This window comes from Nicotiana tabacum, chromosome 19 (assembly GCF_000715075.1).
Source record: "Nicotiana tabacum cultivar K326 chromosome 19, ASM71507v2, whole genome shotgun sequence".
In the NCBI taxonomy this organism is placed as follows: Eukaryota; Viridiplantae; Streptophyta; class Magnoliopsida; order Solanales; family Solanaceae; genus Nicotiana; species Nicotiana tabacum.
In genome coordinates this window covers 124,182,250-124,254,338 of record NC_134098.1, presented here as the reverse complement: position 1 = coordinate 124,254,338, position 72,089 = coordinate 124,182,250, and the positions used below count along the sequence as shown (strand labels likewise).

The following is a 72,089-nucleotide window of genomic DNA, read 5'->3' as shown; positions in this document are numbered from 1 at the left end:
GAGGCTAAGATTCATCATGTTTTTCACATTTCTATGCTTAAGAAATGTGTGGGCAGTCCGGCACAACAAGTCAGTCCCCTTCGCTTACTTGATACTGAGTTTACCGCTGATGATGTGAACCTTGCGGACAAGGATCTGTTTAGGGAGGGAGGTAATGTTATGGCCACGTCAGATAAAAGTGCACAATCAGCTGATCTTTCCAGCAATAGGACCACTTCAGCAAAAGTTGTTATAGAAAGCGTGAGGCGCAACAAGCGAGTGAAACGGCCTTCAACAATGCTAACAGATTTTATCTGGCAGCCCGGGTGAAATAAAATGCTTGAAGCATGGAGCAAAATGAAAGTGGAGTAGCAATATCTATAAATAAGGAGTAGAATGAATATCGTAGTAGGCATCTGTTATGTTGAGGGTCTGATTCTTCCCATCCCCCTTCTTTCTGGCTTCTCATCTCCTTCTTAATCAATTTTCTTAGTCTAGGTGTTTACCTTGTAACTACAATCTCCAGTTGGTATTAATATTACTCTGTTCTCCCTGTGTTAATTGAGAACATTGCACTCTCTCTCTCCTCATTGTCTACATGGAACACCTTTCTTCTCCCAAACCCTCTTCTTCGTGTCTTCTTTCTCTCAAAATCAAACATGACTTCACCACAATATAAGTCTCCCAAAGCCAATGAAGAAACTTCTGTTGTGTCTCCATCTCCCGAGGCAGAGCCATCTGGATCAGAGCCACAACACTCACCCACTAAAGTCCCAATTTCCAACCAACCCTCATCCACAATCCCCCCCCACACACACACACACCATCTGTTTCTGGTTCCCATATCACACGAAAAAGCCTAAATTCCAAAAAGTTTGTTGTTTCTCCCTCTCCATCTGCTACTACAGAGAAAGTCGACTCAGAAAGGACTACCTCTACTTCTCAGACTCAGAAAGGACTACCTCTACTTCTCACTTTCTTCAAACCATAGAAGAAATAGTGGAAGGAGATGAAGGGGTAGAAGTGTCAAGTCAGCGTGTTGAGGAAGGGCTTGGGGATGAAATTTGGTTCCTGATGGCGTCCTTGCATCTGATATACCTACTCCAAGTGTTAAGGGGATTAATTTGAATATCTCGTCAACATCAGGTAATGTTCCATACTCTTCTACTAGTACAACATTGTTGGGTACTGAGGGTGAGACAGATGGGAGTGATTCATTTTAAACAGGCTATACCTCTCTTGAAAAAGAGCCTATTGTTGTTGAGGATAAGTTGGATGGGAAAGCGTTGACTGATGATGTAGGACTGTAGGTGCAAAGACACATGGGGAAGAGCGGGGTAATGGGACCAAGTGCCTCAAAGGGACCAAGCACCGGTCAGTACTATAGGGGAGCCTACAGAGGGACCTGGTCCTTCTGTCCAAGAGGAGTTTTCTACAAGACAGCCCCTGGACAGTGTTAACCCTACCTCTTTTTCTCACCCTGATACAACCCCTTTGAAGGTTGTGTACCATGAGATGAAGTCGGTGTCTGAGGGAGAATCTGGTGATAGTGAGGATGACCTTGATAATATGTATGTTCCATAGTTCATAGTTGCTAGGAATGGTGGGAAAGTCACAAAAGGTTCTGTTGAAAGAGAATAAAGAGAATAAAGAGAAGAAGAGAAGGAGAACGCTTGTAAAAAGTAGGCTCATTAATGAGGAGGATATGCCTCCGGAAATATGATAGAGGTTGATGATGAGGAGATAGCTCAGGAACCTGCTCCTCTTGTCGGGTAACCATCAAAGAAAGCAGTTTTTATGAAACAAAAGAAGGTTCTATCTGACAAAGATGATGAAGTTGGTGAAGAAGGAAACGTTGAGAAGGAGAGAACTGTAGAAAAGAAGAAGCTTCTTAGAAAGAGGCCAAGTAGCAGTGAGGAACCTGGTTCCTCAAATAGGGCTCAAAGTTGAAATATATGAACTTGAGAGGAAAGCAAATTTGAAGAAACAGAAAGTTTTATGGGGAAGAGTGTTTGATTCTGAGATCCTTGATCTCTCAGGCATGAGGCAACTAGTGGAGATTTGTGACTTCCAGAAGTGGACTCAACTTTTTGACATCAAGATTCCAAAAGTGTATGAAGAGGAGGTCCGCGGTTTTTATGCTGACATGTTTACAATAGAGAGTGACACAATTTACTTGAAGATAAATGGGAAGGATTTTGTGATGGATGAGGCTCTGCTTGGTGAGATTCCCGCGGTGCCTACTGAGAGGTTATCAACTTTAGAGGGAACTTGTTTCTCTGATTTTAAGAAAATCATCATCAAGCCTCGAGCTGTTCAAACAGGAGAACGAGTGCATACGAAGGCACTTCTGCCTTACCAACTGTTGTTTGAATTTGTCAACAAGGTACTTCTACCTAAGGCTGAGAGGAGATCTATGGCCTTTATAGAGGACCTGGTTATTCTGGAAGCACTGGACTCATACACTTCCATCAATCTGCCTGGCATTATGACTAAGCATATGAAGAAAGTGGCAGATTTCAAGGATGGAAATCATGGTCTCCCCTATGGGTTCCTCCTTACTAAGGTTCATGAATGCTTTGAGGTCCCTTTGGGAAGAGCATCAGTGGGAACTCACAAACAAAGTTATATTGCTTGTAATTTCCAACAATTTTTACCTTCCCCTTAAGAATTAAAAAGTGTAATTACACTACTTCAATTACACTCAATAATAGGATACTAAGACAAAATGCCAACCAAAACAAAATATAATTTCATAATATTGGTATTATCAAAAATGCGGTGGAATCAAAATTCTCTATATTAATAGCTTGTTTGGATTGTTGTTACATGTTGTTTCATAATGTATCGTATTGTATTGTACTGTATTGTATTGTATTATTTAATGAATACAATATTTGGATAGATTGTATCATTTGCCGTCGTTTCATGATGTCACGCACTAACAATATGAAGAATAAACTTGTAATATTACTAAGAAAAAATAGGATACGTGGTAGAATTATTATATAAAAAAGTAGGATACATAATAAAATATGATTATTTAATAATAAAGAAGGGCAAGATGAGAGGAAACAAGCAAAGAAACGATGCCACCACACCAAATATGTCATTTCATAAAGTGATACTTTTCGTTGTTACATAACGATGGATTTAACGATACGATACAATTAAATTAAAGTAACAATCAAAATAAATATTGTATTTAAAGTAACAATACGATACAATACGATAGGTAACAACCATCTAAACAAAGGAAACTACGTTGTTTTCATATTACAGAAGCATGATCTTGAACAAATAAAGTATCACTGGATTTGTTGAACTTGTTCTGTACTAGATTTATTTCAAGTGACTTTAAATGTACCTAATTATTTTCTTTTGTTTTTAACGCTCAATAATGATAGACAACTTTACTTCACCCATTTATTGTAACTATGTGATACCATTTCTATTTTTCAAGCATTTTAGAAAGCTCTCATTATGACAGATAGTAATGTGTATGCCTTGCATCTGCCCAGTAATTCAGTGATCATCAAGATGGTTCATGGACTTGGAATGCCATAGTTGTCAATTTCACATCTTTTTATTCTCATCTTCAAAGACTCCATAAATAATTCTAATAAAAAGATTTTTTTATTATTTAATCAATTATATGATTTAGATTTATGTGTGTGACATGGAAAAATATTTTTATCCGATAAATTTACAAAAGTGTCATTTCAACATTTGGCTCAAGTCTTTCGCATCATTTCATCATTTTACTTAAGTCTTGTGCATCATTTCATCATTTTACTTAAGTCTTTCACTTCGCGCGGATAACTTCACAAGTTAAAAATAAAATATAGAAAATCTACCCATTTAAGACCACAAAAAAATAAGAAGATAAAATCAACAAGAGCTCCTCTTCTTATCAAAATTGAACAAAATGATGACAGACTAAAACATAGCAATAAGTGACAACAGAAGGACAAAAAAATTAAAGTGGTTTGAGGTATGAAGTTTTGATTAAATAGTTGGAGATATAATCCAGTATTTAAAACTTTGCAAGGATCACATGCATCCTTTCATATGAATGAATAATGGAAGTTTTCCCAAGAAGCTGTATCTCTTCATATGAAACCGTTTGCTTAGGGATAATTGCATTCATAAATTCCTTGGAAAGGTGTTTAACAATCTTTCATTTAGATCTCTCTTGCATTCATGAATTTCTTACACTCACTCCATATTCTCTTAGAGCACTGAAAATGTGTTTAACAATCCTAGACAAAGCTAGCTTGAAACCAGTTGAATTTGAATTTGTGTTATCCCTGCTAGATGAGGCATCTTCTCTGAGTGAGCCATCCTGAAGTGCTCTTTGATGAACTCTTCAAAATTCTGTTTCACTCCAATATAGACCAGGTATTATCAAATTGATAAATTAATAGCAAATTGAGGTATAATAAAATAGAAAGTAAGGTGAAATGGTACCTTCCCTTATAATTGGTTTTAAATTTTCAAATAATGATGTTATAACAGGTTTCAAACACCTTGAAAATAAAGATGTAATCCAAGATGAAAAATGACCTAGGGTATCAAAAATAGATTCAACTAGCCAATCATCTTGGCTCATAAAATAAGGCGAAATGGCATGTCAAACTATCACATAAAATATGACATGCCAAACATAAGATAATGAAGATTTAAATCACCTTAGGAGGATTCCTCATCATATGAATCACCATCTTCAGTTTAATAAAAAGTACTCTCATTGTAAAACAGTGAACTATTTTCTCCGGTTGCTGTCCCGATATCCTTATTATAACTAGCTTTATTAAAATATGGCTTGGAATTTAAGACAAGCCCTTGAAGAGACACTAACACTTGAAGTATACTAGAGGTTGAAGGATTCCAAAGCTCACCCCCGCAACCTCCCCAAGTTCCTAAGAGATCGAAAACTTGGATTCCTTGACTTGCATACGAGTAATAACGGCTCCATAGCTATAGCTCCAGAGAGGATGAAACTTCAGATCGTAGACGCTGACTAGTTTCTCATCACCAAGCCTAACGAGATCCTCTACTCCAGTATATGACTAAATCCACCTCATTGTTGTCGTACGTTCCTTCAAGTTGGAGGTCTTCACAACTCCAACATGTCTACCACCAATATCATCAGGATATTTATCTACCACAAACTATTCAACTAAAAAGTCATGATTTCCATGGACTTCAATTACGGATGTCGATTCTAAGTCCTTCTGTACACTTCCATCTTGCTAAGAGACCTCAAGGAATGTTTTAGTATTTACAATTAGAAAAACCGTTCCTCTGTAGGGGGTCATCACCTGAAGCATGACGAAGATAGAAGTCGCCCAATCTTGAGGTTAGATGAGAGATCTATAATAACAACTGGGTAAAATCTCACAAGTGGGATCGGGGAGGGTAGTGAGTACGCAGACCTTATCCCTACTCCAAGGGAGTAGAGAGGTTATTTCCGAAAGACCCTTGGCTCAAGAAGACGAAAATAAATAAATACATCAGTACCATCAACAGAAAACATAAAAATAATAACAGCGACATAAGAACCCCAAAATATATGGAAAACAGTAACCCTATCAGGATAGCCTCACACCCGGTACAAAATAGAAATTGCTCAACTACCTCCTAACCTACAACCTTAATACTCGACCTCCATACCTTCCTATCAAGGGCCATGTCCTCAGAAAGTAGAATATTAAGATATAACTCTAAGTTTGAAAGTTAGGAATATTGAGATTTGAACCCGACTAGCATTATTGATATCGTTAATTAATTGTTGGATAGATTGAGGCTATTGGAGACTGTTTGGTAGGTTGGATGGACGTCGCAAGATTGGAGAACTTCCCATTAGCGAGGTAAGTGAGACTTTAAGCTTTGATGCTTGCTTTTCCAAAACCCGTTTTAAAAAGTATTTTGTCTGCCTGGTCCATGTGTTGGGACGAGCGTGCGCTTGGAAGAATCGGTGGTCTTTGACCAGTCACAAATATATATTTTTTTGTATAAAGCAAAATTATTTAATAAGTGATTTGCGGTGTAGTGTGATGTGGCATAGCCTCGTGCTATGACGTTGGGGCGTTAGAAATTATTTCTTCGCTGTCGTAATATATTTGGGGCATTGTGTATGTCGCCGTGATAGAGTTGGGGCATTGTGTATGCCACCCTGATAGATTTGGGGCATTGTGTATGCCGCCGTAATATATTTGGGGCATTGGGTAGGCCGTCGTGATAGATTTGGAGCATTGTGTATACTGTCGTAGACTCGTCGGGGTGTTTGGTTAATTTTCTGTATTGCTGTTAATGACAAGTCCTTAGTGTAGATTGTGTTGAGATATATATAGTGTTGTTGTTGAATAATTGTTTGGGCCTTATAGAGTAATTATATGATGAAAGATATTTGGGCATATTATTTTTCTGCTCGTTGTGTGTTTATATTTTCTAACACTTGTTCCAGAGGTATTTAGAGTGGCGGGTCGAGGATCTTACTGGGTTATATTTACATATAACCCACTCCTTACCTGTATGTGTATGCAGATACTATTGGTGAAGATGGAGCTAGTAGCTGACGAGTTCGCTAGAGTTGATTCAGTTGTTGAGGTGAGCCGCCGCATTGTTCGTGGAGGCCGCCAAAAGAGTCTTTATTATTCATTCATATGATGTCTGTTGCAATTCTCTTAGATGCTCCATGGTCTAGTGTGGATTTGGGCTAGAATTTCAGTATGATATTTCGAGATATTAATAACGTCATGTCCTTCCTTATCACCTCTCCCCAATACTTCTTATGTCGTCCTCTACATCTTCTCGTACCCCCCAAATCCAACCACTCACACCTCCTTACCGGGGTATCTGGGCTTTTCCTTCACACGTGCCTGAACCATCTGAGCCCCGCTTCCCGCATCTTGTAATCCATATGATCTACGTCCACCTTCTCCCGAATAATTTCATTCCTAATCTTATCCATCCCAGTGTGCCCGCACATCCACCTCAACATTCTCATCTCTGCTACTTTCATCTTGTGGATATGTGAGTTCTTGATATGTAAGGTTAGATAAGAGATCCTAAGCAACAACTTCAAGTCATTTGGGTCTTATTCTTCAGGTGGAGTTGCGGGGGACTCAGGCCCATATCCAACAAGTATAATCCAATTGATCATAACAGAACCAACATTAACTTTTGTTATTGTACCTTATAAGCTGTTAGTTAATACTTGCAAACCTGGATGATAAGGGATATGTCTCACTTCATCTTCCCAATCATCAAGTGAAAGACTGGAGCAGTCAGGATCCCTAAACGTTTGTACGAAAGACTTCACTGTCACATCTTCACGAACATCTGTAATGGTACCCAACCAATGGTCGCCGATAACGTAATCCCCAACAGTAAAATCTGTAACATGTTTCAGCTCCCTAGATGGGACATTTTTTATTAAATGAGTATTACTACGAATATCAAATTTTCTTTTAATTCCAACCACCAATCCTCTTTGACCTGTTGGGCCAGAAGCTGAAACCACAACATCGCCATGTATATAATTTGTGCCACTGAGATCATGATAAGTCTCTGATGACACAGTCTCCCAGAGAAAGGGGATATGATCAGCTTCCATCTATATGCACATATAAGAAGACTATAAGAGGCCGATATGCAAGGATTAGTATATACTACAAAACACAAAAATATCTACACCTTTGATCCAACCAAAAACTAATAGAAGGTTAAAAATAATGGAGTGACAAGCATAAAAAACCTTAGCGCCTTCTTATCTTTAATTATTAAAATAAATATTTCGATCAATAAGATTGCAACCCCTTTTCACAGATTCAAAGTTTAGCTGGAATGCGAGTCTCAAGAAATTTCCACACCCGTCACTAGAAGATACGGATGAGAGCAATACATTACTAAACTCTGACTCTAATATACCATTGGTTGAGCTCTTCAGTCCAATCTTCTTCTATGCGATTTCTAAGTTTGGTTTTATATTTCAGATTAGCTTAATGGTTCTTGAGAAGGAACTCAAGCTTCGGCAGATGAATAAGGGTTTGGACTACATCATTACAATATATATGTAACCAAAAGATAAATACTTGAAGGACTTATCTTCTCAAAATCTAAGTTACAATTAGACAAGTCTAATACGTCGTGAGATTCTTACAAAAGAATTGCTTAAGTGAAAAATGATGTATGTCATGCCCCTTTTCTCGCGAAATCGGGTTTCGACATATGACAACTCTTTTAAACTAGTTTGCAACACCAAAGATCGGGTAAGGGTTCGAAATTACCTCGAAGAGCAGGTGTTAGGCACTCTTCGAGGTCCACAACTGTGGGTCCCGGTCGAACTTGAATTATATGAATTAGTCAGATAAACGAAGACAGAGAAAAATAAGAAATTTGGGAAATTTATTAAAAGACTTTGAATAAATGCGAACACTTGATTCAAAGATAAACAAGAATGAGATGGGGGGTCCTAAGTTTTTTAGCCTAAAAGATCACCCCGTGCAACATAAATAATACTTCGTAGCTCCCTTGAGATGGGGTGTTACTCGTATTATTTAGCGGGCATAGACTATCATCTCCTGCTACCCGATTACTATCTTTAAGTTATTACCTAGAGCGCACTAGTTGATTCTAAATCGTGCCTTATGTGTGCACTACCCGTCTCATACCTATGGTCCAGGAGGCATTTGGACCTCTATTTTGGGTGGTTCTAGACTTGACTTAGGCTGCTCAGAAAATGTTAAAACTACGCGACAGTTCAAAATAGATAGGACTGCAATTAAATACAATTAAAGGCTCAAGTTAGCCTCCGCGATTAGACAACAAAGGCACACAGACAGATTTCTATGTAGGGTATTAGGTAGTTTCAGAATTGAGGGAGATTGAAGTCGTTAAGCCCTATAGACATGGCTTCTAGATGATCCGTTTCAGATGTGCAGGCTATTTTAGACCTGTCGTTTTCTAAATTACCAGTTGTGAATACCTGCTGCTGCTAAGTCGCCTATTACAGATTATAAGTTAATAGACCTATAGGCATGATCTCTAAATGGTTTGCACAGATAGTGAAACTTATTGGAAATTCTCAAAATTACCTATGCTTCCTAATAATTACGTGGATGAGCAATGAAATAGCATTTGAAAAGCGAGCAGTGATGTCTTATAGGCATGATTTCTAAAGATTGACGATTGGATCTGATTTTATACATTTAGCTCTTATAGGCATGATGTCTAGATGAACGAAGCGAATTAATTAGTTAAAATCCTATAGGCATGGTATCTAATAAACATGGTGCGGATTAAAGAACAGTTGTTAGCAATTATTTCCTATAGGCATGCTATCTAGCAACACATAGCAGTAGACATGGGAATAAATATAACACTTATGCTTTGACAGTACACCAGTTATGTGAGTGTGTGATTGCCCTAATAACATGATCTCTAATAGTGCACAGAGAGATTTAAATATAACAGGTCGGAAATCAAATGTATCGCACAAATCCTATGAGCATGCTTTCTACCCTTTTCATGCAAGTATTAGAAGATACCTATTTCCCAATTTTACTATTACCCCAATTCTTATTACAGAATTATTACAGACCCAATAATGAATAAATTACAAAGTGGTACAAGTAATAACAGTAGGCCTAAGACAGGCCCAAAGAGATACCTAGCACTGCCAGGCCTTCAACTAAACTCTTTCTCCACCTTTTAGCACACACGGATCTCAACATAGCCTAGAAACCATAGGAGAACTCAAACCAAGCCAAACAGCCATGGTTTGGTCATAGGATCCAGAAACTAATCACTCACACAAATCAATTTGCACATTCAACAGACAGAAAGAGGGACAGATCTGAGTAGTAAAGAAAGTGACCAAAAAACTTCAGGTCCTAGTGTGTCAGAGTTCACAAGGGTCTCAAAATGGACCCCGAGCAGTACTCACACTAGGGAGGTTAATATAGAAAGCTTTAATGGCTTTGGCTTTCAGCCAGCCAAGAATTATAGGATCAGAATAGGGTAAATAACCAATGAGAATAAAAAATAGTGATCAACTGGTAGAATTTGAAGAAGTGAATTTGCATTTTTAGAAATAGGCATTGCAGAGGTGATCACACAATGAATATATCAGCAAAGAGGGTAAACAAACTAAAAAAACAGGTTAATATCACAAGTCCACACTTAGCATATTGGGGCAGAGGACATTTGTGGGAAGCAAGGGGGAATTATGACTTTTGGGATTGCAAACTAATAAGCAAAGGTGCATTAGACCAGTAAGACAAATAATAGAACATTAACCTAACAGGTTCAAACCTAAGGGTAAAATTATGCTGCACATAAGAAGTTAAACAGACCAACTCATAGCAACAAGGTTTGCCCTTCAATTCCTTCCATTAGAGTCCTAGTGACCATGGCTAAGTGAGTGTGGATCATTCCCCCTTTCATCGGAAATATCAGCAACCCCAAGAAATAGATAATGAACACAAAGACTCGGCGGTGTGTCCAACCCAAAGAAGTAATGGCAAGTTCATCACGGTGAAGACGATATGACTTGATATGACCATAACGTTCATAAAGGAATTCAAATGGTATGTAGGACTCCTTCCGACAGAGTAATTCATCATTTTTCTTAAAACCCATCATTTTCAAAAAACTGCGGGGAGTGCAATTTTTGGGTATTAATAAACTTGGACTATCCCATGGCAGCCTGGCGAAGCCTTCTATTTCCTGTAAGAGAGGGGTCATTTCTATATCACCAAAGCGGAAGACAGCTTTTTTCTCATCCCAAAACATAGTGGCGGGCTCAATCAATGAGTTATTTGGCCGAATGTCCAATAAGGAAGGTAAATTTCCGAGGACCATTTTCACATGATTCTGGTCACTAGGTGAGAGGTTCTTCCACCAATCAAGCAGCAAAGGTGGGATGTTTTGAACCATGCCAAACCTGGGAACTTCGTGCCTCATTTTCTACAAAACAAATAGAGATAGCCCCTTCCCCTCCGGGTCTGACTATTTACACATTAATGATCAACATATCGGTATGTTTTCTCCAAGTAATGCACATAACGTGATGGTGTCCATTGAGATTATGAAAATCCCGTCGGACTTTGGACAAGGCTTATCTTAGTGGATTATCACGTGGACAACGTCCTAATCCGTACTAGGTTTGACATGATGCATGCACAGTTGATATTGGAATGAGGTTTCTAGAAGGGTCTAGACCGGTACCCTCAAGTGGACAACTTGAGAGGGAAAGGCACGGAACTGTTGACTGCACTACTGATCGACTAGTTTTACCTCAAATAAGCCTTTTCAAATTAAAAGGGTAATTTTGGAAAGAGCGCAGACACTCATCAAGTGTCGCTATGGTATTAGTTGGGCACGAGTGGAACATGATGTGGAGCATGCTTTATGCAAAGATAATAACACATTTTTGCATGATAAATATGTGAAAGCAATAAACGCAGTATTAAGATAAAACATAAATAACGTAAAAAGAAAGATAAAAGAAGAAGTTAGTTCGTGGAACATAGGGAATATAATAAAATGAGCAAGGGAGTAGGGGTGGGAGAGACACGACATAGCTAATAAATAGGAGTTAGAGCAACTAAGGGCGGATATGGAAAGGGATGTGCATGTTATAACAAATTTAAGCTCATAAAGATGGAGAAGGGAAGGGCCGTACATGTTATAACGGTTTTAGACAAGTAAAGGTGAACGGGAAAGGGATGTGCGTGTTATAGCAAATCTAACAAATAAATATGGAAAAGGAATGTGCGTTTATAACAGAGAAAACTAATCCACATAAGCCAAGTTCATTATGGTAATAGCCTAAGTGTATATCCCCAGCAGAGTCTTCATGTTGTCGCGCCCCTTTTCTCGCAAAATTGGGTTTCGACATGTGACAACTCTTTAAAGGAAGTATTAAAAGAGGAGAGTCGCCACTTAACAATTTTTAAGGTGCGTTAGGGCACCTATTTGCATATGACTCGGGTTAAACTAGTTTGCATCACCAAAGATCGGGTAAGGGCTCAAAATTACCTCGAAGAGAAGGTGTTAGGCACTCTTCGAGGTCCACAACTGTGCGTCCCGGCCGAACTTGAATTATATGAATTAGTCAGATAAACGAAGACAGAGAAAAACAAGAAATTTGGGAAATTTATTAAAAGACTTTGAGTAAATACGTACACTTGAATCAAAGATAAACAAGAATGAGATGGGGGGGGGCTATGTTTTATAGCATAAAGGATCACCCCGTGCAACATAAATAATAATTCATAACTCCCTCGAGATGGGGTGTTACTCGTATTATTCAGCGGGCACAGACTATTATCTCCTGCTACCCGATTACTATCTTTAAGTTATTACCTAAAGAGCACTAGTTGATTCTAAATCGTGCCTTATGCGTGCACTATCCGTCCCACACCTATTGTCCAGGAGGCATTTGGACCTCTATTTTGGGTGGCTCTAGACTTGACTTAGGCTGCTCAGAAAATATTAAAACTAGGCGACAGTTCAAAACAGATAGGACTGCAATTAAATACAATTAAAGGCTCAAGTTAGCCTATGTGATTAGACAACAAAGGCACGTAGACAGATTTCTATGTAGGGTATTAGGCAGTTTCAGAATTGAGGGAGATTGAAGTCGTTAAGACCTATAGGCATGGCTTCTAGATGATCCGATTCAGATATGCAGGCTATTTTAGACCTATGATTTCTAAATTACCACTTGTGAATACCTGCTGCTGCAAAGTCGCTTATTACAGATTATAAGTTAATATACCTATAGGCATGATCTCTAAATGGTTTGCACAGATAGTGAAACTTATTGAAAATGCTCAAAATTACCTATGCTTCCTAATAATTGCGTGGATGAGCAATGAAACAGCGTTTGAAAAGCGAGCAGTGATGTCTTATATGCATGATTTCTAGAGATTGACGATTGGATCTGATTTTATACCTTTAGCTCTTATAGGCATGCTATCTAGATAAACGAAGCGAATTAATTAATTAAAATTCTATAGGTATGGTATCTAATGAACATGGTGCGGATTAAAGAATAGTTGTTAGCAATTATTTACTATATGCATGCTATCTAGCAACACATAGCAGTAGACATGGGAATAAATAGAGTACTCATGTTTTGGCAGTACACCAGTTATGTGAGTGTGTGATTGCCCTAATAACATGATCTCTAATAGTGCACAAAGAGATTTAAACATAACAGGTCGGAAATCAAATGTATCGCACAAATCCTATGAGCATGCTTTCTACCCTTTTCATGCAAGTATTAGGAGATACCCATTTCCCAATTGCACTATTACCCCAATTGTTATTACAGAATTATTACAGACCCAATAATGAATAAATTACAAAGTGGTACAAGTAATAATAGTAGGCCCAAGACAGGCCCAAAGAGATACCCAACACTGCCAGGCCTTCAACTAAACTCTTTCTCCACTTTTTAGCACACACGGATCTCAACATAGCCCAGAAACCATATGAGAACTCAAACTAAACCAAACAGCCATGGTTTGATCATAGGATCCAGAAACCAATCACTCACACAAATCAATTTGCAAATTCAACAGACAAAAAGAGGGACAGAGCTAAGTAGTAAAGAAAGTGACCAAAGAACCTCAGGTCCTAGTGTGTCAGAGTTCACAAGGGTCTCAAAATGGAGCCCAAGCAGTGCTCACACTAGGGAGGTTAATAGAGAAAGCTTTAGTGGCCTTGGCTTTCAGCCAACCAAGAATTATAAGTTCAGAATAGGGTAAATAACCAATGAGAATAAAAAATAGTGATCAACTGGTAGAATTTGAAGAAGTGCATTTGCATTTTTAGAAACAGATAATTGCAAAGGTGATCACACAATAAACATATCAGCAAAGAGGGTAAACAAACTTAAAAGATAGGTTGATATCACAAGTCCACACTTATCATATTGGGGCAGAGGACATTTGTGGGAAGCAAGGGGGAATTATGACTTTTGGGATTGCAAACTAACGCTAAGGTGCATTAGGCCAGTAAGACAAACAATAGAATATTAACCTAATAGGTTCAAACCTAAGGGTAAAATTATGCTGCACACTAGAAGTTAAAGAGACCAACTCATAGCAACAAGGCAAAACAGAGTCAAATGTCATGAGGGAAACTCAAGTTGGGAAGCTATTCTAAAAGGTTCCAACTAGTTGCTATGGAGTGCAGAGTTAGGCAGGGTAAGGATATACTATGTGATAAAATGATCATAGGAGCAAATCATAGCTAGAATGAAGGTTTTAACATGGATTGATGCATATCACAGATACAAATCAATCACTATAGAAATTCATGACAAGGCAGGAAATAAACTGATGTCATATAACCAATGTAGACACTCAAAGTACCAATATATTAAGCTAACGACTTCAAACAGTCTAAATTGTTCCAGTTAAACATAAACACATTTCAGAACTGGCAGTTTAGGCATAAGCAGATGCTAGAGAGGTTCATATCACAAACAGATTCGATACTTGTAGGGTTGCACATAGATATAGTCTAAAAACACATTGGGTTATAAAATTTCAGAGATGTGAATATGCAAATCATGAACACAAGAGAATGAATATTGCAAAGGCTAAAGAACTTACCAGTTACTGATTGACAAGTAGACAAAACAAGCAAGAACAGACTCCACAACACTTTAAACATAAACACAGCAGTATAACCCAGGACCTTAGATGCGTCAAGTTCCCAAGGGCTTCGAGGAACCCAGGGCAATGCTCGCACCCAAGGAAGGTCGAAAAATAGGAATTCCGGTAGCCTTAGCTTTCAGCCGGCCAAGAGCTAGAGTAGAACAAGAGAATAAGCGAACAACAAAGTGAAGATCTTTAGCTTTTTAGTGGGATTTTTGTGATTCGAAGTCCGTCCAAAAGAGAATGAGGGAGGGGTTTATATAGTAGTAAATAAATCGAGTAATAATCAAGGAAACAAAGTAAATTAAGCAACAAACAAGGAAAATAAACATGCAAATCAATCTGAAAATAAATTTAAGAGAGAAATCTGTAAACCCTAGTTTTTAGGGAAAGTGTAAATCAACATAATCTAAACAAAAAATCGGACTCACATAGTAGCATAGAACATATATAGACAGAATAGCATTCAAAATCAGAGATTTGGACCATTTTGGTTCGATTTCGGAAGAGATTTGCTTGCCATGTTTAAGCAAGTACTTAGGTAATACCATAAGAGAACAACCAGTACCAAAAAGGGGGTCAGATATGGCAAGAAATGGTAGTCGAATCCCATATTTAGTGGGATTAGGAGAAGGATTTAGGGGGCGGCAGTTTAGGGTTCTTCAGAGAGAGATGGGGAGGTTGAGAGAGTGTGAGGGCGGCGGGTTAGGGGATAATAGGTTAGGGTTTGGGGGTTGGGTTAATTAAAAGGGAAGGGTGAATAAGGGCCGTTGATCTTGAGAGATCAACGGCCAAGATTAAAAGTTGGAACGGACGGGTCATGGAGATGGGGCACCGATCGGGTTTTGGATTAGTGGGTCATTTGATTTGGGCTGGGGTATTTGGGCTAGATGTTTGAGGGTTTTGGGCCATTTATTTGGTCCGAAATTGGTTTAAAAATGGACTGTTGTTTAAATACCCAATATTTATCAAAAGAAAAATTATAAAAGTAATTAATAAATAACAAAAAATATTATTTGTGCACTAAAATGATGGTAAATAATAACTTAACATTAATATAAAAGTTATTTTGGCACAAGTAATGTAATTATACATGAATATAGGTTATTATTGCAAAAACGTGCAATTAGCCTAAAAATGCAAATGCGATTATAGAAAAATGAAGTAGAATATTATAAAACATACACGTTGGTGTAAATATTAAGTTTGGATGATTAAATCATCATAAAAATAATTTGAAGGGTATTTATTGGATATTTATGTAATAAAATGCAGCAAGAAATTAATTTAGAGCTTCTAAAAATTATGAAAAATTATGAAAATTGCTTGTATGGGTTTGTAAACTAAATGATGATACAAATATGCTATTTTGAAAGTATATATATATTTTTTAAAAATATGAGGGAAAAATTGGGTATCAACAATGTACAGTTTAAAAGCTCAAATTAAGAAGGAGGATTCGTCCCCTTTACATATGTAACTTTCCAAACATTAGTATCATGAATCAACGTACTATCTATCATTGGAAAAAAGAGATATCCTAATTCATCTAGCTTCAGTAGTTTTCATTTGGGAGAAAGAAAAAAGTCCGACCAATCACTGCCACTAATTTTAAAAGAAGAAAATATATAATGGCTTGCAATGTTCAACAACCCCAGAAAAGTATAGCTTGAGATAGTTTTAGAGCAAAATCTTGAAATGCCGTTGTAGACGAGGGCGACTCAACAAAATTAGTGGCTAAAGCCAAATTTTAATAAGAAAAAACACATAGTTTACCATTAAACTTGCACCGAAATTCTTATTACACATCTTTTTTTTACGAGAAACTTTTTATATACTCAATATTTTAAAAGTGTGTTTAAAACACACATCTTCGGTACTTGACCAATTTTTTCTCATCAAGTGTAGTCACACACCAATAATAACGTGACATATGTTATTGACTTTAAAAAAAACTTGAATTTATAATTATATCCATCTTCTTCATCTTCCCCAAACTGTGCCACCACGGCTGCCCCCCTCCCCCCTCTTCCAAGTGAGTAATTTGTACTAGCAACCATGAACCTTTATTTTTAATTTTAATTTTCAAATTATTAAGACAATATTGAATTTATATCATCATTACCAATTAAATATTTTTCCTAAAATTCCTCGTATTTGCATCTTCCCTCTTTCAAATTGACTAATCGATTACATAGTTTGAGTACCAAATGTGCTTACACCAGCAACCGTGAGAATAAAATAGAACCCAAGAACTCAAAATTCCCAACCCACCAATGGATGAAATGGAAAAAACTCCACAGACCCAATTAGAACTCACAAATTCTCACGAAACACATATGAAGAACTCCATAAATTTTTCCTTCAGCATTTGGCCACGCAGGCAACGCAGCCATGACACCGTCATTCAACGATTCCTATGTTAAATATAAAACTCTGATTTTTTTTCTCCTCCTTTAAATTTTGGCAAAAATATTTGGTGGTATGGTGGTAGAAGAAGGCGATGGTGCAGTAATGGAAAAATATGGAAAAGAATAGTGGATTTTTTTTATGAAAAATGAAGAAAAGGATTTAGAAAAATGAAAAAATAAAAAGATTGGACAAGTGCTATCAAAATGAGCCTTTAGACACAGAATTATAATTGTCCACTCGCCTCTTATATGTGAAATATATACGAGTTACACATAATCAAAAAGGTGTGTTTTAGACTGTCACGACCCAAAACTCAACTTGTCGTGATGGCTCCTATTATGATACTAGGTAAGCCGATAACTCAGACATACCAACACTTACAAATTTAAAATATATTAAAACAGGTTTAATTAAGTAAAAATCTCATAAAATCTGGAATAAACCGTCACAAAACCAGGGTGTCACTAAGTACATGCGCATCTATACAAATACAAAGTCTGGAATACTGACTAAGAAAAACTGAAGCTAAATAAGTAAAACTGAGGGATAGGGGGGGTGAATCAAGGTCTGCGGTCGCCAGGGCAACTACCTCGATAATCTCCGAATTGCTGAACTCTGAGAATCAGCAACCACCGTACCCGAAAATACCTGGATCTACACACGAAGTGCAGGGTATAGCGTGAGTACAACCAACTCAATAAGTAATAAATCTAACCTTTAGATTAAAAGTAATGACGAGCTCGTACATTACAGCCCACATACAAAATTAACAGTACGGAAATTTACGAAAAATATGACAGTAATATCTCAAAAATTCATAAACTGCATGTAATGGTAAAAGAATTTAGACGTGCTTCCAGATTTAGCAATTAAACTCAGAACGGATGAAATATGTGTCTGAATGATATGAGAAATGTGACATCTCTATATCTACATGCCAATATGCATATCGTATGTGATGCAACACAATAAAAGCCTCATGTACTCACACTCTCAGAGTACTCAACCTGACTGTCTCAATTCTCACTCATCACCCTCAATCACTCAGCACTGTACAATGCACATCCAACCCAAATGCAAATAAGTCCAAGGTAGATCTAACCCAATGCAAATGAATCAATAGCAAATTGTGCTCACTGTGGATGTGCAGACTCTAGAGGAACAGATCTAGCCCAAGCGCTATAATAAGCCAAATGTTGGCATGAATCAATAAAGTCTGCTACGACGTGCTGTCCGATCCCATAAATATCACTCACAAACAAGTCATCGGCCTCACTCAGTCATCAATCTCTCCAGTCTCTCGGGCTCACAACACTCATGCTAAGCATCCCAAATCAATGATACAAGATGTGACAATATACGGTAACGGAGACTGAGATACAATATACAATGATGAATGTGACTGAGTACATAACAACAATTAAGCAAATAGCTCAAAAGCAAAGATCGACCACTGTGGATCCCAATAGTACCAGCATATAGCCTAAACATGTTTTCTAGCATGAATCACAACTCAAGTGCTCTAACACTTGGAGTACAGTAATAATGTTCAGATAAGATAGCTACACAGTTTCATGGAATCGACTAAATCATAATTACTATGGTGCACGCCCACACGCCCGTCACCTAGCATGCCCGTCACCTCAACACCAATCACATAACACATAATTTGGGGTTTCATACCCTCATAACCAAGTTTAGAAGTGTTACTTACCTCAAACCATGCGAATCTCTACTCCAATAAACTCTTGCCTCGCGAATCGGCCTCTGAATGCCTCGAATCTAGACACAAACAATTCTATACAATCAACACGAGCTAAAGGAATCAATTTCATATTAAAATACTAAGTTCTTAATCAAAAGTCAAAAAGTCAACTCAAAAGTCGACCCCCAGCCCCACGTCTCGGAATCCGATAAAAGTTATAAAATCCGAAAGCTCATTCAACCACGAGTCCAACCATACCAAATTTACCAAATTCCGACACCAATTTGTCACTTAAATCTCCCAAATTAACTCTTCAAATCCCTAGCCTCAAACTCCCAAAATTCTACCTAAAAAACACACAAACTAGGTGGAAAATTCAATGGGAAAACAAGATTATTGAATAAAAATGGTCACAGGTGACTTACCTCAAGAAACCCCTCGAAATCCCTCTAAAAAATGGCCTTGGTACGAGTTTGCAAAGTCCAACATGAGAAAAATCAAGAATCCCTTCAGATTTAACACTACGAGTGCTTTCGAACCTGCGACCCACTTAACTGCATCTGTGGTCTTGCAGGTGCGGACACTTCATCCGCTTTTGCGGTTATACCTGAAGGTCCCTGCCTTCTCTTCTGCGATCACATACGCACATATGTGAGTCCGTATCTGCAAAACTTCCTCCGTACCTGCGCTCCACAGCCTCCTCACTAAGCTCCGCTTCCGCGCCCATACGCTGCATCTGCGACCACACAGGTGCGAAAATACCCTCACACCTGCAACCACTGCACATCCCTTTCCAGGCCGCTTCTGCGCTCCTCGTGTCGCTTCTGCGGTAACGCACCTACGACCAATTCCATCGCAGGTGCAATCGCACCAGACCTGGTGCACTCCAGCAATCCTCTAATTCCAAACTTCGATCCGTTAACCATCCGAACTCCACCCGAGGCCCCCGTGACCTCAACCAAATATACCAGCAAGTCCTAAATCACGATACGAACTTAGTCGAGGCCTCAAATCACATCAAACAACATCAAATACACGAATCGCACCCCAATTCAAGCCTAATGAAAACTAAGAAATTCCAACTTCTACAATTGATGCTGAAACCTATCAAATCATGTCTGATTGACCTCAAATTTTGCACACAAGTCATAAATGATACAACGGACCTACTCCAACTCTCAGAACCAAAATCCGAGCCCCGTAACCATAAAGTCAACTCTCAGTCAAACTTCTCAATTTTCAAAACTTCTAATTTTTCAACTTTCGCCATTTCAAGCCTAAATAAACTACGGACCTCCAAATCACTATCCGGACACATTTTTAAGTCCGAAATTACCCAACGGAGCTATCAGAACCATCAAACTCCATTCTGGAGCAATTTATACCAAAGTCAACATCCGGTAGACCTTTTCAACTTAAACTTCCAACATTGAGACTAAGTGTCTCACTCATTTCGAAACCAAACCAATTACCCCGGCAAGTCACATAAAAACTAATAAGCATGAAATGAGCAGTAAATGGGGAACGGGACTACAACACTCAAAACGACCGGCCGGGTCGTTACATAGACACAGTTTTAAAATATTGAGTGTGTAAAAGATTACCCGTGAAAAAAAGACGTGTAACAAGAATTTTGGTGCAACTTTGATGGGTAAACTATGTATTTTGCCAAAAATTTAATATTGTCTTTCTTTTTATTTCCGTACTTATTTATAGTGGTTTATTTCCGTACTTATTTATAGTGTAATATTCTTACCATATATAAAAGTTTAACTTCACATAGTAATATCATTATTTATATTAGGAAGGTTTAATTCAATTTAATAATGCGTAGGCCATGTATTTGTAATATATTGCCTTTTATCTTGTTTTAAAAAATTTATTTACTAATATGAAGATTTGAGTAGTTTAATTCAAACTAAATATTTTTAATAGTAAAAAAAATAGACATTCATTAGTTTCGTTCTTTTTAATACAAATTTTATATTTGTTTCTACAAATTTTAATATTGTCTAAGAGAAAATATTATTATACATTCCACCATTAATACTTTTTGGGGGCTCAAAATTTTCGGGGCTTAAAGCAAAGGCTTTACTAGCCTCATCGTTGAGCCCTCCTGATTGTGGATTAGAGTTAGAATTTTGAAGGTAGAAAAATAAAATTTGAATGAAAGGAGGGGAGACGTATGGAAACCGGAAGGGGTCAAATATTAACGGAGGGAGGGAATTAAACGGAACTGTATCGACCTTAAAATTGTTTGATGTCCTGCTAGCATATTATGCTAAATCACCTTAAATATTCCCATATCGTTTCAATTTATGTGTCAACTTTCTTTTTATCTCTTTTCAAAAGAATATCTCTTTCTATATTTAGTACTTATTTAACTTCAGTATTTGGTATGACATATTTAAGATTGCATTTGTATTTTGGTACATTACTCATCTTTAATTTAAGAAAATAACATTAAAAATCTTCTTTTATTTTCTTAAATTTCGTGCTCGATCAAACTAAGACACATAAAATAAAAGAGGGAGCAGACACTACTAGAAAATCATGTAATTCCGACGGAAAAAAATTGTTAGAAATTTCCGACCAAATCGGTCGAAATTTTAAAACAAATATCAATTATATTTATTTTAAATAATTTCGACCATATTTCCGACCAAATCGATCGTAATTTTTGGCGCAAAAGCCCGGAAATTTATTTTCGACCGAATTCGTCGGTATGAAAATTTTAAAATTTGACCGTTTGACTCGTTTGACTTTAGCGACCAAATCGGTCGGTATTTTTTTCGAAAAAAAAAGAATAAAATCTAATTATATTTCCGACCGAATCAGTCGGAAATCGATTTCTAAACCCTACTCGACCCCCGTTCCCAAAAAACAGACGGCTCATTTTTCTTTCTTCCAAATATTTCCGTCATCCTCTCCCTCTCGTCCTTCTTCACCATCCTCCTCCTTCTAAGTAAGGTTTTTCGCTCTCTCTCTCTCTCTCTCTCTCTCTCTCTCTCTCTCTTCCTCCTCCCTTCTCCCTCTCCCTCCTCCTCCATGGATTCTTCAACGTCCTCTTCCCCTTTTTCCTTAATTATATTTTTAACTTATTTTTTCTTTTTGCAGCAGTAGCGCCGCGGCAGCTCCACCATCTTTCTTCTCCGATATTTTTTCTCGGCGAGGTAAGTATTTCGTTGACATATATCTTATTTTTATTGTTAAATTTGTAGTAATTTTAGTTGTTGTACGTTTATTGGATTTTCTATATGAACATCCTAGATAATTGAATTAGATATGATTGAATTTTTTGGGATTTTAGTTTTTGTAGGTTTATTTGATTTAGGTATGGTTGAATTGGCATTATGTAAAATTTACTTGTATATTTCTCTTTATATGCTATAAGTTTTTAGGGTTCTCTATTAGAAAAACATAACACCATTGCCTTGAATTTATCTATGGAATGATATATTAACTTTATAGTTTATTGATTTTAATTGTATTAACTAGTTATAGTTTAAAACTTTGGTGTAAATCTTGTTGTACTAGGTTTATTGTTACTTGTTAGTTTTACTATTAGAATGATATTAAATTTAAATTTTTTCAATTTCAACATTAAAATTAATTTGTAGATTTGAGAAATCATTAGTTTGGATTATATGAACATTTAATAAGTTATTCAAATTTAATTATTGTAGTTAAAGACTTATATAATTTAGAATAGGGATTAATGTGAGATTTCGAGAGTTAAAAAATATTAATTTAAAAAATAAAATATATCAATTAAAGTGCTTTGACTTAATGATACATATATATATATATCTAAAATGAACCTTGGGTAAAGAGTATAATTTTGTAATTAGTTTAAATAAATTAAATTATTTTAAATATCTTATTTCTAGATTTTTATTTGTGTAGATTGAATTTGTGCATCGTAGATGGATGTATAATAGGAATCATCCTAATCGTGCGAGGTTGAGGGATAAATTTATTGAAGGGGTTGTTGAATTTATTGCTAAGACTCAAACACTTGATGATTTTCTTACTGGAGGAAGGATTAGGTGCCCTTGTGTGAAATGTAAGTATGTTAAGTTATTGAAAATAGACAAAGTTAAAGTTCATCTCTACAATAACGGATTTGTAGAAAATTATTATATATGGACTGTTCACGGGGAGAATCATGCTAGTTTAAATGATGTTAACTTTTAGAATTCTTTTGGTGGTGAGGGTAACCCCATAGAAGAGCTTAATGTTGAAAATTTTCGATACAATGAAATGATGAGGGATGCTTTTGGGATGTTTCCTAGGGCTCAATCCGAACCAAATGATGAGGCTAAGCGTTTCTATGAACATTTAAAGGAAGCTAATCGTCCATTGTATGAAGGCTCGGTACATTTCAAGTTGTCTGTTGCGGTTAGATTGCTACGTATTAAATCGGATAGTTATATTTTTCAAGCGGACATGGATTCTATTATTGGGCTTATGAATGAACTTAATCCGAGTAACAATGATTTACCAAAAGATTTCTACACTGCTAAAAAATTAATTTCTAAGTTGTACCTTTCATTAGAGAGAATTGATTGTTGTGAGAAATATTGCATGTTATTCTATAAGGATGACGCATCTTTAGAAAACTGTAAATTTTGTAAAGCCTCATTTTAAGGAAGTCACAAATGCCAATACAAAAAAGAAGGTTCCAGTTAAAGCGATGCATTACTTACCTCTTATACATAGGTTAAAGAGGTTGTATGCATCAATGAGCTATGATCCTCATATGAAATGACACTATGAACATAGAAGGTCACCCGATATTCTATGCCATCCGTCAGATGGAGAAGCGTCGAAGCATTTTGATAGGGTGTTACCCGAGTTTGCGAGTGAACCAAGAATATTAGGTTGGGATTATGTGCAGATGGATTCACTCTATTTGTTGTCTCTGCTGCACCATATTCATGTTGACCAGTGTTTGTTATCCCGTATAATCTTCCGCCCGAGTTATGTATGACAAGTCCATATTTTTTCCTAACTTGTATTGTTCCAGGTCCACGTAATCTGAAAAGTTTGATTGATGTATACTTGCAGCCTTTGATTGATGAGTTACAATTATTGTGGCATCAAGGTATGGAAACATATGATATATCAACTAAACAAAACTTTAGATTGCATGTTGCTTTGATGTGGACTATAAATAATTTTCCTGCTTATAGAATGTTGTCCGGGTGATCGACTGCTGGAAAGTTAGCTTTTCCTTGTTGTATGGAAGATACAAAAGCATTTACTTTGAAACATGGAGGTAAAAATACATAGTTCGACTGCCACCATAGATTCTTGCCAATGAATCATGAATTTAGGTAAAATATAAGTGTATTTATGAAGAACCGAACTGATTTTGACAAGCCACCGACCTACTTGTGTTCAGAAAAAATTTGGAACGCAGTAAGGGATCTGCCTAAAGTAACAGAGTTTTGATGTAATGGAACATCTTTCAATTCACCTTGCACAAGAGGCACGACTTGGATGGCCAGTTCAATGTAGATGGATGTATCCCTTCGAGAGATAATGTCATTTAATCATTTACCTTTTGTATTTGCTTTAAATATTGTTTCATCTAAAAATTACACTATGCAGGACTATTGGAAAATATAAACGAACCGTAAAAAATAGATCAAGAATTGAGGGTTCGATATGCGAGGCATATGTGGCTAAAGAAACATCTTATTTATGTTCATATTATTTTGAACATGATGTGCCATGTTTGAGAAATAGACCGAATCGGCATGACGATGTGCCTCCTTCAACTTAACCAACACCTGATGATATGGATTCATTATGGACAGAGGCATCGGGTGGAGTAAACAAAGGCAGAGTCTACGGACTTGGAGTACGCCGACCTACAGGTCATCCAAACCTACTCTTAGCCGATTCTTCTTTTTCGCAAAATCAAGAACAAATGGAAGATATAAGAAAAGAAATTCGTGATTTGAAGCAACAATGGGACTCACAATTCAGAACATTTGTTAAGATGCAGAAATTCATGAGAAAACATGGGCATGATCTATCTGATGATGAGGATGAACAAATTGAATCTGATTTGTAGTATTTTAGGTGTATGGTATTGGTTGATTGTTAAACTTGATTATGAGAGACAAGTTTATGTTTTGTTTTTAAACTTGAATGTGGGCTACTATTTGAATGTTTTTATGCCCAAAATTGTCCGGTTTAATGGATTTGTTGGTTTAGATTGTGTTAATGGTTGGATTTGTTATTTAGATGTGATATTGGTTGACATTTGTTGATTGATTATTGGTTATTGTATTGTAATTGTTTGACATGTAGTGTAGCTCAAAATTGAGCAGAATTCTACCCAATTTTAAAGAACATTCTGACTGATTTCTGACGAAAACAATCGGACATTTGCCTAGATTTTTCAAAAGATACCTAGATTTCCGACCGATTCGGTCGGAAATGATAAAAAAATCATTATTTTTTAAAAGATTTTCGACGGTTTCGGTCGGAAAGTTAAAGAAATATTTTTTTTAATTATTACTTTCCGACCGAATCGGTCGGTAAATAATTATTTTTATTATTTAATTTTAAATTAATATTTATTTTTATTTAAATAATTATGACTGATTTGGTTGGTAAAATTTCGACCACTTTGGTCGGAAATTTAAAAATAATTTGGTCGTCTGACCTTTTGAACGTTCCGACCACTTTGGTCGAAAATCACTGACGGATTCAGTCGAAAAATATTTTCCGACCAACTGTTTTTCGACCGACCAATTTTGGTCGGAAAGTAGTCGAAAAACCATAATTTCTGACCGTTTTCCGAGGGATATCGTGGTCGGAAGTCACTCTTTTTTTGGTAGTAAGAGGGAGACTTATGTATAATATTGAAGGGTCACCGGACCCCGTAAACATTGACAGAAATCTTATATATGTATATGCGTATACTTTAAAAATAATTAATTTAAGTTGCTTGGTACCCTGGATAGTAAAGGCACTATCCTAGATTCACCTCTGAGAGGGAGTAATAATATAGCACATCGTCGTGGTATATAGTTTTGTTTGACCAAAAAATATAATTTTCGACTAAACTATTAAATTTATACAATGAGGGATTAGATCTAGTTAAGGATAATAACTCTAAATGTTAAGCACAAAGACGTATATTAGTTAGACAGATTTCGTATGTGGTTGGTGACAATAAATATTGAATTCTCTTAAAGCAAGAACATTAAGGGAAATATAGCCAATAATAAATGTCAATAAATGACATTTAAGTAAATAAAGAGAATGATTCACCCAATAATGGATGAGTAGTATGAATATTTTGCCAGACAATGATGAATGACGGATAGATCCAAGATTCACATGAACGGTCCTCGGATCTGATGGAAAGTGGGGAACAATATGAGCAAGCATCTTTGTAAAAATGTAATCTTTGTGTTTTTGCCAGAGAGAAAGTCCTCTTCTCAAAAGTGTTCTTATCAGAATCAATATTACATGCCCCTGTCATTGTCTCTTCTTTCTCTATATATATAGGGCATTTTTCCTAGGAAACCCTAATGGTACAAATGCAAGGAATATTCATTAGAATATTCCCTTTTAGTACCCTATCTTGACAAATTAGCCGTTACAAGCCTGATCATCAGTGGTCGATCTCGACCTCGACCCTTGCTGACATCTTGATTACGATAACCGTCGATATCTTGACCACAACTCATGTCGGCACCCCGGCCATTGACCTCGCAGCGTCTTGGGCGAGCTCGACCGATAACTTTCTTTAATGCCATATTACACCAAATATTCCAAAGACGGATTTTGGCCTATACAGTTAGTCCCTCCGCTTATTAAGGCCGAGCTCTGACAGCCTTGATGAACGGACTCTGTATGTCGCAGTTGACGAAATGAGGCGAGCAAGATGGGTAGAGGCACTTTAGGCGAGGTGGCGATATGACTTTTCGTAAGCTGCAAACTTTGGGGATACGTTGTTTCAGAATGACGTCATGATATCATACATTACTGTGTCGCGCCTTCCCGATGCCCTGCGTCATTTCCTGTGCCTCTGTATTTTCGATACCTGCGCTGGGAAATGATGGCTTGATTTCTAGATCTTTGTGCCTGAAATCTTATAAATATGGACATGAGGTCCCTTGTGTTTGTTTTACATACTTGCATTATCGAATCCCTATGTCCCTTTCTTTATTCTCTATATCAAACCATTGTCTCCTTCTTGCTTCATCACTGCATATATGTTCCCTCGATTCTAGTGATTTCAGTTGTTCTCGACTCTTCTGTGCGCAAGATATCCTCTCGAGAACATGGTTAACGCACCCTCTGGTTCTAGTATGGCGCTTAACCCTACCCCTTTAGCGGTGCGCATGCCTTCTCATGGCGACGGTATTTCCGTTGCCCCCTGAATATGAGGGGTTCCCTATGGTGGAGGAAATAATTTCTCACAGTGAAAAGATTAGATCTGACTTTTCGAAGTTGCCCAAAGACGACCCTGAGGTCTCGGAGTCGACGATGAATGAGGTTGACCTCGCTGCGTTTAGGAAAAAGTTCAAAATTCCGGCTCACATCAATCTGGTTCCGGCGGAGCACGATGTTGTACAGATACATCGCCCAGGACATTGCATGTTCTATGCGTATCCGTTCTACATGGGCTATTCTTTTCCTCTTCTCCCGTTGGCGGAGGAATTTTGCCACTACTACGGCGTCTGCCTGGCCCAGCTCTCCCCATATATCTACAAGTTTATCCGTATGCTGACGAAATATGTGGAGTTGGCTGGCCGTGGGGTCCCACTTCGCCACCTGATGCATCTCCTCGCCCCTAGTTTCTATAGGTGGAGAAGCTTTTATCAGTAAATTTCAACAAGGAAGATGAGTTATTCTCGACTAGGTAACTAGATATGTGTACTAGATGTAGATGTGTTAAGATGAGTTATTCTTGAGGAGCTCACAACTCTAAATACGCTGTACATTCGGAGCCTAGTAAGATGTACCATGACTAGAAGAAAATTATATTTGTGGAAAAAGGAGGAAGATTAACTTAACCTTGTTTCTAACAGTTTAACTTGTTAGCATGTCAACATTTATGACTCGCAGGCGCATTACAACAACTCGGGATTCCAAAGTGAAAATAATAGAATCAAAGTGAATTTTATGGCAAAACTACCTTAAATAATTAGAAGTTATAATTATATGTGGTAATAAGGTAATTGAAAATTGACTTACATGGTAGGCACACTTTTGCCAGTTAAAACTTCGCACACTGAGGATAAATATACTCAAATATACATGAATGGAAAATTGTCAAACTATACGGGGTCTATCTATCATTTCTGATAGAAGATCACAATTTACTGCATGATTTTGAAAATCTTTCCAAGAAACATTGGTTACACGAGTATATCTTAGTACTTTATTTTATTAGCAGACAGGCGAGCAGTCTAAATGTACCATACATATCTTGAAGGATATGTTGAGAACTTATATTTTGAGTTTGAAGGTAGTTTGTACGATTATATATCTATAGCTGATTTTGCCTATAACGATAGCTTTCAGTCTAGTATTTAGGTGGCACTGTATGGAGCCTTGTATAAGTGTATGATGTTGTTCTCCTATCGGATGGTTTGAAGCCTATGAGGCAAACTTTTTAGGACCCGACTTAGTACAAAAAACCATTGACAAGGTCCAGTGATCAGATTGCTCACAACTCATAATAGACAAAAGTCTTATGCGGATAAGAGGAGAAGAGAGTTAGTGTTCACAATCAGGGACACAGTGTTCCTACGAGTCTCCCCTATGAAAGGTGTGATGCAGTTTGGGAAAAGAGGCAAGTTGAGCCCTAGGTTTATAGGACCGTATGAGATACTAGACCGAGTAGGAGCTGTGGCTTATCGTTTGGCATTTCCTTATGAGTTGTCTTTTACTCATACAGTGTTGCATGTCTCTATGCTAAAAAAATGTATATCAGACTTCTCTCAAATTCTTGAAGCACCGACTATACCACTTGACAAGAAGTTATCTTACGAGAACGAGTCGATGGCTATTGTTGATAGACAAGTAAGAAAGCTACGATCAAAAGAGATTTTGTTTCTTAAAGTCTTATGGAGAAATCATACCGTTGAAGAAGCTGCTCGTGAAGTGGAAGATGGTATGCGCGCCAAATATCCTTATTTATTCCAGTATACAAGTACGTACTTGAGTTAAATTCGGGGACCAAATTTTTATAAGGTGGGGAGGATATAATATCCCCTAATTTTAGACAAGGATATATTGGTCATTAGCAACTAATTTTTTTTTAAAAAAAAAAGATGAACCAAAAGGGCCCAAGCCCACCAGATGAAAATCTGGCCAAAAGGAAAAGAAAGAAAGGGATTGAGGGAAGGGGGCGAAGGCTCATGGCAGGAAAACAACAAAAGAAAAAAAAAACTTTGGATGGTAAAAGAACTCTAACGCATGGAAAATTCTTGGGCAGCAATGCTTTAAAGGAAAAGAGAAGCTTTTATCAGTAAATTTCAACAAGGAAGAAGGAAGAAAGATTATCAAGTTTCATTGTTGATTCCTACATAAAAAGGTCAATTTTTCCCTTTCTTTGATTCTTCTTCAGTGTCTAGGATTTATTTAAATCCCAATTTATACGTTCATGGGATTCCATCACATATTGAAAATTTAAGTACCAAAAAAAAAGATATTATAAACAATAATGATATTTAAGTTTTAACTTATACACATGATTAAAGAAATTGAATAGTACATGGATTAAACTGCATAAATTCCTTTTTTTATAAAGAAGATTTTGGACTAATTTAAATTACTCATAGTATGAGTAAATATGATTCGGCGAATTAAGAGTCAAATATGAAACCTCGAGGGTTGGGAATTCTAAATTAACTAAGAATTAGCCTAAACAAGGAAATTAATACGAGTTCAATGTTGACGTGATTATAAATTGATTGAAGAAAGTCGTACAGATCGCTCGAGGTGATGAATTTGATATTTCTACACGAGTACTGTGAGTAGTAATCTTACCGCAATTTATGTTTTCATAACCTGCAAGGTTTATACTATATTTTGAAAATAAAATGTATTACCGAATGTTTGAAATTGCATGTGGGACAAGTCCTTTACTTGATATAGTACTGAATAGTTTACTTGATATGTTTACAGTTATTTAAAAGGTTCTCACTATTACTAGACATATTTTACTATCACTTAATATATGATTACCGTTATCGAAATTTGGATTACATGATTTGATAAGAATTGAAATGCTCCGTACTATTTTAAAAATGCTTCCATGTGAATATTTACTGTTTACAAAGAAAAATATAAATTGTAGGAGACTTTGAAGGATCTCGTAGCTAACGGAGGGTTCGTTAGATCTGGTGTACCTTGTATTTATAGATTACCGATTACAGTTATAGCCCTCGCTAGTGGGAAAGTAGAACTAGCATACAGTTACAGTTTTCTCTCGAGTAGGGACCTACAATTATATATGACTCCTTTTATGAAGGGGTCCACACAGAGATACAGATTACATGATCATTTCTTGAAAACCTCCCAAACATATTGTATGACAATGTTTACAGAGTTTATTACTGAATTGTTAATTGATTCCTGCTTACGCGAAAACAGAAAAGATTGATTGTTGTTACCCATTCTGAAAAAGGGCATTTATTTCATGATATTTTCTGATTATTATAATAGCATATTTTCTAACTTGTCTCCATTAAAAAAATAAATGTGGTTAAGTGATATTACTCACTGAGCGAGCAACTCACTCCCCGTTATTTTTTGTGCAGAGACAGTAGTTGATCCGAGTGAGGATTTTGTTAATTAGAGTATACGAGTTAATAGTTCCTGGTGAGCCCCGCACTTGTTCGCGTGGGCGAAGAGTTTATTTATTTGTTATCGTCTTTGCTTTTGAACTCTCAGAGTCTCTCCATAGTCATTTTTATTAGTGTTATGGGTATTCATTCGTTATATTGGATTAGTTCCTAGTATTGCATTTTTTTAAATATTTTTGAGATGGGTTTAGTATTATTATATTGATAAGTTTTGTAATGTTGGTGAAAACTCATTTTTGGTTAGTTGATGAAGATTGTGATTGATTTAGGTAAATATTGGTTGGTTGTTATTTGTTTATGAGACATGAAAACTTTTGGATAGTCCTAAAACAGGGAAAACTCTATCTGATTTTCTGTAAAATACCGATTAGGCTTACTTGGGGGCACTTGCTCCTAAGCACCGATTATGATCCTAAATTAGGTCGTGACAAAGGCGAATCGTCAGTTCTGGCTCAACTATTTATTCGTCAAGACCGAATACGTGGTGGCCAACGCAAGCGGGTTCCCCGAGGCTTGGAATTACGCTCGTAAGTATCTTTTTTCCGAGCATTTATTTTGCCTGTTTTAGTTGCAGTCTCACATTTCGTCCCTTCTTCGTGCAGTTGAGACTTCGCCCCCTCCCTTGGTCGGGGACATTCATGACCGGGTCAGCCAGGTCTTGCCTCACACAGTGGGGATTCGTGAATGGCCGGCCTTTATCAAGAAATTTGGGCATGCGCCTTCCGCGACCGGTGAGTTCGTCTATACTATTTCGACCTCGTGGTTGTTTGCTCATTGCGGTTTTGTACGGGAAGTGATGGTCTTCTAATTTTTCTTTTTCAGACCGGGGACCTTCGAGAAGGCAGAAGGCTCCTGTTATGACATTCTGTAAGAGGAAGGCAGCTTTTGTTCCTTCTGCTGCGGTGAGGTCTGCTCGGTCGTCGACTAATCCTGCAGCAGGGCTTTTGACTTCCCCTTTGCGTCATTTAGTAGACGAGGACAATGAGGAAGGATCATCGCCGAATGGCGATAACTTGCTTCTCCGCAAGAGGCCATCTGTAGATATCGATGAAAGAGTTGCCCGTGCGGGAAATTCGGTGATGGAGGATTTCATCGTCCGAGAGACGGCGACCATAGAACTTGGAGATGGCGCTGAGTTACCGCCCACGATTCTGCCGTCGTCAAGGGCCGAGGAATGTATGTCTCTCCCTGAGGTCATGATAGATTTTAAAGGGCCGTCGGCGAGGGTCCCCTGACGCTTATGGGAGGACGAGCCATCGACCTCGCTACCAGCCGAGGATCCTTCTTCCCGGGTTGATATAAAGGGGAAAAGTGTAGAGAAAGAAGGTTACGATACAAGCTCTGATATGGACGTCAAGGAAGTTTGGATGATGGGGGAAGGAGACTCGAGGTGAGATTGGAGGGGACCACGCGAACTATCGCGATCCCCTTGGACCAGAATCTGCTGGTTGATACGGAGGACGTGGTCCCCTCTGTTCCGATGTGGAGGGTAAGACCCTTGAGAAGTTAAAAGACGCCACTCTGTTGAGGAGTATAGCCGGCCTCACTCTTAGCATAAGCCTTTGATCTTTCTTCATTTTTTATGTTTTCTTCATTTTTTTTATGTGTGTCGAGTCTAGTTTTGTTCTTACTCGTTGTCTTTCTTTCAGACTGTGATCTTGGAGATCGAGAGTGTCCGCCGAGAGGAGAGGCGTAAGGCCATTTTCCAGAAGATGGAACGGAAATATCGCGAATACCGTGATAAGCACCGCGAGATCTGCAGGCGGTTCGGTGGAAGCGACACTTTCCAGGCTCTCCGAAGTGAACTGAAGGAGAAGGACGATGAATTGATGAGGGTCATTGGAAAATGTAGCAAACTCGAGGGGGCGTTGAGGGACAAAGAAGAGGAACACGAGGTGAGCAAGGCGGTGGAGGCTCAATGCATCGATCTTTAAGCCCAGGTGGTTTCACTGCGCGCTGAGCTCGAGGAGTGTCAAATCAAAGTGGATGCTCTGAGTGGCGAGGTTGCTGATAAGGTGGCGGGCTTAGAGAAGGCGGAGTTAGCCCAGTTGTCAGCTGCAAGGAAGGCGAAGGCTTTCACAATCATGATCCGCGTTCTTCGTTCTGAGCGAGAGAGTGCTTTGGAGATGACCAAGCAAAGGGAGGAGCGACTTGATGAGCGGATATAGGAGCTGGAGAAAGATGCTTCAAGCCTTAGTGATCGAGTCATAGTTCTAGAGGCCGAGAAGGCACAGTTGTTGACTCAACCGTCCTCGTCCCATACTTTTGCCTTTCCTGATGTTTCGCAGGATTTGTACGAGGAATGGATTCATGCTGAGGCCCAGTTAGATATATTCAGGGACCTGATGGGGACAGGGGCTGTTTCAGAAGGCGACTTTGAGGACGCTCGTGCTAAGGCACGTAAAGCTCGGTTTGCTTGTGGCTATGATCCCGCTACACTGGAAGCCAGCGACGACGAGGAGGTTACGGGCGTGGATCGGATCGAACAGGATACCTGGTACGAGGATGAATATCCCGCTGATGATGGTGATGGCAAGGAGGTAGGTGGAGACGGTCTGGGCGATCAAGCTGGTGGCGCTGCTGGGTCAGGCTGTGATTAGTTATTGTTCTTTTTGGTTTAGCTGCAGATTTGGGTATAGTTTTTGTAGGCGTGGATTCGAGCCTTTGTAAAGAGAAAATATTCTAAGTATGAAGTGTTTTTCTATTCGTACCTAATTCCATTTCTTTGTTCGGGTTTGTGCGTTTTTCTGATTTGTTGCTTGATTGCCTTTGTCGTAACCAATTTGTTTGAGTAGGCTAAACGAGGTTGAAAGTAGCCTTCATTTAGTTAAGGTTGTGGGCCAAGTAGGTGTTAATTAGAATGAGATCGAACATAACCTCTGATTAATTGAGGCCGTAGGCCGAATAGGTGTTCATTCGAACGAGGTCAAGTGTGACCTTTAATTAATTGAGGTTGTAGGCCGAATATGTGTTAATTCGAATGAGGTCAAATGTAACCTTTAATTAATTGAGGGCATGGGCCGAATAGGTGTTAATTTGAACGAGGTCGAATATAACCTATAATTGATTGAGGTCGTAGGCCAAATAGGTGTTAATTCAAACGAGGTCGAATATAACCTTTAATCAATTTAGGGGACCTCGTCCTTTAAAAGTTGAAGTACTTGAGGTGTGTAATGTTTCAGTTGTTTGGTAGTCGCTTTACTTCCATTGTTTCTAGTATGAATGACCCTTTGCTTGCCGCTGCCGTGATTTTATAGGGGCAGTCCTAGTTTGTTCCTAGTTTGTCTTCCCGTGGATCTTTGCTTGCTTGTATTTTAGCTTTCAGCACGTAGTCCCCGACTTTAAGTGGCATGATCTTTGCTCTTTTGTTATAGTAATGTTCTGCTTGCTGCTTTTGGGCGACCATTCTCACATAGGCCATATCTCTTCGTTTCTCGACTTCGTCGAGTTCCTGCCTTCTACTGTCATAATTCTGGGGTCCGCTTTCGTGAATGAATCTTAGACTGGGCTCCCCGACCTCGACTGGTGTTACTGCGTCAGTCCCATAGACTAACGAGTATGGCATTTCCCCTGTGCTCATTTTTGGCGTTGTTCGGTAGGCCCAAAGTACTTTTGGCATTGCTCATATTTGTTTACGAAATCTGTGGCCTCCTTTTTCATTGTGGGCCAATAGTATCCTGCTCGTATAAGGCACCTGACCAAAGCTCGATTGCCGGAATGAGCTCCACAATGGCCTTCGTGCACTTCTTCAAGGACGCGTCGCGTCTGATTTGGGCCCAAGCATTTTGCCAGGGAGGCGCCATATGTCCTTTTGTACAGGTCGTTGTGAACGATGTTGTACCTAGCCGCTTGCATTCGCAGTTTCTTGGCCTATTTTTTGTCACTGGGGAGTGTGTTGTCCTGCAAATATGTAATAATACGGTTGCTCCAGTCCCAAGTTAGGTTTATAGTTCTTATCTTGATTTGTTCTATCAACGAGTTGAGGAGGCGGACCATATTTTTGTCTCCGGTTGTGATGTTTTTGGTGGCTGCCGCTAATTTGGCGAGGCCGTACGCCTCAATATTTTTTGCTCGGGGAATCTGGTGGAGCTGACATTCGTCAAACTCGGGTAGTAGTTTTAATATTTTTGTTTGGTATTTTTGTAACCTTTGCTTCTTGATTTGGAAAGTCCTTGTGACTTGGTTAACCACGAGCTGAGAATCGCAGCGCAGCCTTAGCCGCTTCTCCCCGTATTTGAGTGCTAGTCTTAATCCTGTAATTACAGACTCATACTCGGCCTCCTTGTTAGTCATGTTCGGGGATCTTATGGACTGGCGAATCACTTCGCCTGTTGGGACTTCGAGTACGAGTCCCAGCCCGGACCCCGACGCGTTAGATGTACCGTCAGTGTATAGGACCCAGAGGTCGTGTATTTGGGAAGGAGCGTGGGCGGCTTCCTTTTCGACTTCGGGCAGTATTTGCGCACTGAAGTCGGCGAGGACATGAGACTTTATCGTCGTTCGCGGTCGATATATAATACCATGCTCGCTTACTTCAATGGCCCATTTGGCCAATCTGCCCGAAAGTTTGGGTTTGTGTAAAATGCTTCTTAAGGGGAAAGTCGTGACGACCGAGATGGGGTGGCATTGGAAATATAGTCTAAGCTTCCGTGAAGCTACGACTAAAGCCAGAGTCAGCTTTTCAAGATGGGGGTACCTCGTCTCGGCGTCGACTAGTGTCTTGCAAATGTAATAGATGGGAGATTGCGTACCTTTATTTTCTTGTACTAAGACTGCGCTCACAGCTACTTCTGACACGGCGAGATAGATGAGAAGAGGTTGACCTGGTTCTAGTTTTGAGAGCAACGGCGGCGAGGACAGGTACGCCTTTAACTCCTTCAGTGCTTGGACGCACTCAGGGGTCCATTGGAGGCCGTTCTCCTTTTTGAGTACGCCGAAGAACTTGTGGCACCTATCAGAGGATCGCAAGATGAACCTTGACAGAGTGACTATTCAGCCGGTTAGCTTCTAGACTTGCTTTTTGGTGGTCAAGTGTTATGGTATACCCTCGATGGCCTTGATTTGGTCGGGATTAACCTCGATACCCCACTGCGACACTAGGAAACCCAAGAATTTCCTTGAGGCCATGCCGAATGCACATTTCTTGGGATTCAGTTTCATGTCATATTGTCTGAGTATGTCGAATGCTTCTTTTAAGTGGTCGATGTGATCTTCTCTCTTTTTGGACTTGACTAGCATGTCGTCAATGTATACCTCCATCATTTTTCTGAGTTGTTCTTTGAACATCTCCGTCACCAACCTTTGGTAAGTTGCCCCGCATTTTTTAATCCGAAAGGCATGATCCTATAGCAATACGTCCCCTGGTGGGTGATGAAGGTGGTCTTTTCCTGATCCTATTCCGCTATAAGGATCTGGTTGTAGCCTGAGTAGGCATCCAAGAAACTTAGCAACTCGTGCTTGGCTATTGCGTCGATGAGAAGGTCGATGTGGGGTAATGAGAACGAGTCTTTGGGGCAGGCTTTGTTCAGGTCGGTGAAGTCTACACACATCCGCCACTTACCGTTCTTCTTTTTCACCATGACCATGTTGGCGACCCATTGGGGGTTCTTTGACTTCCTGATGGAACCATTTTCCAATAGTTTTTCCACTTCTTCGCGCATTGCGTTATTGATTGTAGGGTTGAACTTACATCGAACCTGCCTTACCGGGGGGTTGAGTAGATCGATGTTCAATCTGTGTGTGGCAATCTCCTTTGGGATACCTGGCATATTTACATGGCTAAAAGCAAACAAATCAGCGTTAGCAATTAGAAATTTGCGAAACTTACCCGATTCTTGGAGTTTGCAGCCGTTGTAAGCTTTCTTGTTGTAGTCGTTGACGTTTAGCTGAACGGGGTCGAGGTCCTCTATGGTCGATCCTGCGGCTTCAGCCACATTGGGGTCTCTAATAATGTCCTCGATACTGTTGTCTACCGACCTTGACCTTGTTGATTGTTATGCTTCCTTCTCTTTGCCCCTCATTTGTTGGGCGTCTGTGCAGTCTAGGGCGATACGGTAGCACTTTTGGGATGTGCATTGTTTCCCGCTTATGCTGAATATGCCCCATAGAGCTGGGAATTTGATGACTTGGTAATAGCTGGAGGGTATGGCCCTCATGGTGTGTATCCACGATCGCCCTATGATGGTGTTGTATGGCGTGTCCTGGTCCATGATGTGGAATGTGGTCTCCAGAGTGACACCACCCGCCAGGATGGGGAGTGTGATCTCGCCAGATGTTCGTTCAAGTGCATTGTTAAATCATGTTAGTGTGATGCAACGCGGTACTATCTTGTCCTCGAGTTTTATTTGCGTGAGTACTCGGGGGTGGATAATACACGCACCGCTCCCGTCGTCTACTATAATCCGCCTTATGTCGGTATCCAATATTTGTAACGTAATAACAAGAGCCTCATAGTGAGGGAATGCCAAACCGTTGGTATCTGACTTATCGAAGATGATACTTACTTCGAGTTCATCATACCGTTCGTGGGTGATCGACTGTTTGAATTTGTGGGTCATGGTGAACTTCATGCTGCTGATGGAAGTGTCGTCTTCTCCGCCGATGATCATGTGGATGGTGCGGGCTGGCGAGGGTGGCTTCGGCGGTCCTTGATGTTATTCGTATCCCCTGGAAAAGTTGGTTCTTCCCCGATCGCTCAACAATTCTTTGAGGTGTCCCTGTCGCAGCATGTTTACGACCTCCTGTCTTTGGGCGATGCAATCTTCGATTTTGTGTCCTCGCTCTTGATGGAACTCGTAGAGGGCGTCTAATTTCAGTGCCCAAACTTGCTTGGGATTGAGGCATAATAGTTGTTCGGTAGGCCCAAAGTACTTTTGGCATTGCTCATATTTGTTTACGAAATCTGTGGCCTCCTTTTTCATTGTGGGCCAATAGTATCCTGCTCGTATAAGGCACCTGACCAAAGCTCGATTGCCGGAATGAGCTCCACAATGGCCTTCGTGCACTTCTTCAAGGACGCGTCGCGTCTGATTTGGGCCCAAGCATTTTGCCAGGGAGGCGCCATATGTCCTTTTGTACAGGTCATTGTGAACGATGTTGTACCTAGCCGCTTGCATTCGCAGTTTCTTGGCCTATTTTTTGTCACTGGGGAGTGTGTTGTCCTGCAAATATGTAATAATACGGTTGCTCCAGTCCCAAGTTAGGTTTATAGTTCTTATCTTGATTTGTTCTATCAACGAGTTGAGGAGGCGGACCATATTTTTGTCTCCGGTTGTGATGTTTTTGGTGGCTGCCGCTAATTTGGCGAGGCCGTACGCCTCAATATTTTTTGCTCGGGGAATCTGGTGGAGCTGACATTCGTCAAACTCGGGTAGTAGTTTTAATATTTTTGTTTGGTATTTTTGTAACCTTTGCTTCTTGATTTGGAAAGTCCTTGTGACTTGGTTAACCACGAGCTGAGAATCGCAGCGCAGCCTTAGCCGCTTCTCCCCGTATTTGAGTGCTAGTCTTAATCCTGTAATTACAGACTCATACTCGGCCTCCTTGTTAGTCATGTTCGGGGATCTTATGGACTGGCGAATCACTTCGCCTGTTGGGACTTCGAGTACGAGTCCCAGCCCGGACCCCGACGCGTTAGATGTACCGTCAGTGTATAGGACCCAGAGGTCGTGTATTTGGGAAGGAGCGTGGGCGGCTTCCTTTTCGACTTCGGGCAGTATTTGCGCACTGAAGTCGGCGAGGACATGAGACTTTATCGTCGTTCGCGGTCGATATATAATACCATGCTCGCTTACTTCAATGGCCCATTTGGCCAATCTGCCCGAAAGTTTGGGTTTGTGTAAAATGCTTCTTAAGGGGAAAGTCGTGACGACCGAGATGGGGTGGCATTGGAAATATAGTCTAAGCTTCCGTGAAGCTACGACTAAAGCCAGAGTCAGCTTTTCAAGATGGGGGTACCTCGTCTCGGCGTCGACTAGTGTCTTGCAAATGTAATAGATGGGAGATTGCGTACCTTTATTTTCTTGTACTAAGACTGCGCTCACAGCTACTTCTGACACGGCGAGATAGATGAGAAGAGGTTGACCTGGTTCTAGTTTTGAGAGCAACGGCGGCGAGGACAGGTACGCCTTTAACTCCTTCAGTGCTTGGACGCACTCAGGGGTCCATTGGAGGCCGTTCTCCTTTTTGAGTACGCCGAAGAACTTGTGGCACCTATCAGAGGATCGCAAGATGAACCTTGACAGAGTGACTATTCAGCCGGTTAGCTTCTAGACTTGCTTTTTGGTGGTCAAGTGTTATGGTATACCCTCGATGGCCTTGATTTGGTCGGGATTAACCTCGATACCCCACTGCGACACTAGGAAACCCAAGAATTTCCTTGAGGCCATGCCGAATGCACATTTCTTGGGATTCAGTTTCATGTCATATTGTCTGAGTATGTCGAATGCTTCTTTTAAGTGGTCGATGTGATCTTCTCTCTTTTTGGACTTGACTAGCATGTCGTCAATGTATACCTCCATCATTTTTCTGAGTTGTTCTTTGAACATCTCCGTCACCAACCTTTGGTAAGTTGCCCCGCATTTTTTAATCCGAAAGGCATGATCCTATAGCAATACGTCCCCTGGTGGGTGATGAAGGTGGTCTTTTCCTGATCCTATTCCGCTATAAGGATCTGGTTGTAGCCTGAGTAGGCATCCAAGAAACTTAGCAACTCGTGCTTGGCTATTGCGTCGATGAGAAGGTCGATGTGGGGTAATGAGAACGAGTCTTTGGGGCAGGCTTTGTTCAGGTCGGTGAAGTCTACACACATCCGCCACTTACCGTTCTTCTTTTTCACCATGACCATGTTGGCGACCCATTGGGGGTTCTTTGACTTCCTGATGGAACCATTTTCCAATAGTTTTTCCACTTCTTCGCGCATTGCGTTATTGATTGTAGGGTTGAACTTACATCGAACCTGCCTTACCGGGGGGTTGAGTAGATCGATGTTCAATCTGTGTGTGGCAATCTCCTTTGGGATACCTGGCATATTTACATGGCTAAAAGCAAACAAATCAGCGTTAGCAATTAGAAATTTGCGAAACTTACCCGATTCTTGGAGTTTGCAGCCGTTGTAAGCTTTCTTGTTGTAGTCGTTGACGTTTAGCTGAACGGGGTCGAGGTCCTCTATGGTCGATCCTGCGGCTTCAGCCACATTGGGGTCTCTAATAATGTCCTCGATACTGTTGTCTACCGACCTTGACCTTGTTGATTGTTATGCTTCCTTCTCTTTGCCCCTCATTTGTTGGGCGTCTGTGCAGTCTAGGGCGATACGGTAGCACTTTTGGGATGTGCATTGTTTCCCGCTTATGCTGAATATGCCCCATAGAGCTGGGAATTTGATGACTTGGTAATAGCTGGAGGGTATGGCCCTCATGGTGTGTATCCACGATCGCCCTATGATGGTGTTGTATGGCGTGTCCTGGTCCATGATGTGGAATGTGGTCTCCAGAGTGACACCACCCGCCAGGATGGGGAGTGTGATCTCGCCAGATGTTCGTTCAAGTGCATTGTTAAATCATGTTAGTGTGATGCAACGCGGTACTATCTTGTCCTCGAGTTTTATTTGCGTGAGTACTCGGGGGTGGATAATACACGCACCGCTCCCGTCGTCTACTATAATCCGCCTTATGTCGGTATCCAATATTTGTAACGTAATAACAAGAGCCTCATAGTGAGGGAATGCCAAACCGTTGGTATCTGACTTATCGAAGATGATACTTACTTCGAGTTCATCATACCGTTCGTGGGTGATCGACTGTTTGAATTTGTGGGTCATGGTGAACTTCATGCTGCTGATGGAAGTGTCGTCTTCTCCGCCGATGATCATGTGGATGGTGCGGGCTGGCGAGGGTGGCTTCGGCGGTCCTTGATGTTATTCGCATCCCCTGGAAAAGTTGGTTCTTCCCCGATCGCTCAACAATTCTTTGAGGTGTCCCTGTCGCAGCATGTTTACGACCTCCTGTCTTTGGGCGATGCAATCTTCGATTTTGTGTCCTCGCTCTTGATGGAACTCGTAGAGGGCGTCTAATTTTCCGGTATTTTGTGGCCACTTTACCTTTAGTCCGAGCTTCTCCAAGGCGTAGACGATCTCTGTAGGTGACACGCAAAAATTGTGAGCGGATAATAAAGGGGGCATACCTCTTTCATTCCAGTGAGTCCCAGTTCTTGATCGGGGTGTGCCTTCTTCATTGCGAGGTGAGGATACAACAGTAGTTCTGACATATGAGAGATGTCGTTCCCGATTCAGCCGTGAAGTCGCCGGATCTCTTCTGATATCGCTTCTCTAATCCTTTTTGGATTTTGCTTGTACCGAGGTCAGCCGATGAGTCGGCCCATTGAGGTCGTCTTTGTCTGCTCGTACTTCGGCACAATATGCATTATGTATTTCGTCCTAAGTTGTTTGGGGGGAGGGGGGGTATTTCATAAGCCGACTTAATAAGTTTTTCGTCGCTCTTGAACCATTTCTGTTCAACCCGTTTTGAAAAGCGGCTACTACCATTCCTTCTGATACATTGGGCAAAGTCATTCTCACTCGGTTGAAACGGGCAAGGAAGTCCTTTAGTCCTTCTCCCGGGGACTGTTTGATATCAAAGATATCATTCACTCTTGCCTCGGCCTTCTTGGCCCCGACATGGGCCTTCACAAACTTAACGGCCATTTCCTCGAAGGTTTTAATGGAACGAGCTGGTAGTTGTGAGTACCAGGTTAGTGCCCCTCCCTTGAGGGTTTTGCCAAATTTCTTCAGCAGAATGGAGGATACTTGTTCTTTGGCGAGGTCATTGCCTTTCACAGCAGTAACATAGTGAGTCACATGATCCTCGGGGTCGGTCGTGCCATCGTATATTTTCAGGTAAGGCGGCATTTTGAAAGTCTTCGGTATAGCATGTGGAGCATCACTATCACTGTACGACTGCTCGACGAAACGACCGGCATCTCTCTTCGGCAATAACTTAGGAGCGCCCGGTATTTTATCGACCCTTTTTTGGTGCTCTCTCATTTGGTCCCGAAGTGTCTTGTTCTCATTTTCCATTTCCTTCATCCTTTTCAGAATGGTTATGAGAGCGTCATCGCCTACATTATTAACAACATTGTGAGTGATACCTGTTGTCGCGAGTGGGGGGGGGAGGTTGATCATGTTGCTCGTTCACTGGTGGCGCAACACAGGTTCTCGCATTTTCTACGGCCGCATCCTGAACGGGTTTATGGAGGACGTTGGTCAGTATATCAGTCAGTCAGGCTTCAAGGAGTTTCTTTATCGCTGGCGGTGTCTCCTCTCCCACATATGTTGAGGCTGTCTTGCCAAGGGATTTTGTGATGCTGCGGTGGGGAGGGGGTGATCCGCCTCGCCTAGAAGAGGCGTTGGGCGTTGTGTCCTTGTCCACTGCTTCAGAGCTTTCGTGGATGATGTCCATGAGGTTGGTTGGGAGGTCACTCATTATTCTCATTCTTTCTTCTATGTTACCTGCCACGTTAGATCTGTGCATGCAGAGAGAAAAAAGGTTCTCTTTTTTTTTGCGTCAGTCAGTGTTGGTTGTAGATTTAGAAGAAACTAAAAAACTTAGCTAGAAGATCCCCACAGACGGCGCCAAATTGTTTGACCCAAAAATATAATTTCCGGCTAAACTATTAAATTTATATAATGAGGGATTAGATCTAGTTAAGGATAATAACTCTAGATGTTAAGCACAAAGACGTATATTAGATGGGACAAATTCTGTATATGGTTGGTAAGGGTGGCAAGTGGGCCGGGCCCGGTCCTAAGTGGGTCGGTCCTATGCGGTCCGGTCCTAAATGGTCCCGGGCTTCACGGGCTTATTGCTGGAACCGGCTCGGGACCGGGACCACGAACTAACAGTCCCGGGTTAAGTGGGCCGGCCCCAGGCCTAAGTGGCCCTAAACGGGCCCACCAGATATTTTTTATTTTTAATTTTTTTTTATAGAAGTTAGAGAAAAAAAATGGTAATAAAGATATATAAGCTATATTCGATTTATATACTATATATACATCTTAAAATATATATATATATATATATACTATATTATATATACATAGTATATAAGCCATATTCGATAGTATACATCTTAAAATATACTATATATACATCTTAAGATATATTATATATACATGTATATCTACTATACTATACTATATATACTATATATATATATCTAGTATATCTAGTATACTATATATATATAGTATATCTTAAGATGTATATATAGCATAGTATAGTATATATATAAGCTTATATATCTTATGAGATGTATATATAGTATATACTATACATATATATATATATATATATATATATATATATATATATATATATATACTATACTATACTATATTATATTATATGTATAGCTTAAGATATATAAAAAGACAAAAATATTGTAAAGAGATATTCAAATCAATGCGTTATATTTTTATTATAGCATTAAAAATCATGGCAATATCTTTCTTAGTCTTCCTCCCCCCTATGGAATGAGCACAACAAGGTGCTAATACCACCATTGAGAAGAAAAAGAAACTAATCAAGATGTGCCAAAATACAAGTTACATATTAATTTACATGGTATCTCTTATAAATTTCATAAATCCTTCAAGGTCCGGAGGAATTTCCGTTAGTGGTGGCGGAAATGAAGCTTGGTCATCACCGCTTCCAGGCGAAGCATCATCCTCCACAGGTTCAGCTAGCATTTCTTCGTAAGCTTCGTCTACCTCTGGTTGTGATTCAGCAAGTTCAAAATTTCTTCTTTTCGAACGGATCCAATCTCTGAAAAGTACTGATTTTTTCAAGCTCTCCCTCATAGACGCTCTATAATCACCGAGTTGAAGTCTTGCTTGACTGAAAGCGCTCTCTGATGCCACTGTTGAAGCTTGAATAGTTAAAATATCTCGGGCCATCCTTGAAAGAATCGAAAAGTATTTTTCTTTGTCCTTCCACTATTCCAAAATATTAAAGGAGCCATCGGGATTCACTTCCTCAATTCCCTGTGACAAATAAATTTCAAGTTCATTTAGTTATAAAAAATCACTAGTACTAGAACCTTGAGAACCCCTGAACCCTGCCCAAGCACTAAGTGCTCTTACTCCCGCAGTTCTTTTAGATGATTGAGAACTAGAAGAAGAAGGAGTTGGAACATTTGGTCTAGCATGATCTAATGCAACTTGATAAGCATTATAAATAGTTTGAATATTTATTTTAATTGAGGCTATTGCGTCCGGAAGTTTAGACAACTCCTCATCTTCAAGTACTAAACCATTATAAACAGTTTCATACCAAAATTGAGGACCTCCTAATTTCATAGTAGGATTTAACAATGCAGCAATACCATAAATAGGGGGAATAGGGAAAAAATATTTTTTAAACTTTTTTCTCATGGAATCAATAGCAAGTTGATAAATTTCTCCACCCTCTGAAAAATGATCAAACAAATTTGAAAGTTCTGCAATATAAACTAAACAGTTAGAAACAGTAGGATAATATTGCCCAGAAAATTCATTTGTAGCAATATGAAATTTTTCTAAAAAATTTACAAGTATTTTAACATTAGCCCAATCCGCATTTGTAAGGTGCTCATCATCATCACTTACATGAGCATTAAACGTTGAGTTTATGGGGTTTCTATATTCATATGCAACAACTAAACTTTCATACATGTAATTCCATCTAGTTGGACAAGGTTTAGGAACCTTTCTTTCTCTTAGGCCAAATTCATCGTATCTTTTAAAATATTCTCTAAGTCTACTTCTACGGTTTGAATAAAAAAGCCAATTAAGAGCCATTTTAACCTTTTCAATTTCAACATTTAAAATTCGCATACCATCACCCACAATTAAATGATAAATATGACAAATACATCTAACATAAAAAATGTTACTAAATACAGGACTTAGTGTAGTGGTAAGCAAGGCTACAACATTTGTGTTACTAGTAGCATTATCTATTGAAACTGACATTATTTTATCACTAATGCAAAAATATCTACAAAAATCCGCAATCGTGCTAGAAATAAACTGCCCTGTGTGACGTGAATTAATTATTCTATAAGCAATAATGCGCTTTTGCATTATCCAATGCTCATCAATCCAATGACTAGTAACAGTAAGGTAATCACAGTCATTACCACTTCTACCAATATCAGTTGTAATAGCAACACGCCAATTTATATGAGTAAATAAATAGCGCAAATATTGTTCATATTCATATTTATATTTATAAATATCACTCTTTACGGTTGTGCGAGGAAAACCTTTATAAGTAGGATTATAAACTTTTCTAATATAATGCACAAAGTAAGGGTTAGAAGGAAAACTATAGGGTAAGCACATAACAGTAACCATTTTTGCCAATTCTTCCCGATCTTTTTTTGGATCATAATATAAAATACCACCGGTAACAGTGTTAATTCCCGGTTGAAATTGATTTGACCCGGTACTAAGGTCAACCTGACTATGTGCACTTGTCCCCTCAACCAAAGCTTTCATACGAAAATATCTAGCTTTATCTTGAGGGTGTAGCAATATGTGTCTAGTCAAACTTCCCCCCTCACTGCCCCCCCCGACTTCCAACATATTGAAAAACTAACTCTTTGCCACAAGTTTTACACTTAGCCCTATTTTTTCTCTTAGTTGAGTAAAAAATTACCAAACAAGAGATGTTTCTGCCCGTTTAGAAGGTTGTCTAGAAAAAGTAGGGGCACTAACAGGAGGGTCAGACGGGGGATCATCTGGATTATTATTAGTTGGGTTAACTTCAGGAGCAGGACTAGTGGGTGTATCGTCATCCGGTTGCGTTTCATCAAAATTTATTTCTTCATCATTATTTTCATCAATAGTTGGATTACCATAAAGAGCATTCATATATTCATAGTTTAATTGTTCACCGGGTGCAATATTATGGCAAAATTGTCTCTCGGTAAATTGTAATCAACTATTATCGCTATCAAGAATAGAAGGTGTAAGACGGGTAACAGGTTTGGGTCGGGGAGCCGGGGAAAATGGAGGAGGAACAGATTGGCCACTAGATTCACCACTTTTGGATTTTCCCTTACTTTACTAAACATATTTTGTAAGGAATAAGCCATCTTAATTAATCAAGCAAAGTAAATAAAATAAAAAAAATTATAATATTAAAACTTAAGAGTTGGAACGAGTTTACCGAATTGACGAACAACTTGTTGGAAATTGATTATCGTTAAAGACTTCAATTCACCAACTTCACAAGTGTTTCACAAATTGTAACAATAAAGTAAGCAACAGTAGCAATTATAGAAGTAAATTAGAGAGAGATTGTGATAGATTGATGATTTTGTAAGAAAAAATAAAATAATGATGGGGTATTTATAGTTAAAAATAGGGAAAAAGTGTAATTATAAAAAGTTTGGGATTAAAACAAAGTTGGGGGGGTTAAATGACTATTTTATAAATAGCCAACGGCTATTTTTGACAGCCCAACGACTATTGGGGGGGTTAAAGGGACCGGGCCGGTCCCGGGCCCTGGCGGGCTAAACGATCCTGGCCCTAGCGGCCCAAATCATAGGACCGGCCCACGAGACCGGACCAGGCCCGCTAAAACCGGGCTAAACGGTCCTGGCCTATTAGCCCGTTTGGCCCGTGGTCCCGGGCCGGTCCCGAGACAATTCCGGGCCTGGACCGGCCCACTTGCCACCCTTAGTGGTTGGTGACAATAAATATTGAATTCTCTTAAAGCAAGAACATTAAGGGAGATATAGCCAACAATACATGTCAATAAATGATATTTAAGTAAATAAAGAGAATGATTCACCCAATAATGGATGAGTAAGACGAATATTTTGCCTGATAATGATGAATGACACATAGATCCAAGATTCACATGAACGGTCCTCGGATCTGATGGAAAGTGGGAACAATATGAGCAAGAATCTTTGTAAAAAAGTAATCTTTGTGTTTTTACTAGAGAGAAAGTTCTCTTCTCAAAAGTGTTCTTATCAGAATCAATATTATATGCCCCTATCATTGTCTCTTCTTTCTATATATATAGGGCATTTTTCCTAGGAAACCCTAATGGTACAAATGCAAGGAATATTCATTAGAATATTCTCTTTTAGTACCCTATCTTGACAAATTAGCCGTTACAAGCCTGATCATCAGTGCTCGATCTCGACCTCGACCCTTGCTGACATCTTGATTAAGATAACTGTCGATATCTTGACCACGGCTCATGTCGGCACCCCGGCCATTGACCTTGCAGCGTCTTGGGCGAGCTCGACCGATAACTTTCTTTAATGCCATATTATGCCAAATATTCCAAAGACGGATTTTGGCCTATACAAGTTTCTCTCTACCAATGGTTACATTCTCTAAGGATTAGCTTAAAACTTAAGTAATTGGATATTAGAGGTATTGAATTTAATAAATTGAAATGGAGTTGGTGCATTGAAATGTTACTACAAACGTACTACTAGACATTAAATACAGTATTAGGTAAAAGTCAATGTTAATACTAGTACGTTTTGGGGTAAAAATATAGACGTGTAGGTTGATTTTGACAATTTGGTATATTTAAAAGTCTCAATTGTCATCAACGTGTCGTTGCCTTACTTGTTAGAACATGTCATAGATAAAGCAAGAAGCATACTCTCGTTTTTTTTTTTTTTTATATATTATTTTTTATAGATTTTAATTGACATTTGTCAATTTACATATTATTCCTATTTTATGCATTGCTTCGAGAGCTCAATTCCATAATGATAAAATTAAATCTTTAAAATGAGTTTTTGAAGGTTAAACTAATAATTAAAAAAAACGTTAAACAAATACCACTCAATTATCACATTTAAAAAAGACTCATATTATACAAATTAAAATTGTACAATGTATAAAAAATAATTTAAAATATTCATAAACTAAAATTTACTTGTAGATTACGAAATACGGGAAAAGCTCATTTTAAGCAAAGCAAAGGCATAAGATAGTCTTAAAAAAAGAAATACACGTATCAAAAGGTTTTTATATAAATACCCAAAGGGGCGATTTGACACTCTATTGTTTCTTCCCCTGGCTTTTGAAAAACTCACAAAGAAGAGAGGGAGCTTTGGAAGCTAGTAGAAAAAAATGGGGAGATCACGGATCTGTAATACATTAGCAATTTTAGCTCTGTTTTTGTTCTCTTCAGCGTTGGCAGAAGACGTCGTCGTTTTGACCGAAGAAAACTTCGAGAAGGAGATCGGTCAAGATCGCGCCGCTCTCGTTGAGTTCTACGCTCCTTGGTTCGTACACTTCCTCTGATTCTTTTATTTACCAATTATGTTGCTATATTATGCCTTTCTGATTTAGGATTTGAAATTTCTTTATGGATGCAATGTGTTGTGAATGCTTAATCTGTTAAAAAGGTGTTGATTATGTGATTCGGTAATTAGATCTGTGATAGTTTGATCTAGATTTGAATTGAAATAGCTAAGTTTTAGTTATTTCTTCGTAATATAATAGCTTTGATTAATTTGATAGTTCCGAAGAGTTGTTTTAATTCCCATAGTTCCGTAGAGTTGTTTTAATTCCCATGATCTTAATACGTGTTATATGTAGCTACAAAATGATTTTGTTTCTTGCTTCCTGAAGGTTTTAGATGTTCGAGTTACTAATGATTGGATATAAATGTGTTGTTTGCTAACACAATTATAGATCTTAAACAAATATCCTAGTACTGTAAATGAGATTGATCTGAGTATAGTGTTATATGAGTTCAAATCATGCTTTGATATATGAGTTTGGTTGGTTTGTAATAATTGAGATGTGCGAGTTTGAAAAGTGTAAGGCTCTTCTGCAATGAGATATAATTATAGGCTATGCGGTGGACTAATTGGATTTATATATGGGCAGGTGTGGCCACTGTAAAAAGCTTGCTCCCGAGTATGAAAAGCTTGGTGCAAGTTTCAGGAAGGCGAAATCTATTTTGATCGGAAAGGTTAGTCCTTCTGGATATGAAATTCCCCTCTCAGCTTTTCATTGTGCTAGAATCATATGAAAATGGAGCTCTTTTTGCAGCTGAGACTTTAAAAGTTTTTCCTTCCTTTTTGTGTTTATTCCTAATTGTATAATATTTCTATTTCCTTGAAGAAATTGGCAAATGGTCCTATGTTTGCCACACTTGCATTTTACTTTGTGGAGAATTTTAGTTTTTTAACTAAGGAGGCAGTTGTGATTTGTGCCTGATTCCAGTTGATTATCTTGGTTTTATCTGATGCGAATGTAGTGAAGCAAGCAAAGAAAAGAAAAAGAAAAAAACTGATCTGTATACCTGTTTGGCTGTTTCACCCACCCATAAGAGAAGGTTATATTGATTGGTTTCACGTGGTGGTGTAGTTTAGGGAAAATTTCGTTGGATAGTGATTATTTGGCGAAGCAAATTTATACTTTGAATGTCATTCAAGTTTAGTCGGATGGAACACTGGGTTCATTTATTTCTTTACCTGTATTAGCAATGGGAATTTTGATTTGTAAGTCAATATTCTAAAGAATGCCTTTCACCTAATTTGGTGGATTTTTTTCTTCTCTTTTATTATAAGCTATATACTGATGAATAATATGCGGGACGACAATCTGATGGCTCAGTGTAGCTACTGCAATTAGGTAACAGTTGTCTAAATTATCTATCAGTTCATTTTATTTTTTGCAACATATCATTGTGTAGAAGTTGAGCTGAGAATACCTGGTAACTATTTTTTTGATGGAAAAAATGTAAGAGAATACCTGGTAACTATTGATTATCTTCTATAAAACATCTTCAACTTGTTTGCCAGCTTCTTCATTTCTCTGAGGTAATTTAAAAAGCCAATCATGATGAAAATGACATTTTCAATATAGTTTTGTTCGTTGTTTTTTTGTTTAGTTTGGACAAATATTTAATCGCTTTTGAGTTAGTTTTTTTTTTCTTTTTTAATTTATGTTTTGCCAAGTTCGTAACGGAAAAATGATAGTTTCTAGAAACAATATTCTGTAGGTTGATTGTGATGAACATAAGAGCGTTTGCAGCAAATATGGGGTTCAAGGGTACCCCACTATCCAATGGTTTCCAAAGGGATCACTGGAGCCAAAAAAGTATGTTTATAAAATTTGGTTACCGAATCAGCTTTGGATGAGTTTCTGATTGCTTTGTTCTTTGTGATTTTTTTGTCCTACTTAAAATTTTCCTTATCGCAGATATGAAGGTGGACGAACTGCTGAAGCCCTTGCCGAGTTTGTGAACAGTGAAGGAGGTATTAAACTTGCCTTTGCAACCTTAGTTTATACCTCTTGAATGAGTTAGAGGATTGTGTATGTAAGTCTGGTGGTGATTTTTGCTCTGTTTAATTACCTCAGGGGTTTGTTCATCATTTCCTCCCTATTTAGGCTCCAATTCAGGATATAATATGCCACTACTTATGTTGACGTTTCTGTCATGGATCTATCTGAGCTTGTTTTTTAGGTTCCAATCCTCGTTTATTTCTGTTTTTTCCCGTTCAGTTAAGGACACTTATCTATGAATGGTACGGCAAGTAGTATACAGTAGTGTTTCTGCTTAGTACCTGCTACTTGTAAAGCATAACGTTATGGGTTATCAATCGATCTTACTTGTCGATGATGATGAGGAATTATACTAGACATGAGGCATTGATGATTATGTTATTTCTTTAATTTTAGAAAACATGGTAGAGACATATATTTCCAGACGTTCCAAAATATGCAGTTCTGACACTTTATTATCCGATTTTAGGGACTAATGTGAAGATTGCCTCGACCCCGTCAAGCGTTGTGGTGCTATCTCCAGATAACTTTGATGAAATTGTGCTGGATGAGACCAAGGATGTATTGGTTGAATTTTATGCACCATGGTAAACGTTTATGATTATCTGCTTCGGAATAAGTAAATTTTAAACAAAATAAGGTGCTGGGAGTTCAATATAGCTGGTTCTGAGTCTAGTGTGCCAAGGATCATCTTTCTCCATCTGCATCTCTGATTTATGCTCTACTTTGTGTAGGTGTGGTCATTGCAAAAGCCTTGCTCCTGTAAGTGCATTACTGTCTTATTTTGAAACTTCTGAGAACTGAGTACGTGAAGAGATCTGAATTCCTATCTCTTTATGAATGCAGATTTATGAAAAGGTAGCTACATCGTTCAAACAAGAGGAAGATGTGGTTATTGCCAATCTTGACGCCGATAAGCACAGGGATCTAGGAGAGAAGTAAGTTTTCTACTTGATAACGTCACAGGAGGCGTACTCCAACTACCTGGTCCATTATTATTTTTTTCGATGAAACAACACAATGTAAAATATAATCATAGCCATCCTGCTTATCCCAAAAGGAGTATATTGGAGATGCGACAATGTAGGGCATATTTTTTAGGGCGATTTAGATGATAGACAAAATATGTGAGGAAAGATGAGTTGTGTAGAGTCTCCGGCAGCATCTGGCTTGGGAAAAAAATATGGCTGCCAATAGCAACTTCAAGCATTTCTTAAGCTATATTACATCTAGTAGTCTAGTTAACTTCCAAAAAGTGAGAACATGAAGGAATATAAAGGGAGTCAGAGGTGAGACAAAGTCATTGCATTTTTTCTTTTTTCCTTAAAAGGGTTCTTTGGTCCATTCCTCGTTTATGAGTTTCAATAGAGTATGTTAGCTGTGGAAATAGTTCTTCCCTAAATTTACTTTCGTTCAGTTTCAGGAATTAGGTTTCTCCGAAAATACCCTTTTTTTTGTTACCCTTTGTGGTTGGGGGGGGGGGAGGCTTGGAGTAACGATAAAGTTGTCTTCATGTGACCTTTAGGTCACGGGTTCGAGCTGTGGAATCAGCCAAACTTGTATCACGATAGGTTGCTTACATCACACCCCCCTGGGGTGCAGCCCTTCCCCAGATCATGCGAGAAAGCGGGATGCTTTGTGCACCCGGTTGCCTCTATCCAGCTAAACTAAGTCCTCCTTCCTTTCTTTCTCGCTCTCTCTTGAACACTCGTACATTCTTTCATGCACATGTGCATCCGAGTAATGCAAAATTATGCCCACCAGGTATGGCGTTAGTGGCTTTCCCACACTGAAATTCTTCCCAAAGGGGAACAAAGCTGGTGAAGATTATGACGGCGGCCGAGATTTAGATGACTTTGTCAACTTTATCAATGAGAAGTCTGGCACTAGCCGTGATTCGAAAGGACAATTTACCTTAAAGGTTTGTAATGCCGAATAAAGTGATTGATTACAACATTATAAAATTATTTTGTCCTTGCATTTTAACTCTCTTTTGTACCTTATGGCAATAGGCGGGTATTGTTGAGTCCCTGGATACATTGGTGAAGGAGTTTGTCAGTGCCACAAACGAGGAGAAAAAAGCTGTATTTAGCAAGATGGAAGATGAAGCTGGGAAGCTGAACGGTTCTGCTGCAAGGTAGGATTATATTGGAGTATATAGTTGTTATTGGTTTACCTTATATTTTGGAGGTGTAGCATATTTCCGGTTGTATTGTTATGTTATTCTAGCAACAGGGAAATTTGATGTTCTGCACCCGTGACTTGTTGCCTTTGGGTGAACGTCTTTGTTTGTGCCTTTTTCTCAACTCCTTTCTAAATCATCTTTCTAGATATGGCAAGATTTACCTAAAGGCTGCCAAGAGTTCAATGGAAAAAGGAGCTGATTATGCCAAGAATGAAATTCAGCGGTTAGAACGCATGCTTGCCAAGGTATAACTGCACCTTTTCTCTTCTGCATGTTTTTCTTCTCCATCATAAATATGTGCAGCAGCTAGAAGTGACCTTATAATGTCAACTTCGCAAACATCCCCGCTGTCCTATCTCTGTTTTTTGTATCCCACATAATATTGATCAGTTGGCATGAGTTGGGATATTGCTCCAATTTCCTGTCAATAATCCACCTGGGCTCCAATTAACTATGCAGCATAAATGGCAACATTACTCTACTAGTTTATTCTCTTCAATTTGAATTCTCTTAATTACAGTAATATGTTGATAAAGGCTTTTTAATAATCTTTTGATGTGTAAAGTTCTGAATTGTTTTAAATAAGTTCCGCGTCTTTCCTACTTGGATGGAGAAAATTTTGAAGTTCCTGCTTTTAATTGTATAACAGAAGCTGACTTCTCTTTTGTATATTGAATGCTACAGTCAATCAGCCCGGCTAAGTCTGATGAGTTCACCCTCAAGAAGAACATCTTGGCGACATTTGCATGAAGTCCTTGCTAGTGTTGCAGCTTGTGATGCCTCCAGGCTTGGCGTCACCTGAGTTTTGCCCAAGGTCGAGAAATGCATTATCTGGTTGATCTTCTGTTGCACATTTTTGTACTCGGAAGTATTGCACACGACAGATCTATTTAGGCATTTTATTTTATACCAGTAGCTATGTCAAACCTAGACATTATGTCTTATGATTATCAGTTTCTTTGACAAACAATTAGTAAAGCATTATCATCACGTCATGACTTCATGTTAATCTTCTAACTTCTACTGCATTATACTAGATTCCATCTCACTTTATCATGCTTTATATACAAGTAGACATTCCACTGTCCGCATTACTGTTTGTTATAGTTATTGTTGTTGGATTGAGATGAGCGTAAATAAAATGACTTGGCCAATGAGAATTTATATAGTTGTCCAAACTTGCTTGGGATTGAGGCATAATAGTTGTAATAGACGTTATCCAGCGCCTAGCAGTGCTCAAAGCGAGATCTTTCCGTGCCTTTTCTTGTTTCTGCACTAGAATGTGCAGAAAACTTCGTCACTATGGGGAGGCTTTTCATTAGGGTATACAATGTGAAATAGAGATTATTTTCTCCTCAACTAAATGGGAAAATTACAACAAAGTGCCAGGAATAATACTTCACTGCACAAGCCATACCCCGTTTTTAGTTGGTTGAAATTAATGTCTGCGATTATACTTGTTCGTTCCAAACCTCCCCCTTCTCTTCCCCCGTTACTTAAAAATAAAAAGTGAAAAGCTCAAAAGAAATCGAAATTATACATTGGTTACATATCTCTCTTCATCTTCCTCCTGTGTCTTCCCTCGAGTCGGAACCTTGTTAATCTGACATTGTCTTTCCTCGTCAATTTTTCCTGTAAGAATGTCCGCCTCCTGGATAGTACAAGGATGTTTTTTATTAACTGAGGTAACACAAGGATGTGCCTTAAGTTTGGGACATAGTTAAAGGAATTTTAGCCAAAAACTCTTAAATTCTTGGCTAACGAAAAACATAGGATGAAATGGATTTCTGAAAGAACGTCTTCTCATTCATCACGTCCAAGTAAAACTACTTTTAATTCAGATTTTGCACTAAAAGAATTTATTAATACAAAAATCCAAGTCAGTCAAAGGATCAGTTCAGGCGATCAAGGACCAAACTCCTAAATCCTGTCAACTGATAAACAATCTTCACTCCTTGCAACAGCATGCTAAGCCGCCTAAAATAGGCTTATGAGTTTATTATGGGGGAAAGTACATATCCAAATTGAGTTTGTTACGCAAGAAAATACTTACCCACACTCGATATTTATACCAAATTACATTTGATAATTATGATTAAGTGATAAATTGAAGTGAAAATATATACTTCATCTGTTTCAAAAAGATTGACGTTATTTCCTTATTAGTCTGTTTAAAAAAGATTGACATCTTTCAATATTTCCTTAGCAGGAATCATTTATAACCATACAAATGCTATCGTAGGTTTTAGACGGAGGATTTGCAGTCGTACCCTATATTTGTGCCACCTTTTAACCTGTACCCTATTTTTAAAAATTATTGATTTGGTAGCCAGCTGACAAAAAATACGTAATAATATGACAATTATACCCCTGACAAAAGATATAAAACGCGCACCATGCATTAATCGCGTGATCTGCAACCTCATTCGTGAAAAAGATCTCCTCTCCTCTTAGCAGATTTATCAAAAAACCAGAAACTTGAACTAGATTCATCTTCAGAATCACACTTGCATGAAGTTGTTTGACGGATATAGCATGAAGTTTTCACTTATAGATCTTCAAAAACTTTTTAAAACTTCAAATTTAATGCGTGAAGGATATAGAAAAAAGTTGTTTCATGTTGAAGTCTGAAGTTTTAATAAAAATACAAGCTAAAACTTCATGTTAATTTAGCATGCTAAAGTTATTTCACGTTGAACCTAAAACTTCATGCTAAAGTTATTTATTCTGCAATCTACATTTTTGTCATGAGTTCTATCCGAAATTTCAGTCTAAACATGCTGAAATTTTTTAGTTCATTTGCTAAAATTTCAAACTAAACATGCTTAAGTTTTTGTCCTGCAGTATGTAATTTTCTAATGAGTTTTTGCTAATGCATGCTGAAGTTATTTAGTTCATTGCTAAAACTTTACCAAAACATGCTGAAGTTTTGTCCTGCAGTCTACAGTTTTGTCATGAGTTTTATCCGAAACTTCAATCTAAACAAGCTGAAGTTTTTTAGTTCATTTGCTAAAACTTCAGACTAACATGCTTAAGTTTTTGTCTTGCAGTATGTAATTTTCTAATGAGTTTTTGCTAATGCATGCTGATGTTATTTAGTTCATTTGCTAAAATTTCATACCAAAATATGCTGAAGTTTTGTCCTGCAGTCTACAGTTTTATCATGAGTTTTATCCGAAATTTCAGTCGAAACAAGCTGAAGTTTTTTAGTTTATTTGCTAAAACTTCAGACTAAACATGCTTAAGTGTTCGTCTTGCAGTATGTAATTTTCTAATGAGTTTTTCCTAATGCATGCTGAAGTTATTTAGTTCATTTGCTAAAATTTCATACCAAAACATGCTGAAGTTTTGTCCTGCAGTCTACAGTTTTATCAAGAGTTTTATCTGAAACTTCAGTTTAAACAAGTTGAAGTTTTTTAGTTCATTTGCTAAAATTTAAGACTAAACATGCTTAAGTTTTTGTCTTGCAGTATGTAATTTTCTAATGAGTTTTTTCTAATGCATGCTGAAGTTATTTAATTCATTTGCTAAAACTTCAATATACCAAAACATGTTGAAGTTTTGTCCTGCGGTCTACAGTTTTGTCAATAGTCTTTTATTAAATAAGAGCAAAATCGTCTTTTTAAAACACTTCCAACAAAAAAAACAGGTACGGATGCAAACGGAAAAACAAACCGGGTACAAGTTAAAAATGGGCGACCAAATAGGGCGCCCCATGTAATTTTTACGTTTTAGACACAAGTTTCAAAAGTTTTACGGTCACAGAAATACTATGTCTTATTTAAGATCACATTAATTAAAAAAAATTTCCTTTCTTTATTAAAGTTTGTGTCAAGTCAAACTCCGATAATCCTTTTGAAATAGAGGAGTACTAATTAGTCATTTAGGTGATAAATTGTATGTAAACGATTAATATATTATTGTCCGGGTGTTGATAGGTTTTTATTTTTCAACAAATGGACCAATTGCATTTAACAATACTTAAGAGGTTGTCAAATCAAACGCGAGATAAAATTTATCGGTAGATTGCTCATTATTTCTTATTTACGATTAATTTATAGTTTCCAGAAATAATTAAAGAATAAAATTTTCATATAGGAAATTAATATAATAGAGAAAATAGGTCTTCATTGCCATTTATAATGTTGAAATATATTGTAAATAAGATAATATATTACTCGTGTCATAATATATATCTAAAATTTTATTACCTTGTGCGAGCATTCTTTTATTCAAGATAGTAAAGAATTGATAATAAATAATCATATACTAATTATTATTAATTACACACGATATCTGGAAACAATTTGTATCCGTCTAAAACGGAGGACATGTCTTAATATTATAAAAATTTACTCATAATGTTTATAGGATTCCATAACATATGGCAAGTCAAATGATTGAGTGATTGTTATTCAGTTTATCATAATGAAGTAATTATACTTCTTGTTCTTCAACGTTATGAGCCTTTTTAAGAGCAATTTGAGTACTATATCTATTGAGCAATTTGGTATTTATAATTGAAACGATCAAATTTACCCATATCTATTTGTTGTCAAGTTAAAAGAGAGTTGTGACATCCTTCTGCCTCCAGAAACTTATAAAAAGATGGTGTCCCTGATGATCTATTGCTAAAAAGATGAAAATTCTGAAATCCGAGCGATAGTATTTTACTGTGAACATTCAATTTTTCCAAAGAATAAGAAGAATCATGAAAAAATGAGAGATTTGCACAAAAATGCAGCCCAACGCATTACATTGCACCTATACAGTCATACTTTTAAGTTTACAATCACATAATCCATTATCTTTTTGCATTAAGGTTTATACATTCGGTAAACAGTATTATATAACTATATACAATTATTATAATGTTGTATGCAAAAATTGGATTCCGTTTCCTACGAACTTCATCTAAAACAAATTAAGTTTTTAACATAAATCTTCTTGTAGCCTGTTAATAGGTGAAAAGAAGTTCTAAATTATATACAAAATAGGCTAAATTAGGTAATGGATTTTATATACGGGTAAAATCGGGGATAGAGTTACCCTCGATTTTTCGTCGTGAAGCGAGGAATGACGTTACTTGTTATTGGCTCGAACGAGACCGAAGATACCAACATATTGGAACCAGGAACGAACGCATGATATAACGGGTCTCGAGCATGGTCGGACCTGGAGGAATCAAGCTCGAATGAGAAGGAGAATCAAGGGTAAAGGAAAGGCGGTTAAAGGAGACAAACGGGGAGCCGAAATATCCGCCATCAGCTGGGTATTGTGGCACAGACCACGCTTGGTATTGGCAGCGGATCATATTTTCGTGGGAGAAAAGGAATGAAAAGATTTTCACCTTATTTAGACTTGTATTAGGGTTAAAACTCGTCTACTATATAAAGAGTAGGACCCCTTCATTTTTTGACACTCTATTTTTTTACACATAACAAGGCAATAAAATTTACTTTGGCTCTCAGCAATTGTTTTAAGTGTTCTTCAGTTGTTCACTCGTTTATTCGGATCCGAGCTCGATCTCTAGGGCTCAGTCAAGACTAACTGTTGGCATTTAAGCTAAACATAAGGCTTAATTACTACGTCATTTTGGTTTGATCGTTTTATTTCATTTCAATTCAATTATTTACTGTTCTTTGATTATTTGTGTTACATTAAATCACATATCCTTTAAATCGCGTACACATTTAATTGTTATTTATTTTAAGGGGTAAACAGTTTGGCGCCCACCGTAAGGCTAAGGATAATAGTGGTAATTTAATACGAATCTTGATAACACACACAATTTTACACTTGTTCTTTGAAGTTTGATTTCAGGACTATTCAATATGTCAGATTCTCAATTTGCTCACTTAAGTGTTTATGCCGAATCAGGCCACCACAGTGAAAATAACAATGGGGCACCGAGCAACAACGTACCCCGTGTCGACCCTAATGGCGTTCCAATTATTGATCTGGTCGATGCCAATTCACAGGTTGCTGTCAACACTAACCTACCAACTGATCTCAATAACAGCATTCACGGGACACCTCGACCATCAGTTTGTGAGGCATCCGAAACGGGAGGCGATGGAGTTAGCGTACGCTTGATTTTTGAGATGTTGCAAGCCCAACAAGTTGCCATAGCACAACTGCAGAATCAAAATCACGCACACAATGCAGCTGATCCCGAATGGGTTGGAGAAGATATCTAGAGGGAAGAACGGGTTGTCACAGAACCTAACGGGTCCAGATCCGGGGAAACTTCCGAGGTGATGAAAATACTCAAGGCACTGAAAAAACGGGTAGAATCCGGCAAGAAAAAGATAGAGGCAAATGATAAGAAAATGGAAACTTACAACTCGAGGGTAGATCCGATTTTGGGGCACTGATGTCGCCCAAATTCACACCACTGATTGGGATTGTGAAGCGGTCGATTCAATTATAATTACTCAACGTGAGTCGGGGTCAATTCCGTATAGATCTTATATTGGATTAGGTATATATCTAGACTAGGTGTATGACGTGCCCAAATTGCACTTCCACATAATTAGTTTTTTCTTCCTACTTCTAAAAAGTATACTATTATTTGTAAATGAAAAGCTAAGGAACGATATTTTTGGTATTGTTGTTTTTCAAGTTGATAAAAGATCTAGGGTCGTAACTTCCACCTAGGTGGTTACCTAATGGATTGTGGGCTTTAGGGCAGGTTTGATTGATCAGGGTGTAATATAGCAATCACATGCAATTACCCACTCTATACCTCTCGGTAGTTTGAGTGGTTTTGCCTAATTTGGCTTTCTCAAGTCCAAATGGTTAATTCACAAAACTAATGATAGATGCTCAAGTCGGGTCTTACTATCTCTAGATCGGACCCTTTAATTGGGGCTATTAATTTCTTGAGTTCACCCCAGTTCCTTGTTAGCCAAATTTTTCTAGACTTAGTCTCTCTTTCTCAAGTAGAGACTAGGTCAATTAGGCCTGAATCAATGTTTGCAACTATTAATTCTTAAATTCAAGTAAGAACTAGGCTAAATATCATACACCCAATCACAAACAAGCCCCAAATTAAACACTCATTAGACACCCATACTAGGGTTGGGTCATAACCCTAGCTAAGAATTTAGCTACTCATAGGCAAAATTGAAGGAACTAAAGAAAAAACTAAGATTAAACTCATAATAGATGATTAAGGGAAGAAAATCTAATGTTAAAATGATAAACTTTTACAAAGTTACCCAAAACAGTAAGGAAAAAAAATGGCTATCTACTTTCAGGTGTTCAAACTTGACCTAAATTTGACAAAAAGATCTATTTATACCCAACTGAAATTATCGGATAAAATTTCCCCTACGTAGGTTGTGCGGCCGCACAATTCTGTGTGCAATCTGCACTTTGAAGCTGGCTTGACAGGATGGACTTCTGCGGCCGCACAATTCTGGGGTGCGACCGCACTTTTTCAGATTTCTGCGGACCGTACATTTCTGAGTGCGGCCGCACTTTTGCTTCTGCGGCCGCACAATAATAGTGCGGTCCGCACTTCTTCAAGGACCCAAAACACCATCTCTCTGAACCTCGTCTTCTGCGGCCGCACAATAATTGTGCGGCCTGCACTTTGCGAAGTGAATTTATCAGTGGTTCTTCATAGTCTGCGGCCGCACACAGTATTATGCGGTCCGCACTTTGCTCTTTTCTACTTTGTTTTGGTCCTTGTCCAATTTTATTCCTTCTTGAGTTGATTTTTATCTCTTTGGCTTATTTCCCAATATTCCTGCAAGAAAGCACATTTCATTAGTTCTCGAGAATACCTTTAAGCATTTTTGAGCTAAAATGAAAGTAAAAGAGTGCAAATAAGTGGTCAAAATCCCTACTTATCAACTCCCCCAAACTTAAGCTTTTGCTTGTCTTCAAGCAATTAAGGTAATTCCCACCTCCACAAAGAAAGAGCTATTTCAGCTGGCCTAAGTTGAATCAAACACACATCAATTGGGACCAACGATTACCCACACACTCATGAATCATCAACAAGCCTATGTTTTGAATGTTAAAGCACAAATAACTCTAATGTGATGCTTGAGCATCAAGAGTTGGCTTTATTCATCAAGGAAGTTCACACTTTCATATAGGTCACTATGGATCCCAAACTCCTCATATACTCTCTGTAAGCTCATCTCACTCAAGAATGAAGCACTCAATGCAATGATTCGAGAAAGGTTCGCTCATCACTCTCAAAAGAATGTCACAAGCCTGGCTCTAAGTACCATATGCTTTCCCCTTATGTAGATCACCACTAATGTAAGCTTACTCGGCCTGAAATCACGTAGGGCTTTTTCGGCATGTAATGAAGGCTTTTGGACTAAGGAGGGAACTATTGGAATGGAACTAGAGAGACTTGGCATCACTCTTTCTTGGTTATGCTATTCATATTCTCCTTCTTTGTTTTCTCCATGCTTTGCACTTTTGCTGTCTTTTGAATCTTTTCAACCCTTTCACATTATTCACTTTCTTTTTGTGTTTTTCTTTTGTTCTTTCTTTCTTTTTCTTTTCCTTTCCTCTTCTTCATTTCTTTTCTCTTTTTATGCCTTGGTACCATCTTCAAACTCCTAGTATCTCCCCCAAACTTATGTTTTCGCCATTTGTTTCTCATGAATGCTAAAGAAAGCTCGGGTGCCAAGAGAGGGTCACTATAAAACGGGTAAAGGCTTGTAACATGGTTATCGAATGAAAAAGGCTTTAGGCTCAAAAGGGTTGACTAGGAATAATATAATTGGTGGGTCATGGAAGGTTTTAAAACGGGTCAAGGAGAGCCTACAATCACTTCTCAAGCCAAGCTAACTTAGAATTTCTCCTAGAAACACATTCGGGGCAAGTTCTAGACCATTCGCATGGGTACTTGGACTTGTAACAAAATACCTCACCTCTCACACAACCGGGTTGTTAAAGAGAATAGAGTCGAGGGCCCACAACAACCGCATTCAAGAATGAAAATCGCTAATGGTTTAACTAAATCACCCAATGATTGCCTAAGTCAACACAAAAATCACAAGGTCACTAACTAGAGCCATTTATTTTTTTCAAAAACTTGTTTTTAACCATAAGCGTGTAGTTAAGTGTGTTGGTACCAAGTAAAGCATGCTTGACCCTTATTTATTCATTAATACTATTATTTCTACCTAAACATAAAAAATGGACTCGATCCCTTAAGAAGGTTGTCACGCTATCCATCGTTGGGAAGAGCCACCCGGTTCACACAAAACCCACCTTTGGAAAGAACCGTGGCATTAAGAAAACCAAAGTGTTCACTTAAACATAAAAAGAAGCTAACAAATAAAAAAGAAGCTATTAAAGTAAATAAGAAGCTATATTATTTAAAAATAAAATAAAGAAGCTATGAAATAAACTACTGAAAGTAAGGCAAATGAATATACAAACCAAGGGGAATAGAATATATATACATCAAAAGAGAGGGAGGGATATATACATAATGAAAGAGAAGATAAAGATAAAAGAAAAAGAGTATTAAAGTTATTACATGCCAATGTCATCAAATCAAACCAAAATAGACCACCCCCTAAATAAAAATAAGCATTGTCCTTAATGCTTAGAAAAATCAGAATAAGGGAGGGTAGAGAGTAAAGAAAACTCCCTATGTGGTCTCAGGGTGACTGGCAACATCACCACCCTCAGGCTCCTCCAACTGGATCTCATCATCATCTGGCTGGGGAACAACGGGGTTGGCGAACATCTTAAGCATCTCCTCGGTAGTGTGGGCAGCAAGGTCTGGCTCATCAGACTGGCCAGCTGGTGCCTCTGCTGATGGTGATGCTGGGTCTGTTGGTACTGATGAATCTGTCTCCATCAGTAGGTCAAATGGCAAATCACCCGTTGCTGCAATCTTTGTCGCCTCCTTTCTCAATTTCTCCACTGATTTCTTTGAAGCCTGGGATTTCCTCATCTTCTTTGCCTGCTTGCCCAACTCCTCAATACTCCCCCATAAGCCACCAGTGTATCCATAAGGGTCTTCTGTTTCTCCAGAATCTTCTTCAATATTTCCTCAACTGACGGAGGGACCTGTGGTACTGCTGGGATAGAAGACTGTGCTACAACAACACTGGATATGTCAGACAACTTAGAAGTGGCTGCCTGCATCTAGTTGTTGAGACTCGCCAGTGTCTGGGAGACTCGCAATGCAGTGAGTGGATAAGTGGATGAGGCCGGAACCGGTACTGATGCTGATGGTCTAGAAGGTGAAGGTGGTGGCATGTCAGCTATCTCGGTGGAAGGCCCGACTGCTGTGGAAGGCATGGGAGCTGTAGATGGCTCAGCAAGAGAATCTATAACCACCACCGATGGCTCATCAGACTGACTAACGGTGGTAGTGGCCTTACCCTTAAACTTTGGGTTGTCCGCACCTTGCAGGGAGTACCATGAGAAGGGCTTTTTGGCCCTCACTTTTGTATCAAAAGTCCTTGGCTCCACCTTTGCATCATTGAAATATTCCGTGAGGGTGTTGGGATATGGGTAGGAGCTTTCACTTTTTCAGATAGCCACTGTCATGTTGGCCAATATGATGGCCCCCACATTGATTGGGTACCCGGCCATAATAGATTCCACCAGAATTGCTCGGGAAATTGGAAGATTGTTCTCATTTAAGCTTGGATCAATACAGCTGCATACAAAGGTTTTCCACCTTTTTAATTTAAAATTTAGGGTGGCCCGTGTGATAGGAATCCCTGTTGTGATCCACGGTGGTGGTGGTCCTGGAGCAGCCAAAATCTCTGCTAACCAGGGGCGAGCTGCATCACCCATAGCAAGAGTTTCCAGGTACTGGATTGCCTCTACCTCCTCAAAGCCCAGGTAAGTGTTCAGAGTGTTGGGGTCGAATCTGACTTTCAAATTTCTCACTTTGGTTATTTTGGTACCCTTCTTGATGTGAGCCACATTGGCATAGAACTCCCGTACCAAGTGCTCATTTGCATCTATGACACTTTGGGTGAACCACATCCACCATTTTCGCTCCCGAAACTGTCTAAGGACATTTGGATTGTATTTATCCAAATCCTTTATTAAGAATTGTCGCTCAAGTGTGAGCGATATCTGGGGCCACCACTCTCTGAATCTTGTGAAGGCCGTCAAACTCACAAATCTATTCTCCCATGCTTCCTTCTTCTTCGACCTCTCTAGGCCGCCCACTCAAGTGTCACCTCCTCTATCATTATTCGGGACATCGTCATCATCATCATCATCTACTACAACTGGTGTAGGAGGAGTAGGTGTAGAGGAGGGCTCTGAACCCTGGCTATCGGCATCGGAACCCTCAGAAGAACTTGTTGTAGTGGAGGGTTCGTTGCGCAATTGATATCTCCCAGTGGTTTGTGGTGGTTGGGACTGCGCCCTCAGGCTGTACCTCCACTGAATGACCCTCGGAGGCTTCCCTAGACGAGGCATATGAACTAGATTCTGAGGGCTCTGTGGCCCTACCTCTCCCAGTAGTCGGCTTTTTGGCGATGCCTTTTGATTGCACTCCCAGTGGGTGAGTGCCCTTTCCTCGGCCTCGGGAGGGTTCACCTCTCCCTTTAGATGTATTGCCTCTACCTCGTGACTGAACCATTGTCTGTAATACAAGGCACATTAGTCAGTTAGAGTTCAAAACAGTGTAAACAGTTGCATTACAGTTGCAGGAAAATAGTCTACAGAAGAGATAGTGCGGACCACACAATTTTGAGTGCGGCCGCAGACTGCCATGTACGGACTGCACAATTTCAAAGTGCGGTCGCACATCCTGAAATGCAGACTGCACAATTTTGAGTGTGTACGCACATTCCCCAGTTCAGAACACTGGTTCTCTGAAGTTTCCAAAGTGCGGTCGCACACATATTTCTGCGGCCACACACATTTTTCTGTGGACCGCACAATTTTGAGTGCTGTCCGCACTTTTCATGCAACATATTTGCCCTAATTTAAGATCTGCGGACCGCACAATTTTGTGTGCGGCCATGCAATTTGAAATTAAGCGGCACTGACTTTAAGTTTTGTAATTTTTGCACAATTTAGACACGGTATTTGCAAATAAACATGATTAATGATCTACCCAGTCCCCAATGGACACACATGATATAACCCACATGATTTTAAGCACACATGAATAACATTTGACATTTTAGGCCTACAAATAACTATACTAATCAAGAATAAAAATTAAGAAAAATGGAAAAATCTAACATGGATTGAACATACCAGTGATGAAGGATACATGTGAGAATCTAAACTTGATGAAATGAGTATGGTGTGTGAGCTATTTTGTGGTGCACTGTATTTACTTAGGTCTCAAGAACTCAGAGTGTGTAAAGTTGTGAATAGTGCTTAGAGGACCTATTTATAGGTTGACCAAGTCGGTCAAAAGTTGAGTTGAGTGCGGCCGCACAATTTTGAGTGCGGTCCGCACTCTTTACCTGGACCTTTGCTGAGATTCTACAGTCCGCATAAAAGTGAGTGCGGCCGCAGAAATTTGTGCGGTCCGCACATTTTTGTGTATGGCCACAGAATGGCCTATTCTCTGCAACTCAAAACTTCGGAGAGTTCACATTTTTGGGTCTCCAGTTGTACGTCCGCACAAAGAATTGTGCGGCTGCAGACTCCTTTCTGTGGTTGCATTCATTATTGTGCGTTCCGCACTTTGTTCAACACTTGGCCAAATTTTTCGAACACAGTCCCTGCAATGCACACTCATTCCTGCAATTCACTTCAAAACTAGTTAGCTCAAAACAAAACCTATCTAACAAAGAAGAAAATGAAAAATGAAAAAAAACATGGGTTGCCTCCCAAGAAGCGATTGATTTAACGCCGCGGCATGACGCAGATTACCATCAATCACTTGAAATGAATTAACGCCACGACGTGACCATCATCAACTTTGCCAAGATAATGCTTCACCCGGTGACCAATGACTCTAAACACTTCATCATTTTTATTTTTCAAGTCCAATGCACCGAAGGGTGTCACATGCACAACCTCAAATGGACCACTCCACTTAGACTTCAACTTTCCCAGAAACATTCATAACCGAGAATTGAACAATAATACAAGATCACCTTCTTTGAACTCCTTATTCTGGATGTACTTGTCATGGAGGTACTTCATCTTGTCATTATATAAGGACGAACATGAATATGCATGGTACCGGAGTTCATCAAGCTCATTCAATTGTGCCACCCTCAAGTTGGCGGCGACATCCCATTCAAGATTAAGCTTCTTCAATGCCCACATAGCTTTGTGCTCAAGTTCCACCGGAAGGTGACAAGCTTTCCCGAACTTTAACCGGTACGGAGACATACCGATCGGTGTTTTGTAAGCCGTCCTATAAGCCCAAAGAGCATCATCAAGTTTCTTTGACCAATCCGCCCAGTTGGCATTCACTGTCTTTGACAAAATACTCTTGATCTCCCGGTTGGAGACTTCCACTTGCCCGCTTGCTTGAGGATGATAGGGGGTCGACACTTTGTGAGTGACACCATACTTTGTGAGTAAGGTATCAAAAGCTTTGTTGCAAAAGTGTGATTCCCCATCACTAATAATGGCCCTTGGAGTGCCGAATCTCGTGAAGATGTTCTTTTTCAAAAATGCCACCACATTTTGAGCTTCATTATTGGGTAAAGCCACGGCTTCAACCCACTTTGACACATAATCCATCGCTACCAAAATGTAAGTGTTCCCATAAGAGCTCACGAATGGACCCATGAAATCAATGCCCCACACATCAAAAATGTCAATCTCCAAGATGGTGGTGAGGGGCATCTCATTTTTCTTTGAAATCCCACCGGCCCTTTGACATTCATCGCAACGCTTGACAAGATTGCTAGCGTCTTTGTAAAGAGTAGGCCAATAGAATCCACAACTCAACACTTTTGCTGTCGTTCTAGCTCCCCCATGGTGACCACCATATGGTGAAGAGTGGCAAGCCTCAAGAATTTCTTCTTGTTCCTCCTTCGGTACACATCGTTGAATCACACCATCGGTACAAATCCAGAAGAGATATGGCTCATCCCAATAATAGTTAAGGCAATCCCGTTTGAGCTTCTTCCTTTGGTTTGAAGAGAACTCATTTGGTACAATACCACTCACAAGATAATTGGCTAAGTCGGCAAACCATGGCATCTCGGTCATTGAAATGGCTAGAAGCTGCTCGTCGGGGAAGGAATCATTTATCTCAAGGCCGTCATGTGGCCTCCACTCCTCCTCCAAACGAGACAAGTAGTCCGCCACTTGGTTTTCACTACCCTTGCGGTCTTGAATCTCTAGATCAAACTCTTGCAATAGAAGCACCCACCGCATTAGCCTTGCCTTTGAATCTTTCTTGCTCATCAAATATCGAAGCGCCACATGATCGGTGTGGACAATCACCTTTGTACCTATCAAGTACGGGCGGAACTTCTCCATAACAAAGACAATAGCAAGGAGCTCTTTTTCGGTCACTGTGTAGTTTACTTGGGCATCATTCATGGTCTTACTAGTATAGTAGACCGGATGGAAGATTTTGTTGATATGTTGCCCCAACACTGATCCAACCGCCACATCACTTGCATCACACATGAGCTCAAAAGACAAGCTCCAATCCGGTGCGGTGATAATAGGAGTAGTAGTCAATTTGAACTTGAGCAATTCAAATGCCTTCATACAATCCTCGTTGAAATAGAACTTGGCATCCTTCTCCAAAAGTTTACACAAGAGATTTACCACCTTAGAAAAGTCCTTGATTAATAGGCGATAGAACCCCGCATAACCCAAGAAACTCCTCACTCCCTTCACGGATGTAGGGGGTGGGAGTTTAGAGATCACCTCTATTTTGGCCTTGTTGACCTCAATACCATGCTTTGAAATTTTGTGGCCGAGGACAATGCCTTCCTCGACCATGAAGTGACACTTCTCCCAATTCAAAACCAAGTTTGTTTCATCACATCTTTGCCAAAACCTTATCCAAGTTGTTCAAGCAATCATCAAAAGAGTTCCCGACCATGGAAAAGTCATCCATGAAGACCTCAAGAAAGTCCTCCACCATGTCGGTGAAGATGGCCATCATACATCGTTGAAAAGTTGCCGGCGCATTGCATAACCCAAATGGCATCCGCAAGAACGCGAAAGTACTATAGGGACAAGTGAAATTAGTCTTCTCTTGATCCTCCGTAGCAATAAGAATTTGATTGTAGCCGGAATATCCATCAAGGAAACAATAGAAACCTCGACCGGCCAACCTATCAAGCATTTGATCAAGGAATGGAAGCGGGAAATGATCTTTCCGAGTGACTTTGTTGAGCTTCCGATAGTCCATACACACTCTCCACCCGGTGACCATTCTTGTAGGGATTCGTTCTCGTCATTTGTTACCACAGTCATACCTCCTTTCTTTGGGACACATTGCACTGGAGAGGTCTACGAGCTATCAAAAATGGGGTAAACAACCCCGGCATCCAATCATTTTATGATCTCCTTTTTCACCACCTCTTGCATTGCTTCATTTAATCTTCTTTGATATTCAATTGAGGGTTTGGCATCCTCCTCCAAAATAATCTTGTGCATGCAAAAGGCGAAGCTTATACCCCGAATATCCTCCAATGTCCATTCTATAGGTTTCTTCCTCTTTTGGAGCACCGCCAAAGTAGAATCTACCTGCACGTTAGTCAAGCAAGAGGAAAGAATAACCGGTAAAGTAGAACATGGGCCAAGAAACTCATACCTGAGATGTGGAGGCAATGGCTTTAACTCCAAAGTGGGAGGCTCCTCGATTGAGGGCTTTGTTGGAGGAGTCTTCCGGTTCTCAAGATCTAAGGACAATTTTTGGGGTTCATAAGTGTACGACCCCATTCCTTGCAATGAATTTACACATTCCACATAGCCTTCCTTCTCGTCATCATCATGATTAAGTAATACGGCTTCCAAAGTATCATCAACATTTATCACGGCACTAGCATCATCAACAATAACTTCATTGCTATTTGGTTGCCTCATAGATTTGCACACATAGAAAATCACCTTTTCATTGCCCACCTGGAAGGTGAGCTCACCGGCTTCCACATCAACAAGAGCCTTCCCCATAGCAAGGAAAGGTCTACCCAAGATAATAGGCACCTCATAGTCCACTTCTCAATCAAGAATCACAAAGTCCGCCGGAAGGATGAACTTATCAACACGAACCAACACATCATCAATAATACCCAATGGTCTCTTCATAGTACGATCCGCCATTTGTAGCCTCATAGATGTGGGTCTTGGTTGCTCAATTCCCAAAGTTTTGAATACCGAGTAGGGCATCAAGTTGATACTCTCCCCTAGATCACATAGTGCTTTGGCAAAGTCGGCGCTCCCAATAATGCAAGGGATTATGAAAGCACTGGGATCTTCCAATTTCGGAGCCATTGAGTGCACAACAACACTCACTTGATGCGTCATCTTGATAGTCTCACAATTCATTGATCTTTTCTTTGCCACCAAATCCTTCATGAACTTTGCATAGCCGGGCATTTGTTTCAATGCCTCAACCAATGGCACATTAATGGATAAGCTCTTCATCATGTCAATAAACTTCTTGAACTGGTTCTCGCTATTTTGCTTGGCGAGCCTTTGAGGGTATGGAGGAGGATGCTTTGGCATTGGTGCCTTGGCCTTTGGCACTACCGGTTCTGGTATGTCAATTACGTGTTCCCTAGACGGGTTTACTTCTTTTTGGGTCTTCTCCACATTTTCATCAATCTCAATTCTCACTTCTTCATTAGCTTGAACCACATTGCTTGGAATTTCATCTTCTTGATTCACTACATCATCATCCATATCTCTTCTTTGGTTTGAGGTTGTTGCCTCCTCACCTTTTCCACTCCATATGGTTACGGCCATGGCATGTCCCGTGTTGTTCCCACCCTTCGGGTTCACCACCGTGTCACTAGGTAGTGCCCCCTTAGGACGAGTGTTTAAAGCTTGCGAGATTTGCCCTAATTGAACCTCCAAATTTCGGATTGAAGTGTTGTGAGAGGCTAGTTGAGCATCAGAGTCGGCATTTTTTTCCATCATCTGTTTGAACATATTTTCAATCCGTTCCATCTCATTATTGGAAGAGCTAGAATCATGGGATGGATAAGGAGGCGGGTTGCTTGGTTGTTGATACGTCGGGGGCCTTTGAAAGCCCGACCCCCGATTCCACTGGTTATTATTCTAACCCCCTTGGTTGTTGCCTCCAAAGTATCCTTGATTGTTGCCACCCCAATTGCCTTGGTTGCCTTGATTATTCCAATTGCCTTGATTGTTGTTACCACCACTCCAATTGCCTTGGTGGTTTTGATTGTTCCAATTTCCTTGGTTTCCTTGAGAACACCATTGTTGTTGACTCGGGCCTTGAGAATTGTTTCTTTGCCCTTGATAGTTGTTCACATATTGCACTTCTTCCTCTTGCTCATTGTATGATTCGTCTTTGTCAAACCCACTATCATCTTGCACAAAGTGTTCCACACGATTTTGTACTTGTTGACCCTTTTGCCTTCTTTTTTTCACCATCATACTCACACCTTCCATTGCATTCACTTGCTTAGGACCTTGAACTTGTTGAAGTTGAGCTTTGACTAATTGATTCATTATGGTCATCAACTCGGCAATTGCTTTCCTATGATCATGTAATTCTTTGTGTAGGTGAATTACATTTGGATCACCTTGAGGAAAATTAGCTCTACTTTGCCATGCCGATGAAGTATCCGCCATTTCATCCAAGATTTCACAAGCTTCGGCATATGGCATTGTCATGAAATTCTCACCGGCAAGTTGGTTGACCACGCATTGATTGGTAATGTTGATCCCTCGGTAGAAGGTTTGTTGAATCATAGCCTCAGTCATATCATTATTCAGGCACTCTTTTACCATGGTACGGTACCTCTCCCAAATCTCGTGCAAAGGCTCGTTGGGTTATTTCTTGAATGTTAGAATCTCATCCCGAAGAGTAGCCATATGCCCGGGAAAAAAGAACTTGGCAATGAATTTTTCCGCCAATTCATCCCATGTATGGATGGAATGGATTGGCAATCTTTCTAACCAATCCAAGGCCTTTCCCCGTAGAGAGAAGGGAAATAGCCTCAACCTTAGAGCATCCTAGGAGACGTTGGTCTGTTTACTCCCCCAACAAGTATCCACAAACCCTTTTAGGTGCTTGTAAGAATTTTGACTCGGAGCTCCGGTGAAGAATCCCCGTTGCTCTAGCAATGTAAGCATCACATTGGTGATTTACAAGTTGCCCGCCCTAATGCGGGGCGGGATTATTATCATGAGGTGGTCGGCCTCGCCTATTTATTTGAGGTTCAATAGGAACCTCATCACCTTGGTCATTGTCCACTTCCTCCCCCAAAGGCAAATTTCCGAGAGGATCATTGTTGAGAGCCATTTTTGTACCTATAATCAATTCACAAAGAAAATTAGTAACCCGGAAGGAAAAGAAGACAAGTCACACACAAAACCAAATATATAGCTAAATTCATTTTTAGCTCCCCGGCAACGGCGCAAAAAATTGATGTCATCCAAATTCATACCACTGATTGGGATTGTGAAGCGGTCGATGCAATTATAATTACCCAACGTGAGTCGGGGTCGATTCCATAGAGAGCTTATATTGGATTAGGTATATATCTAGACTAGGTGTATGACGTGCCCAAATTGCACATCCACATAATTGGTTGTTTCTTCCTACTTCTAAAAAGTATACTATTGTTTGTAAATGAAAAGCTAAGGAACAATATTTTTGGTATTGTTATTTTTCAAGTTGATAAAAGATCTAGGGTCGTGACTTCCACCTAGGTGGTTACCTAATGGATTGTGGGCTTTAGGGCAGGTTTGATTAATCGGGGTGTAATATAGCAATCACACGCAATTACCCACTCTATACCTCTCGGTAGTTTTAGTGGTTTTGCTCAATTTGGCTTTCTCAAGTCCAAATGGGTAATTCAAAAAAAAACTCATGATAGATGCTCAAGTCGGGTCTTACTATCTCTAGATCGGACCCTTTAATTGGGGCTATTAATTTCTTGAGTTCACCCCAATTCCTTATTAGCCAAGTTTTCCTAGACTTAGTCTCTCTTTCTCAAGTAGAGACTAGGTCAATTAGGCCTGAATCGATGTTTGCAACCATTAATTCTTAAATTCAATCAAGAACTAGGCTAAATATCATACACCCAATCACAAACAAGCCCCAAATTAAATACCATTAGGCACCCACACTAGGGTTGGGTCATAACCTGTCATGACCCAAAACCTAACCCGTCGTGATGGCGCCTATCGTGGTACTAGGCAAGTCGACCTTTCCAAAACACTTTCAAAATTTAACAGAAATGAATTAAGACATTTAAAAAATCAATTAAACATAAGTGCGGAAAAATAGCCCGACATCGGGGTGTCACTAAGTCATGAGCAACTAGACTTTCAATCTAAAAGACAGTGTCTACAATAGTCTATGTCTAGATATCAATACAAATAAAGATAGATAATAAGGAAGGAGCACAAGGTCTGCGAACTCCGGCAGCTACCTCGTAAATCTCCGGAAGATTAACTGTGCACGAACTCAATGACCTCCGCGTCCAGTCACACCTGAATCTGCACACAAGATGCAGGGAATAACGTGAGTACTTCCAACTCAGTAAGTAACAAAATTAAATAAGGAACTGAGAAGTAGTGGACGAGTTACACAAATGCAGTTCATTTCAGTAATTTCAGCAAGAAAAGTAGGCATGCTTTCAATTCGGTATTTTAAATCAAAACATTTCGAGCTTAGGTACAACAATATAAGCACTCTAGAAAATTTCACAACAACAACAATTAGCAACGAAGTGCAACAGCAAAATAAGAGCAAGTACAACCTCACAGGGCTACTGTCACTCATCTATCTCAACAGCTCAATCTCTCGGCTCTCAGCCTCAATACTCACAATCAAAGGTACTTGCGCTTACTGGGGGGTGTACAGACT

At 39.2% G+C, this 72,089-nt stretch overlaps 1 protein-coding gene across 1 annotated transcript; it reads left to right on the top strand.

The window, feature by feature from the left end:
* The first annotated feature begins 47,712 nt into the window (after positions 1-47,712).
* On the top strand, positions 47,713-53,110 carry LOC107783791 (probable protein disulfide-isomerase A6). Its single transcript, NM_001325371.1, is given in 11 exon segments — positions 47,713-47,921; positions 48,532-48,616; positions 49,652-49,749; positions 49,852-49,907; positions 50,405-50,522; positions 50,670-50,697; positions 50,782-50,873; positions 51,700-51,856; positions 51,948-52,072; positions 52,266-52,365; positions 52,805-53,110. Coding segments are annotated over 11 exon segments (1,080 nt in total). The 5' UTR covers positions 47,713-47,766; the 3' UTR covers positions 52,871-53,110.
* The last annotated feature ends 18,979 nt before the right edge of the window (positions 53,111-72,089 follow it).